The following is a 72,089-nucleotide window of genomic DNA, read 5'->3' as shown; positions in this document are numbered from 1 at the left end:
ATTTCTTTTCAAACTTTTATTTATTAAGATTTTAAATTTAAAAATAAATAAAAATGAGATAAAACATGAACATCAAAGAAAGGTAAAGATTCAGATTAAAATCAAAAATAAATATGATAAAAAATAAAGTAAATAACAAGTAAATGAAACGATTGATTACTCCTAATTAAAAGTTTCAGAAGAAGTCTTGTTCATTGTCAATTATTAAAAGTTTATTTTTTATTTTATTTTTAAATTGATCAAGGGAAGGAATTTTTTTTAACTCGTTATCCAATAATGTGTTCCATAATGTAGGTCCTCTGATTGCAATTGAGAACTTAGTAGCAGAATAATAAGCTTTTGGTTGAATATAATTGTTATTTGAAAATCTTGTTGGGTATAAATGATTTATTTTTTCAAAAAATGAGTTAAATAAAATGGGTGCCATTTTATTGTCTACTTTGAACATAAATATAAGAATATGATATAAATTAAGTTGAAATACGTTAAGTATTTTGAATTTATTAAAAAGAAATTTAGCGTGCGAGAAGCGATCCACATTTCCAATAATTTTTACAGCGTGTTTTTGTTTAATTAAAAGCTTTTTATTTTTAGATACATTAGTGCTGCACCAAGCAACATTAGCGTAATTTAGATATTTATGAATAAAAGAAAAATAAATAAATTTCAAACAAGTTTGGTTTAACAACTGTTTTGCTTTATATAAGAGGCCTATATTTTTTGAGATTTTATTATGGATTATACGTATGTGCTCTTTCCACGTTACATTTTCATCTAAAACTACACCTAGAAACAACAAAGAACGCTTTCTTTTGACATAAGAGTTATTAATAAAAAGCTCAGGAAGTTTTAAAGGAACGTTGACTTTATCATGAAGACGATGGAAGAAAGTTTATTTTGTTTTTTTAATACTAACGGACAATTTATTCGACATAAACCATTCGCTTAGTTTCTCAAGCTCTTTGTTCATTGTTGCAATTAAAATATTAATACCTTTATTAGAATAAAATACATTAGTATCGTCGGCAAATAAAATTGAGTTTAAGATATTGGAAAATTTACTCAAGTCATTTATATAAATGAGAAACAAAAGCGGTCCTAAAATTGATCCTTGGGGACTCCGCAGTTAATTGTCATTAAATCTGTTTTTTCGCCATCATATAAAATGCATTGATTTCTATTCTTCAAATAACTCTTAAACCAATCTAAGTTAGAATTTTTGATACCATAATTTTCAAGTTATATAAGAGAATATTATGATCTACGGTATCAAACGCTTTGCTTAGATCAATAGACACCTAAAGTAAATTTTTGTTCATCAAAAGCTTTAAATATTTCTTGTACAAGATTAATTATTGCATGATCGGTCGAATGACCGGATTTAAAACCAAATTGTTTATTGTAAAGAATATTATTTACATTTAAGAAGGAATAAAGTCTATTATACATTACACGCTCCAAAATCTTGGAAAAACAATTAAGAACTGAGATCGGTCTGTAGTTGGAAACATCAGAAGGATCACCTGTTTAAAAATTGGTGTAACCTTTGCACTTTTTAGTTTTTCAGGAAAAACTCCATGTTTTAAAGATAATTTAAAAATATGTAAAAGTGGTATTGTTATATATTTTAGTGAATTAATAACGACATTACTGATGACATCATCTGAACCTGAACTTTTGTTAGGTTTTAACATAGATACTGAATTCATTAATTTTTTTTTCGTAAGTTCATGATTAGACATAATAGTGTTATTTGATGTCAAATATGATTTAAAGCTTATTTTAGATGGTTCAATTTTACCGGCTAAACTTTTACCAACATTAACAAAAAAGTTGTTAAGCGTTTCTGCTACTATAGGTTTATCAACAACTAATTTATTATTGAACTTCAAATTTTTTGGCAGAGCATTTCTGTCTAAATTTTTCCTGCCAATTAGGGGAGATGGGGGCGCATTGATCGCCGTAGCAGTGTTTTGAAAATTACGCAGAACCTGAAAGAGATGTAAAAACTTATTAACTACAAAACACATGTAGAACTATCTGGCTTTTGGAATATATAAATATTTTGATTTAAAAAAATGATAAACATGAATAATTTTAACTTTTAAACAACCCTCTCAAAAGATCAATGTACCCCAAACTATGAGGTACTATGATCTCCGACTTGGGGCACATTGATCTTATATGCGTAATATTATCTAAACGTTTAACACTTCTATAACTAAATCTTGTAAATAATTTAGTCAAAGGGTAATATTGTATAACATATAATACATCTAAATTTTTTAATTATTTTTTAAATATAGCAGTTAAACCCACTAGTCTAATTTTTAATTAAAAAATGTATAAACCACAGCAGCTATAAGCTACCCGCTTTATATACGTTTAAAACTTTACAACAACTTGAAATTTATAAGAACTGAAATATAAAGACTGAAATAAGAATACAACTTTTAAGTTTACAAAACTTGTTAAAAGTACAATATTTTGATTAAGAATATTTCATCATTTGTGAAAGTCAAGTTGTGAAGCAGCTTTTGGTTTACATTGTTTTTTATTCCTAAGCAAGTAATTCTTAGTTTCTTTCTTATCTTTTGTGGAGACTTTTTGTTGATTTTTGGTTTGCTTCAAAATTTTCTTTTCTTTTGACAAACGAATTTCATTTCTGACAGGAGTATCAGTCAAGATCCTTGTTTTTAACTGCCTACTTTTAACATTTTTTTTTCTGGCAGATGCTTTTGGGTAAGGTTTTAAAACCTCAGGCGAGATTATAGAAGCAACACTTGTTGACACTTTGTTTAAAATACTTGTTTCAATATTTACTATAGTTATTTCAGACTCTATGTGATTAACATGTGCTGGTATCATTTCAGATTCCATGTTGTTGACAGGAGTGATAGTAACTGTATCTGGAGCAGCTCTATCTGTAACTGATGAAAATTTCTGAGTTCATCCAACCAGAAGGATTTGCAAATCCCACACATCCAGGAGGTCCTTCCTTAATCATGTAATCATGAAACTTTACCCTAGGAAAAATAAATAATGGAGGAATGGAATTTCCAATAGCATTAGAGGCACAACATGCAGTTACCAATGTTCCTCGTTCTGCAGATGTGATTCTTCCAACTTGTTTGCTTCCTCTACCAGCTAAAACCTTTACCGGCTTTTGAGCGGTTGTTAAACCAGTTTCATCAACATTATATATACAGTTAGGATTATATTTATATCGATTTCTTACCGTTTTAAGATTTTGAAAAAACTCTCTTACAGTGTGTTTGTTAAAAGCTGTTGATCGAGCGAAGCTCGTTGCTTCAGGTGTTCGTAGAGACAACTCTGGTTGTCTTTTCATAAAACCTTGCAACCAATCAATGCCTGCAATTTTATTTTTGATCCATGATGATGGGCATATCTTATCGTTTTTTAAAGCAAATTCATATGCCAATAATCGCGTTGACCTAGTTGAAAGGCCATAGTTCATTTTTGATGCAATTAGTAAATAACTTGATAAACTTTTTTCATCTTCTGCTGTAAAAACTTGTCTATTGTTGTAGTTAGGCTTGAAAGCTTCATTTGGATTAAGCCTCTTTTTACGACAATATCTTTTTAAAGTCATTCTATCTATGTTAAACTGACGTGCTACAACATTCAGTTGTGTTCCTTCTAAAACTTTATTAACAGCTACTTTCATTGTTTCACTTGGTATAGCAACTTTATTTGTTTTTTTAATTCTATTTCTAACCATTTTAAGATCTGTAAAAAAATGTATCAATAAAAACATATGTTTTTAATAAATGCTAATATTTAACATAATAATATTATGTTAAATATTTTTTAATTATTATGTTAAATATTATTCTTTTGATATTATAAAATAATAGTATTATTATTACTAGCTTATAACATAAGTAGATTTAAAAAATGAAATGCTAAAAGCTATTGTTTGTTTATATATAGTTTTTTTTTAAATTATAAATACAATTCCATTCGTTTAACTGTATTGCTTATAAACAAAAACATGGGGCACTTCGTCTTCTATGGGGCACTTTGATCCTCCGATCAATGGGCCCCGCATAGTCAAAGATCAATGTACCCCAATAGGTGTAGGTAGCATATTGATAGCAATATCTACTGTATAAATTGCAGCCAAATAAAAATTATATATTATATTATACACCTTACAAATTTAAAATAAAATTGTTGTTAACCCATACAGACATCTAAATAAAAATATATTTGAATTATAGTACGATTTAAAAAAATCACTTTTTATGACGAAAAACAATATTTTCTTTATTTTTTTTGACGCTGATAACCTTATGAAAAAATATTACGAATAATCAATTAGGGAAGCATTATGGTTAATTAAATTGCAACCTCACTTCTAGTAAGGCAAAAATGAACGAGTAAAAGCCAAAAGATCATACTGCCCCGGCGATCAATGCGCCCCCATCTCCCCTACTTCCTTAATAACGTGCCATGTGTTTTGTGAACCATTATTTTTTATTACTTGATCTGAATAGTAATTAGTTTTTGAACGTCTCAAAATTAACTCAAATAAACGTTTATAATTTTTATAGTTAGTTTCATTTTTTTAGTGATCTTTTTTTAAGATATTTGCAATATAATCACTGTTTTATTTTTAAAGATTTAATAATTTCCTTTGTTATCCAAGGGCTTGAAAGGCTTTTTTCTTTTATTAATTTTGTAACTTTGGGAAATGCTTTATTATGATATTTAAGAAATTTAGCTAAGAAGATATCATAGGCTTCATCAGCATTTAAGTTTAATAGAGTTTCGTCCCATTTTTCAAATGATATAATATCATGAAAAGATTTAATGGAGACATCGTTTATTAGTCGTTTTGTTACTTTCCTTTTGTGAGAATAAGACTTATTGCATTTATTTGAAATAATAAAAATCGGAAAGTGATCCGAAATATTCGTTTTAAATATTCTTGTTTTTATTTTTGATGTAAGAAATTCATTGATAAAAATTTGATCTATTGATGTCACACTAGCCTTAGTTACACGCGTGGGTTTATTGATTAATGGTATGTAACCAGATTGAAAAAAGACATTAAAGAAATTATTAATGTGCTTATTAACGTCGTAGTCAAAAATGTTGAGGTTAATGTCTCCGATAAAATACACACTTTTATTTATACTTGATTTTTTTTAAATTATTTTTTTAATGTGGTCTTTAAATGCATTAATTTTTCCTGTAGGCAGTCTATATAGTACATGTACAATAATATTTCTTGAGGTTTTGCTAACGATTTCCACGCATAATGATTCGTTGTCAATAGTCGTTGAGTTTAAATTTTGCATAAATTTGTATGACAATGAGTTAATAATAAAATGCGGCCGTGGCGCAGCGGTTAGAGCGCTTGCTTTATAAGCAAGCGCTCTAACCACTGGAGATCCAGGTTCGAAACGAGCTCTGGAAAAATTTTCGCGTCACGGTAAGGAAGGAGGCGTGAACTTCCTGGTTAAATGCACTTCCGCGGTGTTCTGTGACAAGACCGTAAGGACTTGAATATACATAATAAATATATATAAGGACTTACCGTAATAAATATACATAATATTACATAATAACATTAATAACAATAAATATTACATAATATTAATACATAATATTACATAATAATACATAATATTACATAATAATACATAATATTACATTAATAATAACATAATATTACATAATAATACATAATATTACATTAATAATAACATAATATTACATAATAATACATAATATTACATAATAATACATAATATTACAAATTAATACATAATATTACATAATAACATTAATAACAATAAATATACATAAGGACATACCGTAAGGACTTGAATATACATAAATAAATATACATAAACCCCCACCTTCCTTGCCCCAACCTCTAACTTGGTGTACCACATTATAATTAGGTATTTGGAAATTTGAATCGCTTTCAATATTTTTATCACGACACCATGTTTCACTAAGACAAATAATGTTAAAACTAATTTTGATTTTATATAAAAACTGTTTCAATGATTTAAAATTTTTTTGAATACTCCTAATATTAATATGGAGAATTGAAAATGAGTTATCGTCCATTCCTTCCGTGATATTTTTTGAGTTTGAGTTATAATATAATGGGCTAATATGTTTGATTACTTCATCGTTATTATAAAAGTTAATATCAGGATCCGAACTTTGATTTAAAAGTGTTGAATTATTAATTTCAAACGTTCCAATTTTATTGGTTAAATGTTAAGTTGTTTGTATGGATTAGCTTTTTAAACCTCTTTAGAAGATGAAGGATAGCCATTAGCTTGATAAAAAACCAAATTGTTTTTTTCAATTATTCGAGAAAGAAAATTAAAAATGCACCGGCTGTTTCCACCAAACAATTTTGTATGGTTAATTTGATATAAGTAATCTTCTTTCTATATTCATGAATTGTAAAAACGTTTTAATTGCAAAAAACCTTGACCAATTTCGCGAAAGCCAATTACTGCTTTAGCATTTGTTTCATAGATTTTAGGAACTCAAACATTGTTTTTGTCTAGTACATTTTTTTAATGTATAAAACCATTTTTACCAACCACATAAAACGCATAAAATTTTGAATTTTTGCAAATTCTTTTCTCTTTTAACTTTTATCAATTACGGTTATAGTTTTATAGCCATATACAGGACTAAAAAAGGTCAATTTTATTTGTTTTGAAAAAAAAACTTTTATATGCTACCCAAGATGGGATCATCCACTTAAAGTAATGAAGTTACGTAACGAATTCGTTTTACGAGTCTATCGTGCGAGTTGTTGACAAAGGTTGATAAATGTAATATAATCTACCAAATAATTATTTATCTACTTTTGGTAAAGCCTACTGTATAAAGCGAGAAGATATACTTTCGATAAGTATTACAAGTAAAGTATGTATATTTGTTTTTTTAGGCATTTGATATTCGAAAATCAATATTATAGTACTTTCCACATTACTTTTCTAAACCACTCTGTGCCTCTTGAAGAGGCACTGGTTGGTTTTGAAAAATAAAGAAAAGTAAATAGAGGCTCTTGTATGCAAGACACATGTTGGTGTGCAGGTATAATGTATAACATTGTAAACCTATGAAGTTATAATTAATTTTTGGTGACCTAACAATGTCAACTATTATTAATATATTTAAATATTTGCGTGTTCATTATTTCAATAAACTTTATTGCTATTCTAAATATTTAAATATATTGATAATAGTTGATATTGTTAGGAATCCTAACTTAAGATACCGAAAATCAATTACAGTCACAGAGGTTAACAGTTTGTATAGATTTTCCTAACATTATATAACTGAATTAACTCAAGTTCTCATAATACTTATGATGTTATAATTAATTTGTGATATTCTATTAATATCAACTATTATAATGTATTTAGGTTTTAAAAGATAATTTTAAAAATTATTTTAATAATTTATACTGATTCCATATTTAGTTTTTTTTACTTTTTCTTTTTAGTTTGACACTAATCTTTAATTAATTTCTACTAACAATTCATATTGTTATCAATGGAACTCAATAATCCAATATATTTGCCGTTCAAGATATTAGTAATAAAATTAGCCAGACTATAATTGATCATGTGGTATTATTTTTTAATTATATTAATAAAATTTATTAATAATACATTAATTATTTAGTTATTTCACTATTATTCATTATTATTGTTTTCATATAAAAATGGTGTGCAATTCAAGAAGCTACTATATAGTTGTAATCAATTAAAGTATATTTATTATCATGTAATTTTAGCTCCTTGAAATGAGTGTATTTTGTGTGTTGATTTACTTGTTAAAAGATTTTTTCGAATAATTTTATTATTTGCATAATTTTACCTTGCTTTTTGAAATTATATATAATTTTGCTAAATAAAACTTCAATAAATTGATCACTGCATCATTATTATATTCAGATTTCATTGGAAGAAGAATATAGTGTGGATTTTAATGTATTTTTTGTGTGTTGATATATATATATTTTTGTGTGATATATATATATATATTTTTGTGTGATATATATATATATATATATTTTTGTGTGATATATATATATATATATATATTTTTGTGTGATATATATATATATATATATTTTTGTGTGATATATATATATATATATATATATATATATATATATATATATATATATATATATGATCTCTATAAAGCATCAAATTTGACAACAATTATGTTTGCCGATTACATAAATCTCTTTTTAACTGGCAATAACTTACCAATATTATTCAACAAAATCAAGAGTGAACTCATTAAATTTTCTAACTGGTTTAGATCTATCAAACTATCAATAAATATCAAAAAAACTAAATGGATCCTTTTTAACCCAGCTTAAAAAATCTACTTTCGAATATACCTTCCTTGTATATTGATAATACTGAAATAAAGAGAGCTAAAGTTACTAATTTCTTGGGTGTTTACATTGATGAAAACCTCACATAGAAAAATCGTGTTAACAACCTTAACCATAAAATTGCTTTAAGTATAGAATTGCTATACAAATAAAGACCTTTTTTAAATAGATATACTTTAATTCAATTATATTACTCATTTATTTATTGCCATATTAATTATGCTAATAGTGCATGGGGTGGTGTAAATAAAAGTACAATAGAATTTCTTTATCGTCAACTAAAGCATATTGCACGCCTTATAAACCTAAAAGACCGTTTTACTCATGCCAGGCCTCTTTTATTTAAAATGAATATTCTTAATGTATATCAACCTAATGTCTGGAGTAATGTATATAATATTCTTTGCTTTATGTATAAATGTAAAACTAACACTTCCCCTTATCCTTTTTATAATTTATCCTCACATGAAAAATCAAACAAATATTATCTTCCAAATGAAAACTTAACGCAACAACCTTTTTCGTATACAAATTTTGGTAGATCTTGTATTTCTTATCGAGGAGCTTTTTTATGCAACAAAATAGTTTTAAAGTATTACGATTTTACTCAAGAGTGGAATTACAATACATTCAAAAGAAAACTTAAACAGATAATTTTGTCTATTGATAACATACTCCTACACTTTATTTACATATATGAATGTTATATATCTTTTACGTTTATTTATTTTTACTTTCGACAAGAATATATTATTTAACACAATAATTGTAACGATGTAGTTGAAAAACAAAGCGGTTCTTGACAACAAGACCTTAAGGTCTTCTACGAGATAATTTGTCTTCGATAAAAAAATGTTTTCTTTTAATTTTATTTTGATTATAAGGTAATTCCAATCAAAGGAAAAATCAAAGTTTTTCAAAACTATTCTGTTCTAAAGAAAAGCTCCTCAAAATGAAATATTTGACTTCCAAAATTTGTTTGAAAAAAAAATTGTTGAATTAAATTTTCATTTGTTATTTACTTTTATCTTTTAAGGTATATAGATTATAAAAAGAAATAGGAGATTAACGTTATTTTTATATTTATACATAAAACAAAGTATGATAAAAATATTCAGCTGATAAATATTAAGAATTTTCATTTCAAATAAGAGAGGTTTGGCATACACAAATCTATTTTTAAAATTGATTAGTCGAGCAATATGATTCTGCAGACGATAAAGTAGAAACATTTTAGATTTATTAGTATTACCCTAGGAAGTGTTTGCATATTTTATATGGCAATGCATGAAAGAGAAATATATTTGTGTTAAAAGGTGTTTACTTAAAGTATATCTTGCTTTATACATTTTTCCTATACTTTTAACAACTTTGTTGCATAAAAATTTTATGTGACGTTTCCAGCTAAGGTTTTCATTATAATAGACACCTAAAAAGTTAGTATATATTTCTCTTTTTATTTGCATTTTGTTTATAAAATGAACGGGCATTTCATTAGGGAGTAATTTCTTTATAGAAGTTGGATGAAAAAGTGTTCATTTGATTTTATCAAGATTAAGCGACAACTTATTCATTTTAAACCAGTCACAAAATTTTGTTTACTCAATGTTCATATTTAGAAACAATGTTGTTATACGTTTATGAGATAAAAAGAGATTAGTATCATTAACAAACATAACGGTCATTAAATTAGTGGCTTTAGGGAGATTATTAATATAAGCAAGAAAAAGAAGGGTACCAGTATAGAGCACTGCTGGACTCCACTAGTTAAATCTAATAAATCGGAAGATACAGTTGAATTACTTTCAACAAACTGTTTACGATTGCTTAAATAACTTTTTAGAAACATTAAAACGTTTCCTTTGATTTCATAGTACTCTAATTTTTTTAATAGAATTTTGTGATCAATTTTATTAAAGGCTTTGATAAGTCAATGAAAACTCCCAACATTTATTAGGATTTCTCAAAAGATTCAGCAATAATGCGGGTAATTTGGAGTATTGCGTGTTCTGTTGAATTACTTTTTTAAAGCCGTACTTACATTTTGTATTTATAATTATACTATATATTTTTTAAATTGTTCAAAATTAAATGATTGAAATTTACGTTATATAAAAATCTCTCTAAAACTTTAGCAAAAACGGGCAATATAGAGATTAAGCAATTAGAAACATTGGTTGTACCACCTCTTTTAAATATTGGTTAAACTTTGGCTATTTTTAGCTTTTGGCAATGCGCTTGTTTTAGCTTTTTGCGTTCCCGTGAACGTTTTCGACGTACGTTTTTAATTTAGCTTATGTCGTTCCAGCAAGTTAGAATAATAAATTTTTTTTTTCTTTTTTTGCCTTTCAAATTCTTATGCGAAGTTTTTATAAACAAACTTATTTTGTTCAGATTTTTTTTTAAACATCTTCGCTTCCAACTAGGCTGCAAGCAACCACTAATTGGAATTGGAAGTTGCTGGAAGAGAAACGATGAAGATTGTAGAGCAAAATAACGATTGACAGACGACTTAAAGAATTGCAAAAATCAGGAAAGCGAGATAAAGGAAGCGAATTCCAAAGAACTAATGTTCAAGGAAAAAAACTTGATAAATAAGAGTTTTTAAAGCACTTAGGAAAAGTCACAGAAAAAGGATGAGACTTAATTGAATGACAAGTAACACGAGAATGAATTTTAGTAGATGGCACAAGAGACGCTAGCTCTTTAGAGCAGTTCCCATTAGAGTATTTGTAGAAAAGAGAAAGAGAAGCAATATTACGACAATGTGATAATGGTTGGATGTTGATTGCAAGAGCAGGTCCAACTATATTTACAATGTATTTTTGCACTTTGTAAACGAGAAAGGACATCTTTAGAAGATTCACCCCAGATATGGCAACAACATTCCATACATTGGCGAATTTGAGATTTATAAAGATAGAGAATAGAATCTGGAGTAAGAAAGTGTCGAGCTCGATAAAGAGATGCAACCTTAGCAGAAGCTAATTTTGCAATGAATTTGATATATGGTTTCCAAGAAAGATCGATAAAAAATTGAGTTTTATCAGAATTGAAGTTAACCAGCCACTGTGAGCCCCATACTGTGCAGAAGTGAGAGCTCAAAAGCCCTCTCCAATCAATCAGAGAGTGTTGGCTTTTTATCATGACAAGAATAAATGGTAGTATCATCAGCGAACAATGCCAGCGAACAATTGAGGGCAACCTTTATACTACGATTGCAAAGGAAGGACTCAATAATCTTAAAGATGTTACCAGATACACCATAAAAAGAAAAGTTATGGAGAAGACCAGCATGCCAAATTTTACCAAAAGCTTTAGAAATGTCAAGAGCGATGACCTTAACCTCTCCACCTTTATCTAATGCACAATAAAACCTATCGGTTATTACTGTTAGCAAATCAGCTGTAAAACGAGAAGATCGAGATCCATATTGATGATCAGAAAGTAAGTTATTAGATTCAAGATGATAGATTAAGTGTTTGTTAATTAAAGATTTAAAAACCTTGCTTATGATAGTAAGAAGATAGTTAGACAAATCAGATCGCTCTCCAGAATTTTTGAAAATAGGAATAACAGATGCCGCTTTCTAGCAAACTGGAAAACAAGACTCTGATAAGCAATTGTTGAATAGTTTTGAAAGTATAGACAACAGCTTCAGAGAAAACTTCTGAAAAACTATAACAGGTTATGTTGTTCTGGCCACAAGTTGTAGAAGAGTCTAATCAGAAAATTACTTAAGATACAGAAGTTAGAGTGATACGAATGTCAAGCAATGGATCAACCTGCTTGACGGCTTTATCAGGTAAAACCCAACTAGTGGAATCAAGAGATGATATTGATGAAAGGTTTTTAGCAAACAATTCAGCTTTGTCTTTAGGAGAAGGGATAAAGTCTGAACCATACAAGAGAGGTGGAATTATAAATTTTCCTTTATTATTGATACTATTAAAGGTTCTCCAAATGTCACGGGAGCCTAATTTTTGTGATAAAATACGAGATTTCATGGCCTAAGATTAGCGGGTTCGGCGTTAGACAAAACCTTTTTACAATGGTTTCTAGCAGTAATAAACAGACGGCTGTTTTCTGGAGAATTGTTTTGCTGATAGATATAAAAGTAATGGTTTCGATTGGCAATTGCAGCAGCACAATGTGAGGAAAACTATAGAGAAGAGTGAGGTTCGACCTGGAATTGTCCATTAGGAATAAAAATTCCATGCCAGCCTGAACCCTCGAAGTTATATAAGAAGCGCATTTGTCAACAGGGAGACGAAAAATTTCTACTGAAGGGCCATCACAAAAAAAATCACGCAAAGAGTCCCAGTAAACTTTAAGGTAATTGTAAGAGGTACAATGATAGGGGGATTCAGATGATGAAGAAGAATGAGATAATAGTTTTAAAGAGATCAAACCATGATCAGAAGCATCTTAGGGTGAATGTGGAGAAACTGAGCACTGACTAGGATTAGAAACAAGACTTAAGTCAAGTAGAGAAGGTAAATGATTCAGTTTGTCTGGAAAGCGATTCAGAAAGTTGATTACTTAAGTTAGGGATTAAGAAAGGTAAAAGTTTTGGGCTTTAATGCCTGCAGAGTCACTGACACTAGAGCCAAGCCATTCAGCGTGGTGAGCATTAAAGTCACCGACAACAACAATATTGGCTGATATAAAGAGAATTTGATCAGAAATAACATCAAAAATAGTGCTGTCTTGAGATAAAGGAGAACGATATAGAACGAAGAAAAAGTTCTATATCGTTCTCCTTTATCTCCTTTTAAGTGCCTTCGTTTAGTGGTGCTAAACGAAGGCACATAAAAGAATAGTCAGTTGATTCAAATCTAGTTTCCCGACCAATGGGTGAATTCTTACAAATGTATATGCCCAGACCGAGCACGTGACTATTAGAGTCTTTACAAATTAAAGGAAGATAACCATTAACACTAAGATCACAAGATGAGACAGCTGAACTCAAACTAGTTTTGCAAAGTGCAAGTAGGTCTAGTGAATTTTGCAAGAGATAGGATTCAACAGAAGAAAAGTTACTTTGAAGACCACAAATATTAGTGAATAGTAGGTTTAGAGAACTTAGTGATGGTGATGGTTTTTGTGTTTTATAGTTTTTGGTACTTTATTTATTTTTAAATTTGTTAAAAAACTTGAGTCAAGGCATATATAGAACTCAGTACATTGTTTAATAGCCCAAGCAATTGCCTCATTACTATTAATAAGCCCTAAGCCGTAAAAAAAACTCTAAATGTGGCCTTGGCAATTAACACCAAAAGTACAAACAGAGACACTATCCATGCGCAACATGGCACTGTTAATACTTTGAAATTTTTCAGCTGTTGATGAAATTAGCCTCTCTGGGTCCTACCACAAAGTTCGGGAAACCTGACTACCAGCCGCCTTCAGAACCATAAAACTGAGTTTTAGAGCTGTAGTCACAAGCACAAGTCACTGTAGTCACAAGCAAAACCTATGTATCGAGTCAAGAAGATCCAGCATTCAACATCTTAAACTGGAAACAATGTATTAAAAATACATCTGCGCCAGCCTAATAGATGAAGAAGGGGTGCGAGGCTGGTCAACAGATAGAATCTGTTTACCCCTTAAGTCTTTGGCTAGGAGGCCTTTTACAAGACAGTAGCTGGATGCGTTTAACATCTGCCCACGTTGAGTATTTTTATCGAGACACCATCTCTAGTCTTTACTAGGACATGAAGCAGATTGTGCTGGGTTACATGTTACCAGTAGCAGGATAACATGACCTGATTGTTAATTTTTTTGTGTTTTTAAATATTAAATGTATAATTTTTGTTTAACTCTAGAAGATTTTCTTAGATCTTTTGTGATCCATGGTGACATTATACTTTTATTTTTTCTAATGATTGATTTTTTTGGAAAACTTTGCTGTTTACTAACGGTTTTCTAATTATAGGAAATGCACTGTGTTCCAACAACTCATTATAAAAATTTTTAACGCCGCAATCGGTGGGGTATTGGAAATATTCCAAGTTAATGTCACCTATCAAGTAACACTCAATAAGTAGTTTTTTTTCATTAATGTTTTTTTTTTTTAATATCAATTAAAAATACATTAAAACTTTTAATTCGGCCGGAAGGTGGGCGATAGCAACAACTTATAAACACACTTTTTTTTTATTGTTTAGGATTTCAACTGCTAAAACCTCTTTACCGTCATCAGAAATGCTCTTGTCAAGCCTATTAATATACTGCACGCATTCTCTAAAATAAATTAGTAAACCACTGCCTCGCTATCTATTTTTATGCTCTAAGGAAGTTATTTTGAAATCTGGTAAAGATATATTTAAGTTAGATTAGCCTTATCTTAGTTGCACCAGGTTTCAGACATGCAAATTAACTAAGATTTTTTCATGCTCAGACATACAAATTAAATTAAGAGATTTTTTTATGTTCAAATAAAAATTGTCAAAGTTTTAATTTATGCTTCTTATATTTAAATGGAAAGTGATAAAACTTTCCATTAGGAAATTCTTTTTTTTCATTGGCATAATAATAATGGCAGTTGCTTTGTAATTTAAGCCTGGGTCGAATTGGTCATTAATTAGAAAATTATCAGACTGAAAGAAATTGTCAGTATTAAACTCAAATTTGATAGAACCATAAAATAAATGAATTTCCCTAAAAATCGCGGTTTATTAACTAATTATAATTAACGTTGGCCTATTTACCTTTCGATCTAATTCTTTTGCTGCTGAAAATAGTTTTTTACGTACTTCAGTTGTTCTTTTGTTAGAATTATCGTTAACATAAATTCGCTGTTCCCATAGTTTTTGTCTGATTTGTCCTTAAATTTTAAAAGCTTGACAACAATAATTCTGGTTTTTTAGTTGTATCATTTTTATTGATTTTACCAACTCGATGCGCACGTTCTATAACTAAATCACCTTGTAGATCAAATTTAGTTATAATAAAATCGTGAACCTTTCGTTCACAATCATCACTTTCATCAACGGGTTTTTCGACCCCGGTTATCTTTAAATTACTTTTTTTACGTTCTTTTTCTGTTTTTAATCTCCGCAAATTTGTATTTCATTTCTTCCATTAAACTTGTTTCCAAATCATTATTGTTCAACAAGGGGAAAGGCGCCTATGATGGCAAACTTAACTTTGAAACTTCATTATTCAGTATCCTGAAGACCAATAATAAAAGTTTTGATATGGATACATTTCTTGTTACATCTAGAACAATAATTACTCTGGGAGTTTTCATCAGTTTTATTTTTTTTAGAAGTTATTCTTATTGTAAAAAAAAGCACAAGTGTGCCATCATAGGCAACCACTGTTCCTATGATGACATAGGGGAGGATGGGGCTAGTTAGGATCGAGGGTAACTTAATGATTTCATTTAACCTTAGAGTCTTCCCTCAGAAAAGCCAGAAATTACACGAAACCATCCTAATTTACCATTTCATGCTACACACCAGCATTGTAAAATTTTGCGCATGCGCATAGGATATATTGCGTTTTACGTATTTTTTGGATCAAAAAAAAAAATTTTGGAGCATCGCTTACTTTTAACTTTACTTAAAAATAAGTTTTTCTTATAAAAAAAAAGGTTTCCCAACTCGTCAATATTTCAACACCCCCAACTCGTCAGTATGCCATCATGGGTAAAAGTCATCATTTTCATTAAAACAAGCTGTGTCTGCTTTGTTCAAATAATAAAATTAAAGTAACTATTCCACTAAATGCACAAAACTTGAATATAAAATGCATGAAAATTTCATTTCTGCACAGTTAATAGTAAAATCACAATCTTAAATATATGAAGGAAATAAAACTACAACAGCACATCCCAAAATCAATTTGTGTTGATTATAAAAACAATACCTAAGCACAAGGGACGTTTCTTGACTAAAACTAATGTAAACTCAGTATAGTCATGTAGGTCTAATCATTTTTTTACCAAAACCAATTTTAATGGAAATATGACCGGTATGCCATCATAAGCGCTATGCCATCATAGGCGCCTTTCCCCTACTATTTTTAACTATACTTGTTCAACTACTATTTTAACATATTTTTCACTAACAAATTAGTTTAACGAATGGTACTTTTCGTTTGACGAATAGTACTTTTCGTTTGACGAATAGTACTTTTCGTTTGACGAATAGTACTTTTCGTTTGACGAATAGTACTTTTCGTTTGACGAATAGTACTTTTCGTTTGACGAATAGTACTTTTCGTTTGACGAATAGTACTTTTCGTTTGACGAATAGTACTTTTCGTTTGACGAATAGTACTTTTCGTTTGACGAATAGTACTTTTCGTTTGACGAATAGTACTTTTCGTTTGACGAATAGTACTTTTCGTTTGACGAATAGTACTTTTCGTTTGACGAATAGTACTTTTCGTTTGACGAATAGTACTTTTCGTTTGACGAATAGTACTTTTCGTTTGACGAATAGTACTTTTCGTTTGACGAATAGTACTTTTCGTTTGACGAATAGTACTACTTTTTTTCGTTAGTTGACGAAAAGTGCATTCAGCTACTTGGCTCGTTTGGTCAAATTCTAAAAAATAAAACGAGGTTCAATGTATGTGATTTTCTTTGTTAAATATTTTTTTGTTAAAAAAAACTTTTTAAAATTGATTTTATATTTTGTTAGGAGTTATTTTTATAAATTTAAAGGAAGTATGTTATTTTAAAATCGAAAAAAAAAAATTAAAAATAAATAAAAAAAAATTACGTTTTTTTTTAATTAAAATTACAATTACTGCTGCTAATACAATATTAAAAAAGTCATTTCAATTTAACCGATACTGCGGCTATCTGTATCTAAAGATTATTAGATTGTTTCTTTGAAATTTTTTTGAAAATTTAATGAACTTAAAATACTGAGCCATTTATCTTGGGTAATAATAAAAACAGAGTTGTTACTGTAAATATTCAATTGAACGATATGTTCTCGAAACGTTTTGCCATAAAGTAAGTTTGTTAAAGGATCGTAACCAAGTACTTCTGATATTTGAATCGGTAAAACTATAATAAAACAATAAAAATTCAAGTAATGTGTTATTTATAATTAAACCTTAATTTGACATTATTAGAAGAATAAAACTTTTTTTGATAATGGTTTAAAAAAAAAATTCATTTAGGGTCTTCAAAATTAAATTTCACGAAAGATCAAAAGTGAGGTTTAAACAATACCGACGATATCGAAAATCGTATTGTAAACGTATGTAAACGTAAATCGACGGTATTTAAATACGACACTGGCTGTATTACAAAATTTATAGCTGAAAAGAGTAAAAAATACTTACAAATGATTTTACCAGTAAGTTTTTCTTGCTGGAAGCATGGACTTTGTTGTCTAACAAATATAAAAATAATTACTTATTAAAAGTAAATATAAGTGTTTCTCATAATACTCCGTATCTAAACTGATACTGATGTGCCTTGTTTTGGAAATATTTTTAAACATTCTTCCTACATAAAAGACAGTTATTTAAACTGTATAAAATAGTATTTCTTTATCATATTTTAATTTAACTTTTAAATTATTAAATAATTTTTTTATTTTTGCTAAACAAACAAATTTTTTTATATTGACAAACCATAAATATTTGGTTAAATTATTTAGTATAACGATTTTTTATATTCTGACTAATTTCCTGAGTAATATTAATATTGTTAATCAAAGGCCTTATATATACTTTGGGAAAGTTATTAAAAACTATAAAAACAACTTTTTAAATATCTAAAATTGACTTTCCTAAAACACAAAGATCCATGATACCAATTAGAAAACTCCAAGCACCATTAGCAACAACAGAATATGCAATAACAAATTCTTGTAATTTTTAAAATCTATGGATTTTTAAGGTGTTATATATATGTTTCAGATATGACACATTCACGCATTGTACAAACTCCAAACTTAAGAATGTTTATAAGCCAAATTAGGAGGCCTTGCAAAAAGTTGGGATGGAGGAGGCATTGAAATAAAAAGTCATAAAACGCCACCCCCCCGGCTTCCCTTACGTGAAGACACTGAGAAAATATTTTTTTATTTATTTACTATTTTAAACTATACTTAAATTCATAAACAGATTTTAAATTTCATTCAAAAATTTCGTAAATTTACGAGCATGCAAAGTTTACAACGCACTCATTATGAAGGGGTAGGAAAATTTGGATGGTCATTACTTTTGTAATTTACAATACTTATATAAGAAATTAAAATCTGTCTATGAATTTAAATTTAGTTTAAAATAGTAGATAAAATTTTTTTTTGCATCAGGACCCTCACGTAAAAGAAGGGGAGGGGCAAACGTTTTAGGGTTTTTTTGCTCCATTGTTTTTGTTTCAACATATGTATACAATATATATATATATATATATATATATATATATATATATATATATATATATATATATATATATATATATATATATATATATATATATATATATATATATATATATATATATATATACATACATATATTTGCTATTTTTTAAACATATTGTTTCTTATATGTAAGTATTACTTCATACCACCCGCGCCTAGCGGGGCTCAAGGTAAATTCTAAATGGAGATAATGGCAACACTGCTTAGTATTAACAGGTGATCTTGTATTCTTCTGACTGGAGCTTGGGCATGCTTTCCAAATACTTGTCTGGATTGTTAAAACGATATCAAGGTAAATGTACTGTAAAACTATATATTTTGCCCAAATTTGCCCAAGTTTGATAAAAAGCTACCCCGCATAACTTCTGCCCTGAACAAGTATTTTTTATCTTAAGTTCTCACAACTCTCAACAAACATAATCTCAGTCATTAGGCTATCGATCATACGGTACATACTAATGCACTACTAAGGTTATAGGGTTATAACCTTTTAAAAGTGTTTTACATACTTTTAAAAGGTTATAACCTATAACTTGATTCTTGCTTTTGCCGTGATATTTTTTCAAATAGTTATAATATTTATTTTTTAAAGGCAATTTTTTTCATGCCACATCGTAAAGGTAGATTTTGTTATCCCATACTATATATACGAAAGCATAAGGATTATACCCAGAAGTATAAGGATTAAACAGATGGAATGCTGAAAATAACTATAAAAGAAGTAAAAAAAGGGTCTTCTTTATGAAAGGTTGCTGAGAAATTTGGTATATCAAGATCTTCTCTCACTGCTGCTCTGAAAGCTAAAATTAAAAAATGACCTCCAGTTCTTAATTCTGAAGAATAAAGATTAGCTGACTGAATAAGCATGTCCGAGAAGTGGGTTTTTTCTCTTACGACATAAGACTAATAGCCAAAACTTACCTGGATCTGTACGGCCTTAATGAAATCAAACTCAAAACAGTTATGTCTGGTGTTGTTTTTATTGACAATTTTCTCAGAAGAAATGGTAAAGATCTTTCCAAACGGTTAATAAAAAAACGTTAAGAACTACAACTAGAAAAATAGATCTAAAACTAGAAGAAGCGACTAAAGAAGAATCCCCAAAAAAGGAGTTTCTAACGAGGAACTTAAACCTGATGTTTAGGTCATTGTTGAGTTCATCTTTCATATAACACAAAACAAGAAAACAGTTGATGGAGTCGTTTTTAGAACCTGTTTTGAGAAGAACGAAGTTACAGTAAAGTTTCTCAGAAAATGCTCCGAATCATAAGGAAATGCCTATATATTTCCGATTGTTGATGAAAAAATGGACATTCAGTTAACAGATAGAATTTTAATTGTGCAACCATTCAAAGTAAACAGAGGACGTCATACTTTTCCATATGAACTAAAGAACTGATTTTAACAGACCTATTTTAAATAATATTTTATTTCTTATGTTTTTTCTTAAATAATAAAGCTTTACTCTTGCCAATAGTTGTTCTTTACTTGTTATATATAATTTATGCTTTAGTTACTTTAGCAATCTCTAATTAAAGCCGAACATTGATTTTTAATGGATGGCTTTTGTTACCCCTTTTTCAGGGTAACTAAAGCCTTCATGTTATTATTTTTAAATTTACAAATAGATATTTCTGCTAATTTATGAATATATATTTTTAATATATTACCTAAAGACCCAGGTTTTGAAATGTTAAATTTGTGAATATATATATATATCTTTAATATATTACCACCGACCCAAGTTTTGCAATATTTATTTAACCAATAAATTTAAGGGTCTGACTTTGGGCAGATATTGTGATCTTCAAGATCACACTTGGGCAAGAAAAAGTGATCTTCAAAAGTGGTTTTAGTTACCCCATCTACGAAAGCTTAAGTTGTTGTTATAAAATACAGCTTATGTTATAATTTTTTTATAAGTTATCATAAGCGAGTAACGTATTTAATACTATTACGGTATTACTTGTACTAATTGTTTTTACCTAACATAATTGTTAAAAAAATGTAAAAGCAAATATTACAATATGTTTATATATTGTGTAAATGTTTAAATCACTTTAAACAGTTATAAAAAACTATTTTACACGTTCATGCTGACAATAAAACAAGTTTTATTTTCAAAGCGTAAAAAGCATATATATAAATTATTATATGGTATATAATAATTTCGCTCCGCAGTTTTAATTCTGCTTTATATAGTTTATAACATTTTTTTTTTTCAGTTTACAATGTTAGTCGTGATACAATAAAATAAACTATTAAAAGTACTTTACAAATATATTTTTACAAAGCGTGATAACAGTGTAAACTAGGTTTCCGAAAGAAGATCACTAAGATCTTATCATCGGAACCTTAAAAACAATAAACAAATTAATTTATGAATACCTTGTAAAGTATAGGGGAGACACGGGGTTAGTTGAAACATTAATCTTTTGCGCCGATTAACGAGCAGTTTATTATTACAAACAAGAAACGAAGGTTTCAAGAATTAAAATACATATTATTTTGTTGTTGGATAAAATAGATTGCGAAAATTAAGTTGTTGTTCAAGGTTTTAGAGAATTGTACACATAAAAGTAACTTTTTATGATTTTTATATTATTAATTGTAATCTTGTATTATAAAAGATAATAACATCTAAGTAGTATTTTTTGTGGGCTTTCTTTTAATGCGCTTTTTATAGTGTTTTGTGCATTGGATACCTTAATTAAATAGTTTAAGAACGCACTGGTTTAATGAGGGTTTGTTGGAACGTTGTGATTGGGGTTTGTTGGAACATTTTTGTTTTAAGGCATCAAGTATATTCCTTCTATTATCGCTCATAGATTATTTTTGTTATTTTATAATTATCCATACTGGCATACTAAATTAGAGTTTAAATCAAGGATCTTATTCTTTAGCATATGTTTTCCTTTATTTAAATATTGCTACAGCCCGTCGTTGACAACGGCTTGTTCTTTATTATTTTGAACACAATCCGTTAGTTGCGGCTTTTAAATATCAATTGAATTCTTAAAAACAATGGTTTTCAACTCTTTACAAATCTATGTTTGTGAGTTTAAAACTTAAACATTTTAAAAGTTCTTTTATTTAGTTTTTCAAAAAAGTTTGTTGTTTAAATTTAAATTATTTTTTTAATATACGATATATAATATTCTTGTGTTCTGTTAAAGTGCATTTTTTATTACTAAACATGCCGTATTTTAAACTTTCATATTATGTTTCAACTAACCCCAATGTCTATTCCAACTAGCCCCAATGGCGGGGTGTTAGAACATTTTTTTACAGCTCTCTCATCAAAGATATATTAAAAACTACATAACTAAATTTAATTAACCATGAGCGAGATCTCGTCTCGTTCTCGTTTCTCGTGAGAAATGGGACTTCTCGTGAGAAACGAGAAATAGAAAATTCTCGCGAGAAGTAGAACGAGACTTAAATATTGTATTATTTTCCAAATTAAAAATTATTATAATTTACAAAATGCTTAATAATTTGTTTTTTAATTCATTAATATTTTGACTCCGTGATTTTAATAAATCTAATTAAAAATTTAATTTGTTTTTGACAAAAACAAATTAAATTTTTAATTAGATTTTTAATTAGATTTTTTAATTAGATTTAAAAAAAAAATCTAATTAAAAAATTTTAATTAGATTTTAAATATTTTTAATTAGATTTTAAATACAAAAACTTTTTGTATAAAATGGTGCACTTTCGACTTAATTTCATTAGTTTACCAGTGGAATTCAACTTGACACATATTGTTCATATTGAAAAGAAATATTCTTGCCTCATTTCAACGATCAAAAATGTCACCAAGAAAAAACAAAATCTGGAGATATTTTCAAAAAACAAGTGACGGTGCTGAATGCAAGACGTGCAAAAAGTCTTTGAAAACAAAAGATGGAAACAAAAGCGGACTTCATCGTCACCTCAAAAAAAAAAACACAGCCAAGATTACGTTGAGTATTCTGAAAAAACTGACGACTCTCTTCTTCCTCTTCCTAAGAAGAAACAACTAACCATGGTCGAAATGCTTGAAACAAAGTCCAAATATGGCAAAGACAATACCATTCAAAAACAGTTTAACTCTACAATGCTGGATTACTTTTGCACTGATCTGGCATCCTTTTCAGTAGTCGAAGGAAGAGGTTTTAAGAAAATTATTTGACATTGCAAACCCTAAACTGAGCCTTCATCACAGAACAACATATTCAAGAAAGCTTTCAATTCGGTCAAGAGAAGTTCAAGCTGGAACGAAGAGCATAATAACGGAGATTACGCCAAATCTAAAAAGTGCTGCATTTACTTCTGACCTTTGGACTTCTAGAGCTCAGGACAGCTACATCTCTGGGGCTTTTCATGCTATTGACGAAAATTGGAGACTATCTCACTGGACACCCCATGTCCAACAGTTCCCAGGCAGACACATAGGTATCTTAATTGAAGGAAAGCTGGATTCTTTCTTAGAAGAACTAAATTTGCCTGCTGATTTGCCAATGTACTGCGTGAGCGACCAGGCAAGAAACATGAAACTTGCAGTCAAATTGTCAAAGCGCCTTGACCAATACTTGTGCAGCAATCATATTTTGCAATGTGCAGTTCGAGACTCATTTGGAATGACTGCTGGAATGGATGGTGCGTTGCAAACATACAAAGATTTGACTTCTTTAATTCACCAGTAAACAGTTGCAGCTGAGTTGCTTGAATCAGAATCAGACGCTCAAGGAATCAATTTTAGACAGTTACGCCAATCTGTTGACACAAGATGGAATAGTGAACTGGATTGCATGGCTTCTGTCCTACATCTAAAGAGTGCAATTATCTGCTTATGCGCAAATGAAGATATTTTTCTTCAAAGACCATCAGTGCATCACAGTGGAAATCAATCGAGGGAGCAGTAGAAATTTTGGCACCACTTAAAGAAGCTACAGAAACGTGGTCGGTTGAGTCTATTCCAACAATTAACACTGTCGCCGATTCTCTTTATTTAATCCATGACAAAATTGATCAACTTATTGAGACGGATGGAAAAAATGGCTACGGTGTCTTGTATGCAAAAAACTTGAAAAGCTGCATTGAGAAAAGATTTCCTCTTTGTCACACTGGAAACTTATTGAGTGCTGCAGCAAACTACTTAAATCCTGCTTTAAAGGGACTTCACTTGAAGCTCTTCAAAAAATTTCAAACAATAAAAGAATGGTTAGCCTCACAGGTTAAGGATAATGTTGAGTGCCAACCTGTTGCCAGAGTCTTTTTAGCAGATTTGTTCCCTAATTCAAAACTGAAGCGCAAGTTAAACGTCAGACTTGAAACACAAGAGCCAACATCTGAACTGAATTCTATTTTGAGCAAAATGTGCTAGTATGAATATCTCCCTGATGCCAAAAAAGACTTTCCGATTCTTGATTGGTGGAAATTGCATTCAAATACATTGCCAGAACTCTCTTCATTAGCTAGACAAATTTTAGCTATTCCAGCAAGTTCAATTAAATCAGAGAGAGTTTTTAGCTCAGTTGGAAAAGTTTGGCAAAAAAATTCTGAATCAATATTTGAAAAAGTTGTTTACATTTGACAAATGTCATTTGTGTCTATTTGTCAAAACCATGTTAAGATTTTTTTTTTTCACTTGGATTTTCATAAATTTGTTTTCAAAAATTGTTAAATTTCTCGTCTCGTTTCGTTCTCGGTCTCACGAGAAGTACTAACTTCTTGTCTCGGTCTCGTCTCGGTTTGAAAAAACCTAGTCTCGCTCATGGTTAAATTTAATTATTTTTAGCGAATATTGTATGCTTTAGTAATTAGTATTAATATTAGCAATAAAATTTTTTTTTTTAAATATATACATTTTGGTCATAAGTTCACAAATAAAAAAAAAACGTTCCAACTAACCCCGGTCTCCCCTTAGACAAGTTTGTTTCATAGATGCGGCAAGACAAAATTGATTAAAATTTGTTTGACAAAAACGTTCGTTAAAAAAATGCTTTTTAAGACTGTGTTTTTTTTTTAATGGTGAAGGTGGGGGGGGGGGGGAGGGGGGTTATATTGTTTTTCCAAATATAAACAAAGCATAAAATTTTTAAAACGTTGAGTTCAAATATATTTAAAATTTTTGTTTCAATAAAATAAGGTTTACAATGAGAAAAACGATCAGTAAAGTTAATTATGCGAATTTCTTGTTTCTTACAGCAATAAAGACGATGTAATTTACTTTTTTCAGTACTTCCGCAGGCAATATTAGCGCAGTTTATGTAGCAGTGAATAAATGAGAAATAAAGTTGTCTTAAGTTTTTCTTATTGAGATAATTTTGAGCTTTGTTTAAAACTCTGTATTTCAATTTCATCAATAAAGATCTGAGGCAAGCTTAAGGGTAAAAATATTTTTTTCCTAAACGAATCAAAGAGAGTCCATTTAGTAATGTCAGTATTTAATGTTCATTTATTAGATTTGAACCTGTGGGATAAAAGATTAAGTTCTTTATTTACGGTCGCAAAAAGTTCGCTAATATCACTCTTAAAGATGAATAAATTAGTATCATCAGCGAACATGATGCTTATCACATTAGCTGTTTTATTTAGATTAAAAAAAGGAGGGGTCCGAGGAATTGTTTAAATATTAACCTTGTGGAACTCCACAGGTTATATTTAAACAATTGTTGTGATAGTTGTCATTACCAACAACAAATTATTTTCTTTTTGTTAAGTAACTTCTGAACCTCCTTATCACTTGGTTATTTACTCCGTAGTATTTCAGTTTTTCGAGTAGGATGTGATGGTCAACCGTATGGAAGGCCTTCGATAGGTCGATAAAGATACCTAATATATATTTTGATTGTTCAAAAGATTTTGAAATTTCATTTAGAAATTAGATAATTGCATGCTCTGTTGAGCTATCCTTTTTAAAACCAAATTGATTAACATAGAGTAGGTTATTTTTGTCAAGGTTTTTATATATTCTGTTGCACATAATTCTTTCTAAGATTTTTGAAAATACAGAAAGTATAGAGATGGGGCGATAATTAGCTATTTTGGATTGGCCACCCTCTTTATAAATAAGTGTAACTTTGGCAATTTTTAATTGTTTTGGAAAAATTCTTTGTTTAATTGAAAACTTTGAAAAGAACATATTTTAGTAGCTCAAAGCAATCTCTAATCACGTTTCTATTTAGTTTGTCTGGTCCACATTTTGTTTCTATTTATTTTGTCTGGTCCACATTTTGTTTCTATTTATTTTGTCTGGTCCACATTTTGTTTCTATTTATTTTGTCTGGTCCACATTTTGTTTCTATTTATTTTGTCTGGTCCACATTTTGTTTCTATTTATTTTGTCTGGTCCACATTTTGTTTCTATTTATTTTGTCTGGTCCACATTTTGTTTCTATTTATTTTGTCTGGTCCACATTTTGTTTCTATTTATTTTGTCTGGTGCACATTTTATTTCTATTGAGAGGTCATCAGAGCATATGCACTTATCGAAGGGTAATAAGAAGTCACTAAAGTTATGTAAAGTAAATAAAGTTCTGGTGACAGGAATCTTATTTGATAGTTTAGGACCAATTTTAGTAAAAAATTCATGCGATATAGCGTTTGGTTCAAATATACTAGTGTTATCAATTTTAATCATTTGTGGCAGAAAACCAAAGCATGATTTTTGTTTTTCTGTAATTTCCTTCATTATTTCCTAAAAGTAATTCCGAGTAATAATTCTTTTTTAGTTTTTTTGAATTTTTTCAAATAAGTATTTATAGTTTTCGCAAATTTTTTCGTTTGCCGTTGTTTTTGTTTTTGGAAATTTTTTAATAACTTTTGCTTTTGCTTTGCTTTTTTAATAACGTTTGATTTTGAAAGATTTTTAAAGCCCCTTAGTAATCGAAGGAGAATTCAAACTCTTAGATTTTGCTATTATTTCAACTATGGTAAAATCAGCGTCGTATACAGAATAGAAAGTTTTGAAGAAAGTTTCATATGTTGTCTGCATTATCATTTATGTTAATATTATTCCAATGGAGTAAGGATAGCTGATCTTTGAATAAATTAAGGTTATTCTGATTAATAATATGTTTCTTTAATACTTTTTCAATGTTTTTTTTGCTATATATGTATCAATTGTTACAAAAATGGGAAAATGGTCCGTTATATCAGTTTTTAAAATGCCTTTTTTTATACCATTATTAAAAACATTAGTTGAAATAATATTATTAATGTCGCTGAGTTTATAGTTACTCTTGTAGGCAATTGATGAGAGGGATTAATCCTGTTTCAAAAAATTTGTCATAAAATTTTTTTATTCTATAGTCATTGTTATAAAGAAAACAATTCATATTAAAATCCCCAAGTAAAATATTTTTTTCTTTTCGGCATCACCTTTTTTAAAGATGGTTTGCAAAAACATGCTAAGGTTTTCACTCACACCAGCAGGTCGTCGGTAACAAAAGCTAATTGATAAGTTTTTTGTTTGGTTGTTTTCAATTTTAGTTGTTATAACTTCTTTGCCGCTATCTGATTCGCTCAAATCGTCTCTAACAACAAGCGATAATTTAAGTGATAAGCGATAATTTAAGCGATAAAAAAAGAGCCGGGATGCATATTTTGAAACCCTATACAGGCTCAGAATAGGCAGAGATTTAAGCAATCTGATTCGCTGATTTTGAAAGAGAGGCTTTTGCGCGTAAGTTTTAATCAAAACAAATGTCAAAAAACGTATTGATTAATATAATTAAGTTAAAACACCTGTTATAGTATGTAAAATTATCCTGTTAAATTTCTTTATATTAAAATACAATATTTCTTGGGGTTATATATACCCTCGTTATTTGAGTAAAATAAAAATCTTTTAAAAAACAAACAAATAATAAAACTTCTATGTAATGTGTTCTAGCGTCTTAAATAAGAAAAATGAGGTATCCAAAACGGGAATGTGACTTAATCACCGGCATCTTCATTTAAAACGCTTTCATTTGGAGAACACTGGTGATACTGTATTTCCAAGGACTCTCTCACTTTTCTCTTAAAACAGTCTACCTTTACTTTAACCGTGTTGTTTTTGTTCCAGCCAAAGGCACCATGGCAATTTCTGGAATGCCCAAACGTGGCCGAATTTTTCCATTTTCCTTCAAAGGTATGTTTTTGATGTTGGAAAAGTTGAAACCTTGAGTTTTGTTTCACCTACATAGAAGAGACATTTCATCTTCCACACGAACACTCCAGTATGTAGACTCCTGGATAAGAGTTGTTGGGAAGTTAAGGTTTGTTTTTTTGAGTTATTAATTGTTGAAGGTTTTTAGGTGATTTAAAAACTGGAGTATAGCCTGCATTTTTAAATATCTTTTTTAATTAGTTACTTAGTTATGGTATCCATGGTAGAGAAATATAATCAAGTTCTAGTTTTTTTGATGTTTTTGTTGTTGTTTTGTTGATTATTTTGCTTGTTGTTTTTTTATTTTTTTGGCAATGTTTTGAAGTACTTTTTTATTATAACCATTTTCTATAAACATTTCTATAAGAAACGGTATTTCATGATATATGTGTTCTTTACTGCATAAAGCAAAAGCTCTTTGGATAAAACCTTTGAATACACCATAAATTATTTTTGGATCGTGACAAGAATGCGGCTTTATTTGCACATTAGTAATTGCATCTTTGCGATAGATATTAAAAAGATATGCTCCGGATTTGTTATTTGTTATTGAGAGATCGAGAAAATTTATTGCGTGTGAATCACTTTCTTTTTCAATTGTATATTTGATATTTGTGTGTTGATTATTTAACAAGTCGAGAAAACGTTCTGATTCTGCCTCATTTATAAAACGGGAATGGATATCATCTACATACCTTTTAAATGATTTTACACATATTGGTGGTGTAAGATTAAAATTATGTTGTTAAAATATCTTTTTTTTGCTAGCTTTTGGGTATGTAAAAGTAGATCTATTTTAACTTTTATCATCAAGCATTTACAAAACTTACTGTTCAGTGGATTTTTTATACGAAGAAATCTTGATTGATATAAAATCTTCATATTTATTTTTTTGAAAAAAGACAAAACAAGAAAAAATAAAACTTTAGTGACATATCATAGGTTCCATATAATAATTGTATAAAACAATAAACTTTAAAATTTTTTAAAATATTATTAAATATACAACAATAATAATAAATAGTAATGACTATGAAGTATTAATTAATAAAAGTGAAACTTAGTAATTGCCAAATAATAATAACAAAAAAAGTATGATTTTTCTATCGGATTTTGTACAATATAAAACTTATGCTTTTACAAATCTTCACAACTCAAAACATCCGTGATTTTCATAATATTTTTTTAAAAATAAAGATTTAAAAAATTTTGTTTGTTATCCTAATGGTTTTTATAACTCTAAGATATAAAAATGACAACCATTGTAACAAACTATAAACCAGATGTTAAAACTTGACTATGCTGTGATTCTCCTACGATAGATTTTTAAAAACAGTTTTAAAATTAACCTAGTAAATTTACCTTTTTTAAAACAGCTTTAAAATTTACCTAGTATTATCAATTGAATATTATTAACTTGATAGAAGTTTTTTTAAATTAAGTTCCCATTAATCCTATCATATAACAAGAAAAATATTTTTAAAAATAATCTAATTTCTTTTCAGAACTTTACCTCTATTATTCCCATATATAAATTGTATACATCATTAAAACATTTTAAGTTTGAGAATATTGCTTATTGATTGTTATAGCTAGCCCAGATAATTTGCAACACACTCAAAATAAAAGCAATTGTGAGCAAGAGCTGATTTAGATTGCCTTTGGTAATGTATAGTAATGAAAGATTACAAAAGTATTGTAGCATAATATGCTATAAGAAAAAATTTATAACCTGATATCCACAAGTGTATTTTAATAAAGTAAACTGATTACAAAAATGAATAACTCTTAACTTACCATACCTATATAAAAAACTAAGTGTGAAAAGGTATAAACAAGAAAAATTGCAAACATATAAGTTCAAATTGTTGTTTATATTAATTCAAAAGTCAATACATATAAAGCACATGTTTGTTGATATATAGCTTTTAACTTGAACAAAATATTGGTTATTGTATTTTATAATTGGTAAAATATGTTTACCCTTCAATAGCAACTGATGGTAAATAATATCAAATAAAGCAACAAAGTTTGATAAATTTTACATTTATTATGTTATCAATTTATTTTACATTATAAACTCATTAAGAAAGAAAAAAAAATTGAAAAAAAAACTTTTTTTTCTTTTTCTAGAGCAGAAATATTTAACTTTTATATTTCCAAGTTTTATGAATAGTTTTATTATGTAATCTTTGGTATAACCGATATAATCGAGTGTGTTTTTCTTGAATTTCTGTGAATACCTCTTGTTTAATAATATAAAAATAGAAACATGTCATGTTTTATCTTGAAGCAATATTAATAAATTTTTTTTAAAAACTTCTTCAAATGTTAAAGCTTGTTTTGATATAGTTTATTTTATTACAATAATTGCCATAACACATAATTCGCCTTCATTTGGTTAAATTTTTTAATATCAATACTCTTTGCTAGTTTGTAATATCAACGCTTATATGCAACTGTACAAAAGAACTGTTCAGTAGAAAAACAAATAAATATCACTTTTTTTGTTACATTTTTCAATAGATTATTAATATGTAATTTTTACTTTATTTATTTATAAGTTAAAATACCCAACCAAACTTTTTTTAATTTTTCACAAAGTGTTTGAAGGTTTAAGAATGATGTTTTATTAAAGTTAAGTAAAGAAAAAAATTGACGTACAACTTATCAGTCTTTTCAAAATTTAGGTTAAACAGTAACTTCTTTAGAGTTTGTAGATTTACATGAAACATGTAAATTTGGTAAAACATCTGTAAAAATTTTCTTTTTCCAAAAATTTAAATGTTAAAATATTTATAATTAACAGGTTGGTGTAAAGATGCAGTAACGAGTTTAGAACAACCTCTGTCTCAGCCTAAAACTTATACTTTGCATACTTTAAATACTTTACCAGTAATCTGGTGCAACTGCATATAAACTTTGTATTGAGCATGCTTTAAAGAACATGGACATTGAATTCTTGCAAAATTGCACACATGCAAATTCAAGTTGAATATTTCAAGAGTTTGTACATACGAAACACATTTGATAATAACAAAAATATTCATGACAACTAATTTTGTTCTTTGTTTTTGATAATTTTATTGTATTTTTTTATTACTCTTCTTTTCAACGTTTGATTTTAACCGCTTAGTTTGGTTTTTTTCAATCTTTTTTTTTTCAATAATTACAATACAAAAAATGCCACAATCATTTGCCATAATTCACTTTTATTTGGACAACTTATTTGACTTCAATACTTTTTCTTGCTTTTAATGTCAGTGTTGTGTATGTAACTGTACAAAAAAATACTGTTCAGTAGACTAAGATATAAATTTCACTTCTTTTTTTAAATTTTCAAATATTTAAATATGAGCTAATGTAGCCTGCCAATATTTTTCTGAATTTTTAAAAAGTATTAAATGGTTTAAAACGATGTTTTATTAGAGTAATGTAGTAAAAAAATATATTAGTCTCCTTAAAACTATGGTTGAAACAAAACATGAAGACAAAATCTCCTCAGAGCTCATATATTGACATGGAACATGTAAGCTAGTTTTGCAATCAGTAAAAATTTCTTTGTTTAAAAACTCTAATGTTCAACTCTTTATAATTAACATATAAATAAATTTATAAATAAAGTTCTTCACCAGTAGCCTGGTAAAACTGCACATAATCTTTATATGCAAAAGTACTTCACAAGTAGTCTCGTACAACTGTATATAAACTGCGTATTTGAGCATGCTTCAAGGCCAAGAACATATTTTACGAGAAATACATTTATAAATCTTTTCGAATTTACTTTAGCACGTACATTTTTTTTCCATTTCTTTAATTAACAACAGATAAAAACTCCAACACCAAGGTAAACTTTAATGACATTTTGAGATTTTTACAGGTCGAAATTCTCTTGTACAAATAGATTTTGATATCTTTAAAGTACTCTGAAGAGTACTAAAATAAACTTCCTGAGTTGATAGTAACACAAAACTTGTATTGATAAACTTAGTTTATCATTTCTGGGGTCGTCCATAAAGGACGTCATTTAGAATTTAATTACTAACCAGAAGTAGAAGTTTATTGGCTCTCTTCCGCAGAGATTTTCATTGAACATATGGCGCTATCTTACACATAAAGTCTCTGCGCACAAAAGCCAACATTCTCCTACTTCTTCCCATTTGTTTAACTTAAAGTGGCGTCCTTTATGGATGACCCCACTATGAAATTTATTTCGAAAATATGTTTATAGATTTTAAATATATTTTTCAACAAATGTGCACTTGCCTCTCTTTCAAAATCAGCGAATCAGATTGCTCATATTTCTGTCTATTCTGAGCTTGTATAGGGTTTCAAAATTTGTAGCCGGGATAGCTCAGTTGGTTAAAGCGCTGCTAAAAGTTCGGATTGATTATTGGCCGTAGCAGCAGAATTGCAGGTTCAAATCCCGGCCTACTCAGCGTATGAGTAGTTCTTCGGTACGAAGGGAACTCGTCTCGATTAGCTCTGCTATTACGAAGTTTCCTTCTCGACTAGTAAATAAATAATCTAGTCGAGTAAATGAAAATTATCGTTTAATTATCGTTCGAGTAGATTTTAAAGTTTCAAATTCACTGTTTTGAAAAAATCAAAGTCACTATTTTGACTTCTTATATAAAGGTGGAGCATTCTAATTTGATTCGATTTTTTGTCAATAACATTCTTAAAAAGATACTCTTCTAGTTCGCTTGGAAAAATATAATAGAAATCTGAAAAAGTCTCAGAATAGAAATTATTGTCGGGGTCTGAGTTTTCGTCCTGGGAAAAAAATTCTTTTTCAAAAAAATTTAACGCGAAATATTCAAAATTAATGCAGCCATGATTTTTTTATTTATGATTAAAAGAGTTCTTTTTAAGAATGTGAATTTTCTATTGATATCATAAATAGATTTTTTAAAACAAATAATTTTATCGTACCCAACCGCAACATTCTCTCCGTTTAAGCGTCTTCGTTTAACGTCAGTAAACAATTTTTTCATGATAGCAATGGTTTCAAGTGTTAAGTCTTGGTTAACGAAAATATTTGTATCTTTTAATCGATTTACTTCTTTTAATACTTTCACTTTATCTTTATATCATTGAAAGTTGAGAACTATTGTGTGAGGTTTTCAGTCTTTCTTTTGCCAAGTGCGATGGGCACGCTCGATTTCAATATCTTCAACACCATTTCAATATCTTCAACACATTTGAAAAATAAATGGACTTTTTCTTCTGTTTGTCCCCAAGTTTCTTTTTCGTCTTCGTGCAAACCATTGATTCGTAGATTATTTCAACGTGAACGATCTTCAAGTTTTCGATGTGTTTTTTTTAAAATATAATTTTCGATTAATTCCTTTTCTAATTGTTTACTATTGTATTTGATTTTTTTTATCGATAATGTTTGATAAAAAAAATGTTTGATTATTACAAATATAATATCGCATACTTAATGTTTTTGGAAGATCAGGAAGGAGAAATAAAGTTTATTCTTGGGACAGAGGATAAGAAATTTAGTAGAAAGGTAAAACTTAAAAATTAAAAGTATTAAGTGATATTTTTCTTATAAAACATTTTGTTATAATTAACATTATTTTATGCTTGTAGACAGCAGAGAGTAACAGAAAGAAAAATAGAACGAAGGATGTGCGATCAACAAAATTTAATTATAGAATTGAACTCAATTCTGAATTTAGTTCTGATTCATCTTATTATTCTGATTTTGAGCCTAATAACTATTATCAAAAAGAACTATCTCAATCTAACTGTACAGTAACTGCAAAAATTCCAATAGATGTGTATGACGGGAATGTTTCCCTAATGGCTACGTTAAGTGATATTTCGCCAAATGTTTTGCAAAAAATGACAAGTGCCATTTTAACTGAAGCTGGTGTTGAATTTGCAAATATACATTGCAGTAAAAGAACAGCTTTTAGAAAAATGAAATTAGCAAATCAAAATATGTCAACCTTAGCAAAAGAGAACGTTAAAAATTCAATAGAAGCTTCTCCTTATCCATATGTTATACAGTTTGATGGAAAAACTCTTTATGAAGTTAATGCAGGAAGAAAGTTCAAGATTGACAGGTTGGCAGTTCTTGTGAACATTAAGGGTGAGACGCATCTACTAGGTGTTCTTCCTTTAACTTCCTCTTCTGGTGAGGATCAATATACAGGTATTATGAACCTACTAAAGTAATATAAAATTGATACAAAAGTAGGAGGCCTTTGTTTTGATAGAACTGCAAGCAATACCGGGATCAAAAATGGTTCAATCATAAAGATATCTAACGATTTAAATAAATATCTTTTAAAATCAGCATGCAGGCATCACATAACAGAATTAAGAATGAAGCATTTTGGGAAACATACAACAAATGAGCTAACTACAGGACCAGAAAACTTATTGTTTCAAAAATTTAAGAACCTATTTGAAGCATCCTAATTTTGGTTATGTACCAAGTGATCTGAAAAGAAAACCAAGCTTATCGAGGAATTTGTGGTCTGTTTTTATGCCAAGGGGTATTAAGAATTGAGTAATGTGTCAAGGCCCCCAACTTAGATATTAAAGCTATCCACCAGATGCATCAATCTAGAAATATTTGTTGGAATCCAAAAGCAGTTAATGCTATGCTTGATTCGCTTTGTAAGCACACTTGGTACTTGAACTCAACTATGATTCCACTAGCTCGATTGGATGAGAACTTGCCTTCGCATAAAAAACAAAAAATTGCAGCAGCAATTTTTCATTTAAAATGCCTGAGGCTGAACACTTTAAAAATGAAAAAAAAAAAAAAGACATCAGAAAAGAGAAAGAAAAAGATGCTAGTACTGAGAAAAATCCACCAAGCTTAGCCCCTTTAGTAGATGAGTTTTCCTATCTTATATTTTATTTTTAGTGGTTTAACTAAAGAAAGAATAAAAGACTGGCTTTCACTTCCACCGCAATACTGGCATACATAGTCTTTGTTTAAAATTTTTAAAAATTATGCCAGTAGCCTTATTGTTGTCAATGACCATTCGGAAATAGCCGTCGGCATGATGCAGCAATATGTCCATTGTTACAACAACAAAGAGGAAAAATAGAACAGGTTGATATCAGTTGACTGAGTTCGCACTGCTTTCAAGGTTTCTAGGAAAAGCTCCACCAAACTTACCAAAAAAAAATAAATCTGATAGTCTTTCCTTCTCAACGAAGAAACAAAACACAAACAAAACAAAAAAAGATTGATTAGAGAAACTATAGAAGAAAATTACAAAAGCTTTTTAAACACCCAAAATATTTTTTTTGATTTGATAAGTAATATTAAATCGTGATATGCAAAAACCACATATGTTAAAAAATCAACATTTTCGGTAAATTTGAAAAAACTTTTTTATTTCTTAATTGTTAACGATTTGTTTTTAAAGACCATTTGATAAACGCGTTTTTACTAATGATGTTAGATACTTTGGCACATGTTTGATTTTTTCAAAATATCATTGATACTGCTCATAAGGAACATTTTCCGCAATAAAATCTCCAAATTTTGCAAAAAAGTAAAAAAAAATGCAAAGTGTGGTTTTTGAAGACAAATAATAAATAATAAATTGTAATCATAACTATATTCTAAATCTGATATCGTTACATTAACTAAATCTATGTTTAATTTTCAAGAATAATCCTTGCTATGCCACTGGGTATTACGAACAGAGCCGTGGCTAGGCTAGTTTACTATAAAATACGCAGTCTTATCAGATTACACTAATAAACAAATAAAATTTTATTGTGCATATCTTGTCAAATAGGTGGTTTTTTAAAACAAATTAAATTTGGTGATTTCAAATATGCAAACCATTTTTCACCATCACGTCAAGTTGTAAAGATATTTGGGTTCAAATCTTTAGTATTTAAGGTAAAGTCCCTAATATTGTCGAAAAAAAAGTTATTCAAAAGTATGTCAACCTGGGTCTCAAAAGAAGTATTTTCATAGAGATTTTAAAAATGGTATTTGTTTGTAATAAAAATAAGTACTTTTTGTATTATTGCTGAGAAATATTTTGTTAAAATTTTTTTAAAAGTCTTTAGCATTTTTTCACATAATTATTTTTGTCAATAAATTTTAAGTAAAAATATTTATCTTTTCTAAAATCTCTATGAAAATACGCTTCTTTTGAGACCCAGGTTGACATACTTTTGAATAACTTTTATTTCGACAATATTAGGGACTTTACCTTAAATACTAAAGATTTGAACCCAAATATCTTTACAACTTGACGTGATGGTGAAAAATGGTTTGCATATTTGAAATCAGCACATTTTAATTTGTTTTAAAAAACCACCTAGTTAACAAGATATGCACAATAAAATTTTATTTGTTTATCAGTGTTATTGTTTAATGTTAGCTGGTTTTGATTTATAGCTACTTAATGCTTGTTTATTGTTTTTATTCATCTCATATTTGAGATTTGTATACTGTCAAACTTCTTCCCAAGTCAGACCTTTTAATTTATAAGTTAAATAAATATTGCGAAACATGCGTGTGTGGTCATATATTAAAGATATACTTATAATTGGGCAGAAATATTTATTTTTTAAATAAAAAATTAATAACATTGTGGCTTTACTTACTCCATAAAAAGGGGTATCAGAAGCCACCCATTAAAAATCAATGTTTGGCTTAAGTTAGAGAGTGCTAGAGGATTTGAACCGTAAATCGGGCACATAAAGAACCACTATTGAAAAGAAAAAGCTTTTTTAATGTAAGAAAATTTTTTTTTTTCGTTTCTTATATTTAAAAAACATAATTTTTTTTATATAAGAAATAAACAAAATGTTATTTAAAATAGGTCGGTGAAAATCATTTCTTTAGTTCATTAGAATAAGTATTATGCCCTCTGTTTACTTTGAATGTTTGCACAACTGAAATGACATCTCTTAATTGAATGTCTATTTTGTCATTAACAATTAAAAATATATAGTTATTTCCTTTTGATTTGGAGCTTTTTTTGAAAAACTTTACTGTAACTTTGTTCTTCTCAAAACAAGTTCTAAGAACGATTCCAACGAACTGTTTGGTGGTTGTTCTTTTTTCTGTTATATAAATAATGAGCCCAAAAATGACGCAAACATCAGGTTTATGTTCTTTTTTTGAGACTCCCTTTTTTGGGGGCTCTTATTTATTCGTCCTTTAAGGACTGTTTTTGTGCAAAAATCTATATAATATATTCTAAAGAAAAATCGTACTAGGTCTAAGTAATTAATCTTACATTATTAATTTCGTAATTTTTAAAATAGCTTAATTACAAGTTAATTGTTAATTCCAAATTTATTAAATAAGGTTGAAATTGACAATGAAAAAACAAAAACTAACAATTTTTAAAGCTATATAAATAACTATAAAAAGATTAATAAATTAAAATTATATAACTTTGAACACAAAAATAATATTGTAACTAAAAACAGAAAAATTTTTTACCATGAAAATTTGAAGATAGAACCTTATTATTCTCATCTACCTATATACTACTTTGTTTTATACCAATTTACTTAAAAAATAATAAATAATGTGTATTCTAAGAAATAAATTTAATAAATTTGATATTTTGATTTTTTAATTTAACAAATTCAACAAACTTTTACCTTTAATTTTAAAAATTTAAGGGAGTATAACAAACTTTGTTAAAGTCTCTTAACAGTTCAAAAGGGAGATAGAACCATATTATTCTAACGTCACGATAACTTAAAATCCGAACTTGCCGACTCCAATGTCCACATTTTCCGACTTAATTTCGAATAAAAATCTTTTATGAGGTTTAGAAACCTCTACATCCCCTCGGGCGGCTCTGTGTGCAACAGTAAAAATAGTTGTAAACCATCTTATTTTTGAGTAAACAACGTTTTTATTTGATAATGTAAAGTATTGCCTTTAATGTTATGTTTAATTTACTTGCAAATTTGTTCTGTTTTATTTACCACTTAGGAGGACAGCATTATTAATGTATTTCTTTATTTTTGTCATTATAATTTATGCTGCTATAATCAAACATTAAAGTGCGAAAAATGTAAACAACAAACGAAAGCAGCTTAACTTAATTTGTCTCCATTTAATGCTGCCTCCATTCAATGTTATCTTTGTTCGAATCTACCGCTTTCTTACATTTAACAATATTATATGTATTACTGTGCTAAAATATGCAGTGTAGATATACAGAGCTAGATAATAAAAATTTCATTACTCCGGTAAAGTATTTCTTCAATTATGAATCTATATGATTAAAAAATAAATAAATAAAAGTTACCTGTTTTGTATAAGTGTACATACACACACGTGAGTCTTGTTTTCAAATTTCGATGAGTTTTTTATTGTTAACGCAGGATATATTTGAGTTGTGGTTAAAGCTAAAAGATTATGCAATACAATATTAAGTTACGTCATGCTATTAAAGTTAGAGAGTGATACTAAACACCAGCGAATAGTGCATTCATTAAACGAATAGCGAATAACGATTAGTTAAACTTCGGTACCGAAAATTAACGAACAGTACTGTTTGATAAAAGAACATGACTATTCGTTAAACGAACAGTGCTATTTGTTAAAAGAGCAGTACTATTCGTTTAAAAATCAGTACTATTTGTTAAACGAAGAGTGCTATTCGTTAAACGAACAGTAATACTCGTTGAAAGAACAGTACTATTCGTTAAACATGCAGTGCTACTCGATAAAAAATAGTACTATTCGTTAAACGAATATATATATATGAATTTTATTTTATGTATACTTATGTATAATAAGATATGATCAAAAGAGGACACCAAACTTTTATTAATAATAAAATATTATGAATAAAAAAAACAACTAATAAATATCTCTATTAAATAATCAATGCTATTTGTTGCTTTATTTCGTATTATCTGATTTTTAAGTTTAGCTATACGGATTTCACCTGTGTGCTCAAGTAAATTCTTTTGAGCAAATATAATACCTATATTTAGTTATTCGTTTAAGGCGATTAGGCGATAATTTATTTAATATATATATATATATATATATATATATATATATATATATATATATATATATATATATATATATATATATATATATATATATATATATATGTATATCTGAAAAAAGTCGACTTAACATGTTTAATAAAAACGGTGAAAAAAACCGGGGTAAAAGAGTGGGGATGGTAAAAGATTCTATTTTTAATTTAAATAAATTATTTTTAAAGATTTAAAAGTAACAAACCTCGTAATTGTTCCAACGCTTTTATAAAAATCATTTTTTTGTATTCTTTATTAAATTTATCACCGGAAAATTGTGTAGATGTAATAGTTGCAATAACGGAGATAAGCTGTCTTCCGATAAAAGATGGAGATGTTTCTGTTTCATAAATCACAGCGAATTTCAGAAATGAATCAATATAGAGTTTGCGTACCTAAATCATATAAACACTGGTACCTTATATGAGTACGGATTTTTATTTAATTTTGTAACCAAATGTTTATTTATGTTTTTCAAGTTACTTTCAAACAGGCAAAAAAAACCTTTTCTCTTTCCCTCCCCTATCCTAACTGACAAAGACTAATCTAACTTCATTCAGGTTGTTCTTGTAAATGTTGGCATTAAAAAGCTCTACGCATAACTTTGTTAGATTTTTAAAATCTACTCGATAGAACCAAAAGATAGGCAAAAACAACCTATGCATAATCTATACTTGATAGATAAAAATAACAAAACTTTTAGAAAAATTTGTTATGATATGTCTAAGTTTTTTGGCTAAACAAAGTAATTTCTTTTATACAATGTATACTTAATTAATAATTACAAAGGTATCACAAGGGTGTAGACAACTTTTTTAGATGTCTGAGCTAAGCAACTTTGAAATATGAAAAAAGCTTCATATTTGGGTATCTTCATATGTATGAGAAATGAGGAAGTTATTTTAAAAATTGCGGTGATTGGAGACTGGGAACAACATAAACCCTAAAACGTTAGCTCCCTTAGCCCGAAATATGAGAGCATTGAGTCAAAGTCGCTATTTTTTTTCAATATCAAAATTAATTTATATTCATCAATGAGTTTCAAATTAGATTAAATAATCTCTTGTTGTTCGGATTTTATGACCTTATAAAGTTTACAACCACCTCAAATTGTGGCGGGTGTAAATTTTCCATGGTCATGATTTCAGAACACTAAGAGAATAATAAATAAAACTCAAAATCTGTCAATGAATAAAACTTTGGTCTATGAATGCAAAAAAAAATAAAGCGCTTTTAACTCATTGTCCTCTTATTTGGATCTTATTTGGAGGGGGGGGGGGGGGGAGCAAGGGCAGTTACTACATACCTCAGTTTATTTGATTAAAGCCTCGTGGCTATAATCAAATATGCAGAGGTATATTTGATTTTAGTTATCTTAAAACCTTGTTCCAACAAAGCAACTATTATACTTTTCTGATTTAAATCTTTTAACAAGAAGTTTGCTTTTTTCTATTTGCGTAATAATATTCAGATTTTACGTACTAATATTCAGTATCGACTTAAATTCGTTATAGTACATAATCATTTTATACTTCTCGCTCAAATTGTAGTCTTTACCAAACAAATAATACAAGAATGATATTTGAACTTAATGTATGCAATACTCGTTATTCCTAGATCTCCATATCTGTACAAAATTTTGAAAATCTTGTTGTTTTTCTTACAACACAGCTAGTTTCATAAAAACTAGTTAATTTATAGTTGTTTTTCCTCGAAAAGATCAAATGGACTTGCTTTCATTGAAGTTTCGAAAAAAATCGAATAATTGTACAAAAATATGGGTTTTAGACTTTACTAATATTATCACAAAAAATCAAGTTATTGATAAAATCCTTTTATAGTAAATAAACGATTGTAAACACAATAAACTGTAAATACGCGAGCTATGCTTTTTACCTTTGCAGATTGAATAAAACTAACATACTTTTAAGAAGAAAATTTTTTTTTATCAATTTTCACTTCAGTTATGCAACATAAATTGTTTAAGTTATTTAAAACTACTGAGACCTTATGCATTTTATTAACCTGAGCTTTGCTAATTATTGGATTCAAATGATTTCGAGTCACATTGTTAGTGTTATATAATCCACCTTTGTTTCTAGTATCAAAATATATTTGAGTAACATCTGAAATGATTTTGCATGCTGATAAATTTCTGGCATTTTGTGTTCATTGCTCACCAGATTTAGTAAACGTTTTTAGGCAAGCAAAAATCACTTGACAATTTATAAGCACATTCTTCAAAAGTTTTCTTTACATCAAAATTAATACACTTTATAAGTTTTTATTTTAATATACGAGTTGATTTGTTTGAATTAGACTAGAAATTTCAAAAATTAGTTAAAAATTATTTGTTAAAAATTAGAGGAAACTTTTATAAACACAACTTGTGTCTTGGGGACCAAAACAATAAAACACCAAACAATCTTCAAATGGTTATACACCTAGATTTTGTTTTTTTTTCCATTGTTGAAAACCCCATACTAGTAGTCATAATCATTACCCAATCCTATAATCTTTTTTTTGACAACCAATTTTTATACGGAGTGACTAATTAGTGGCGTAGAGGTCATATTTATATATAAAATTATTTTGTTTTAAAATGTTTTTTATTTTAAAAGTATTTGCGCAAATGTTTTGTCCAATACTGTATATATATACAGTATTGGACAAAACATTTGCAACCAACATCGAACAACGCTAAAAAGTGTTCCTAATTTTACATATCTTAAAAACGAAACGAACTATACTACCACAGCAAACAGTTCAGGAGTCGAGAGTCATAGCATGCCATGACATGAGCAATCAGCTGACAGGTGACAGCACACAGACAGAATTTCGTTGACAAGTGCCATTTTGCAGCGGACAAAACAAGTGCAACTTTTTTGGTTTGTTTCATTTTCTTAAGTCTGGTCCGTGTCAACGTCATGGAAGTTTTTTAATAATTAAAGGAAGTATCCAGAAGTTTCCAGAAGCATGCAGAAGCTTCCAAAGGTTTCCAGAAGAAGCATCTGGAAGCATCCAGTAGCATCCAGAAATATCCAGAAACATTCAGAAGCATCCAGACGCATCCAGAAGCTTCGAAGAGAAGCATCTAGAATCTTCCAGAACAGGCTCACACAGGTTCATTTTACTATATAAGAGACATGTAAATCGACATGTAATTCAGTCAGTATATGGAAGTCAATCAGTCAGTATTATCAAGACAGTTTATCGAAGTGAGTTTTATCAAAGTGTTTTATCGAAGAACATCAATACAAGAAGTGAAATACAACAAGTGTTTCATTACATCAATACAGTTCACATCCAACCAAGACGTTGTGTTCCACAGAGCATTATTGTATCATCAAAAGGTAAATGTAACACGGTAAGCCTTGAGAAGCGTGATTATTTATTTTTATTATTTTTATGACTTCAAGTGCAAAAATGGCTCCCGACAGTCTTGGATTCGAACTAAGAAAGAAAATTATTGGCGATTAGGTAAGTGGAACGTCACAAAAAAGAATTTGTGATAAATATCGCGTGAAAAAATGGACCGTATCAAGACTATGTTCCAAATATCGTTCTACGGGGAAGTTGGCAGCAGATAACAAAGGTGGAAGACCGCGTTCCACCACTTCTAGAGAGGATTTTATGATTGTCAGATCCGTCAAGAAGGATCCCTGGATATCATCAGTCGAGATACAAAAGCAATTGGAGCTGCCTGTATCGGACCGAACAATCAGACAACGTGCTGTTGAAGCCGGATTGTTTTCTCGACGCCCTGTAAAGAAACCTCTGATTTCACTAAAAAACCAGAAGAAAAGACTCCTGTTTGCTACATCTCATATTGACTGGAATGTGCAGAAATGGCGAACTGTCCTGTTCAGTGATGAATCGAAATTTAACATCATTGGGAGAGATGGCATTTGCCGTGTACGTCGACCGGCCGGAAAACGCCTCAATTTACGTTACTGCCATAAGACCGTGAAGCATGGTGGAGACAATGTAATGGTCTGGGGGTGTTTTTCTGCTAACGGTCTAGGTCCAATACATCGAAACGATGGAATAATGGACCGTTTCATGTATAAAAATATCCTAAAAGATGTTATGTTACCTCATGCTGAATGAAATATGCCAATAAAATAGGTTTTTCAGCAAGACAACGATCCGAAACACACTGCAAAAGTAGTCAAGCAGTGGTTTCAAGACAACCACCTATTGTTGATGAATTGGCCGCCTAAATATCCGGATCTCAACCCTATCGAGAACCTGTGGGAGATCGTCAACCGCAGAATTAATCGTGAAGGTGTTCGTAATAAGGATCAACTGTTTGAACAAATCCAAAAGGCCTTGGCAGCGATTCCATAAAGTTTCATTGACCACCTGATCAAATCTATGCCTCGAAGATGCAAGGCTGTGATCGACAACATAGGATTCGCCACGAAATATTGATAGCGAAGTACAGCTTGGTCAACATTTTGTTGAGTTGTTGTCTTGAGATATATACAAAAGTATATATCTCAAGACAACATATATATATATATATATATATATATATATATATATATATATATATATATATATATATATATATATATATATATATCAATCTCAAGAAAATTGTCGGTAAAATTAAGGTTAAAATTTCAGACTTTTACTTTTTTTTTCAGTTAAGGTTATCAAAGAATCAGATAGATTAAGACCAAAGTCTAGAATTTTGTCATAATTAATGGCAACGAATTATAAAATCTTATTAATTGTTCATTGCCTTTTTAATACTGTTCGTCAACCATCATCTTGTTCATCTCATAAAAACTTTTAAAAAGATGCAAATAGTAATTCATCTAGTGGTTGTGGCTTATGGCTACTGTGTAGTTGGAAAAACAACCTGGCTTTTTAATTCTCATTTTCTAAGGTTTCAAAATGTAAATGAGAAGACTGTTAAGATCAACAGAGTTTTATACTGATTTAAAAATTTCACAAAATTAATGAAATGTTACATAATTATACTGATTTAAAAGTTTCACATAATTAATGAAATGTTACATAAAATTTTTGAATTCTTATTTGACCCGACTGATTTCATTACCTTACCTAATAGAAAGGAATAAAATAATCTTTGAAATTTTTGCGATGAAACTCAAAAATTGGAGCATTGTATTTCATAAAGCAGATACACCATTTCCTTTTTCCCAAGAGATCATAGAACCAAAATTTTGTTTACCCTTTGCAGCCAAAACTTCATTTAGCCTTCACACTGTAAATACAACAATTTTATCAACATTCCATATTTATAAAGCATTCAAATGCTGTTCAAAAATCATTCTTTGCACATTGTATACCTCCCTCAAGTTTTTTTTTTCAATACATTATTTGTTTTGTCATCCAGTGCGTAGTTTTTTAAATATTTCAATTACCGAACTCGCCTTTGCTATTTATTAAACTCGTCTCAGTCTCCAGCTAGCCTCATTTTAACTTACTTTTATAAATTAAAGTTTAGTAAGAATGTGAGTACTTAAGTAAGTATGTGATTACTTAAGAAGTATGTGAGTACTTAAGTAAGTATGCGCTATAACAGAGTAATAAAAAATGTCCTAAAAATTTTTCTTAACATTGTTTTTGAAAATGTTTTTGAAAATCTATTATGAAAATTATTCTGTTTAAAAAAACAAAACCAATAAAACATCATTTATTCTCTTGTATTTTTATAACTTTATGATAAGTATAAAAACTTACGTAAATTAGATCGAAGTTAATATTATTTATCATGGAGGTTGCGTTTATACTTAAGTCATCCCAAATAATTTCTACAAATTTTAACTTTAGGTGATGTTGCATGAGGATTGTAACGTTTTCAAGATCAACCACACAATCTGCGCTTGTCGTCATATTAAAGTTGATGTACATACTTTGACTAAAAAAAATTCACTTTAATCAAAGTTCGCCTGACAATAATTACAATATTCAAATATATATTTATATATATTATATATATATATTACCCGACAATAATTACAATATTCAAATATATATTTATATATATTATATATATAAATATATATTACAATATTCAAATATAATTACAATTAACAAAATTCTTATAATTGTATTATACGTAGTATAATCATAATGAAATGTAAAAGCCTAAAATAATAAATTATAAAAGTTAAACCTAAACAATCTTTTTAAATACAAGTAAAACAACTCTATTAAAAGAAATTATTAACAAACGCTAAAAAAAATTTTTACAACACATAATATTTTTTGTTCATCATTAATTTTATATTTATTTATTTATTATTAAAATTTGATAATGATTGACTTTTATCGTATACTTGAAATCGTACTCAGTTTATCTCTATCAATGGGCTTGAATTCACACTACTCTGTTATTTTTTTTTTAAATTCTTTCTGTGTTTTTATTAATATTTTTTTAAGTGTTACTTCTTTGACTAGTTTTTAAGTGTTACTTCGTTGACTAGTTTTCAACCATACGAGTGACTCTTAACCTTATTTATGTAGGTTTATAATTTACTATTATTTTAATATTTTATGGTGAAATAGAACAATATTACCAGAATTTTAATACCTACTTCATAGTGGAGTTAGAAACTGCCAAAATTAAACGACATGTTTTTACTGAACGTGTGATAACAAATGGATTTAATGCCACCCATAACGAATTAATATTTGAATATACCATTACAGCCCATTCTGTGTGGTTGTCCTCTACTGACATATCACCAACCTAAATTTAATTTCTTAAAATTACATTTTTTTAGAAGAAACTGTATCTCTGGCAATATATATTAAATAATACAAAAAAATCAATTTTTAACGTTTTATTTTAACGTTTTTAGTTGGAGATTTATAGCCGACTAATCATGACAAAATTACTGAAATTTGGTAAACGATAAAAATGAAACTTTAATCACCTTTGCAATCAGAGAGTAAAAGTTCTCAAACTTTGAATCCAGAGTTCCAGAATATGTTTCCTTTACTAAGTTATAAAGCTTGCTCTCATTATGTCTTTCTGTTGTAATGGATTGATGATAACCTCTTTTAAGATCTACGAAGCTTGTGATAATCATTCTTCCTGAATAAGTCAGCGGATTACTCAGGTTGTCAATAAAGTATATAGTACTCTCGTCGTTACTTTCTAGATAAAAACTGATTCGAACTCGAAAGTTTATATTTGAACCAATAGAACAAGTTGCAGACTCTGGTTGAAAGATTGAGACTGAAAAATATACACAGTTTAATAGTAAAAACATATTAAAAACAAAAAACAAATACAAATTGATAAATAATTAAACAGTTAATTCAAAAAAAAAAGAGTAATAATAAATTAAAAGCTCAATTGATAAAGAGCTAAAATATAATTTTATAATACAAATATAATGAAGAAAATATAATGTTATAATATAAATATATTAAATAATAATAAGTTTAATATTTATTTAAAAAAAATTTGATCTTACAAAGAAAATTTTGTGTTTCCCATGCATTTGAAACCTGAAAGGTTAACCCAGCTTGGGTAACTGTACAGTAACAGTTCAAATTATTAACATTTCTCATTGACCCTTCGTATAATTTACCACTTTCAATTTTGCTCCAACATGCTTGTATACAACTGCTACTAGTCGTAGATGGTATATTATATTCATATTGATTAAAATAACCCCAGTTTTTTTTAGGTACTTTATTATCAGCAAATGAATCTGAATTTAAGTAAAAAATTACATTTAATAAATTATAGTTATATTTTAACAACACTCATCATAAATATTCATCACAACATATATTATAGTCATATACAAACTACAATATTACGACAATATTTTGAAAAACTCAAAATTAACTAAATTGCAAAACACATAAAAATAACCTGGATAAAAAAACCATAACATAAATTTTCTAGACACTAAAATACAAAAATTTAAATTCAATAATATTAACAGTGTAAAAGTCATCACCATTTTAGTCTTCATTCTTTCATAAGATTCAAGAAATATAAATTTTGGATGAAATCTAATATAAAAACTATAAATTTTCGATATAAATGATCCTAATTAATAGTTAAAAAATTTTCTAAAATACTTATAGGGAAAACTTTTGTGGGAGTTTTAGGCTTTATTTCCGTAATCGAAAATTTTAAAGTTTATTTTCATAACTGAATCGACATTTGATAAAGTTAAAATTTATTAAATAAAAATTAGAATTAATATCTAAACTAAAGCATGAAAAAAAAGTTTCATAAAAACAATCCACACAACACAATTTAATTGATCCAACGGGTTATTTTATTGGTGGGCCGTAGTTTGTTTTTTATCATAAAAGTTAATTTTCATTCTCGGTATTGCATTTTTTTAATGGCTTAACACATAGAGGTAAGTTTACAAAAGAAAACTCATAGAGAGTAATTTTACGCAGTATAACACATAGAGTTTACATAAATGTTTACACGTTTTTCCAATTATGTTTCTAGTTAATTTGGTTTTGTAAACACTTTCTTTTAATTTTTGTCTTTGTAAGTACTCGAGATTTTATTTCCTTTAGCTCCATCTAGCTTTCCAAATCAAAATCGGCATGTGATTCCAAATTTTTGTGTGATTAAGTTTCCAAGATCTTTAAAAATACTTATTTCTTTTTGCAATATAATAACCTGCAAAGTTACGTTTTATCATATTTAAGTCATATAATAATCTGCCAAATCAGCTTTCATTATACAAAACAAGATGATCATTGATTGTTTTGAAAAATCTCATACAATTTAAACTAACTAGAGTATGGAACTTTGGTACTACCACGGTAGTACCCGTGTTGAACTGTATAATGACTTTCGGTACTTGATTCTGTATTAATAATGAAAATTTTATTTAATATCTTTTGATAATTATTTTATGCTTTTTGCTACGATTTTTTTTTTTTAATTAACTAAATTATATTTTAAGCTAATTTCAGAGTTTTTAATAACTCATTAAATTATCCTCGTAGATTTCTTTGAACTATAAATGTTTAAAGCGTCCTTAAGTTTTTTGACTGATATACTTTAATGTTATGCACTTATTTAACTTTTGTTTACTTATTAAATGTTCTGTATGTGTGTGTAATGCGTCTATTTAAATGTTTCTTTAAATAACAACATATAACGGTGAGGTTTGATGCCGGCTCTGGCTAGAAAAGCAACATTTATAAGAAAGAAGGCGTTGAATTTCTGGTTAAATGCACTTCCACGGTGCTTTGTGTTAAGACTTTTAGGACTGAATACAAAGGAGCACCTTAATAAAAACCTTATAGAGCATCTTAATAACCACCTTAAAAACAGAAAGGAGCACCTTAGTAACCACTCAAAATTAGTCACTAAATATAACTGCACTCCAAAAAATTCTGTCAAAAAAAAATCTCCAAAACTCCTGTCAATGCACTCCAAAAAATAACAATAAAAGAATTTTTTATTTAAAAGTCTACCGGCTCTAGTTAAAACCACCAGATATACTTACATACATACATACAAACATACATTCATACATACATTCATACATACATACATACATACATACATACATACATACATACATACATACATACATACATACATACATACATACATACATACATACATACATACATACATACATACATACATACATACATACATACATACATACATACATACATACATACATAAATATATAAATAAATACATACATTCATACATACCTACATAAATACATACATACATACATACATACATACATACATACATACATACATGCATTCATACATACATACATACATACATACATACATACATACATACATACATACATACATACATACATACATACATACATACATACATACATACATACATACATACATACATACATACATACATACATACATACATACATACATACATACATACATTTGGTAGCTACACAGCTTGTCTAGTGTGTTTGACTGGTAATAGAAGAGAATTGCTTTTCAAATTTAAGAATAAAAAATGGTGCATCATTGAGTAAAAACTTTCTAGAAGGAAGTTTAATAATTAGAAATAAGTTCATCGTCCTGCAAGAAAAATGTTCCATTTGGGCTTAAGTGGTCTAAATTAAGAGATATTTAAACGGGTCCTTTCAGAAACACCATATGTTATTTTTAGACAAAACAATTTAAGCACGGAATCGTGTTATCTTAAGGTAGCTACAAATTCCCTTAAAAAATCATATTTGTTAGGGCTTTTTATCATCCCTTAGATTGCGAGCTTGAATTACAGTTGATGTCAGAAACAACATAAGCCACTGATTTATGGTGTTTCTCTGTGGATCAGCTAACGCAGCCGAATCTAGAATCATAAATCAAAATAGAAATTGTAATGATTACATAACAAATTTCCTTTCAAATAATTGTTTGCAATATTTGTTTTTGATAATCATTAACAATCAGTTGAATATACAATCAGTTGTAAAAATATCTTTGGAAAACCAATAATGATTGTAAAACAATAATTGTTTTGGGAATTATTCCCTCAGAGATTAATTTGGTACAAAGAAATCTCACATGAATGGAATAAAAGCCGTAGCCCAAAGTTTATTATAGTTGAATAGTTACAGTGAATCAACTTGATTCATTTGATTTAAGATTTTTTTAGATTTTAATTGATTTAACAATTTGGCCCGATAACAATACCCATATACAAAAATAAAAGTAAAACAGGAGTAGTTAATAATTCTATCTACAAAAATAATAAAGCAAGACTGCATTGATGGAAGCCTCATACACAAACTATGCTGGGAAGGATATACCTGAAAGAAAACCTGGCAAAGATTGCAAGTAAGTTAATATTTGTTTTTGTTTTTACTGTTACTTATTTAACAGACGCATAATATTTTTAACGCCCTAAGGCTGAGCCTGTTGCTAAAATTTCTTGGAGAAGGGCTTACTAACTTATTTTCTTTTGCTTTTTTAAGGTGCTGAAGAAAGTGTTTTGAAGTCATTTGAGAGAATGAACGACTAAGAATATTCAACAAGTTTATTAGTCTCAAAACTAAAAACGAACAAGTTGCCATCTGCAGTCGTTGATGTGTACTGCTGAGGTTAAGCAAATAAGAAGCCATAAGCTCTTTAATGAGTTATCAAAGCTGGAACGAGGTGTAGCATTTTTTTATGAAATATCAACACCAGGTAAATACCAGGTATGCAAATTGGCTTTTATGAATATTCACTCGGTGAAATGTGACAGGTTAAGCAGGCTGGGGAATCTTTTGAAGACAAGACAACTTCCTCGTGATGAACGTGGACAAAGTATTTCAGGAAATGCTAAACCTGAAAGTGTCATAAACATGGTGAAAGAGCAAATATCTGCTTATCCAAATAAACTAACTCACTATGGTAATACTGAAAAACATTTTCTAAATGAAAAAATTTCTGAACTTTGACGACTTTTCTTTTCTCTTTATGATATGCACGAGGCGTTTCAACAGAAGTATCCTGGAATTAATATAAATTACAAATTTTATTTGAAAATATTTAAGCAGCAATTTTCGTTGAGCACATGTAATGAGTTACAGGCAAAAATTAAAAGTAAATACTTAAGTGACAATGTTAAGACTGCTGAAGCTGTTGAGAAAATGGTTCATAATCGCAGAGCCAAAATGTTTTCCAAAAAAATTAAAGAAACGGCACAAAAATGTCAAGATGATGATAAAATAGGAGAGATTTACATAAATTATATGCAAAATTAACAACTTCCTTGCATACCAGTTCAAGAGACTTTTTACGTAAGGCAACTAACCGTTAGTGTTTTCTTCATACACAACTTTTGAGATAATAGTGTCAAATTTTATTTTTATTATGAAGGGTTTGGTGTAAAGGGATCTGATGAAGTTTGCTCCATTCTATTAAAATAAAAAGAATCTTCCTACAATGATGTAGAAGTGCTGCATGTGTTTTCTGACGTGATTGGTGGCCAAAACAAAAACCACATCTTTGTTAGGCTACGTTCTGCACTAGTATCAATAAACCAGGTTAAGAGTGTTGACCAATATTTTCCTTTGAGAAGTCACTCTTTTCTTCCTTGTTATCGGGACTTTTCTGTATTGAAAAGAAAATCCGGAAATCCGGAAAGCTGATAGGATTTATACCTTAAAAAAATATAATAATCAGATTCTTTTATCCTCCAAGAAAAATACATTTTTTGTTATTATTGTAAAAAACGCTGACATCGCTGATTTTAAGAACTGGTGGCATCAACTTTATAAAAAAGACAATGTTGCCGTTGTAATGGCTGGGCGCTATGTACCCATGAACGGAAAAGTTACATTCAAAATCTGCACTTTTATGTATATGAGTCACAAAACTGAAACAAAGGGAAAAGCAAATTATAGAAAATATATTGATGGCTATATTGAAGTTCCAAACATTTTCTTTGAGAAATTACAACCATTCTGTTCTGCCTCTTCCTACAGTCAAAGCTTATCCGAATGGAGCAATCCCAATCAACACTAAGAAGATTGCTGCGATCTATAAACTTATAAAATAAATAAATCCAGATGATGAAGATATTAAAGACTTTTATGACCAGATTCTGACTTGGCCCACTGTAGACAAAACAGTGGCTCAAACCAGAGTTTGAGCCACTGTAGTTTAAACATTACCTTACAAATTTTTATCACAAAATTGTCACTATTTTATCTGTAAAAAGTTTCTTTCATGGTACTGAAAGTAATATATTATACATCAACGTGAGTTTTTTAAACTGAAAATTTGATTTCTTGTCTTATTTCTACAAATCTATACCTAAAAATAACATTTTCTTGGCTTTTATGACTAATCATTTCAGAAACATTATAAGTTAGTCAAATAAAAAAACCCTAAAAAGATGTAAAGTAAATTTTTTTCTTCAAAATTTTAATTAAAAATGTTTCAGTTAGTATTAAGTATATTTGGCAATTTTTTGAAAATCATTAACACTTTTTATGAAAAATTAAAATGTTTTTTCTCATTTCCTAAAAGTTTCTTTTTTTGACTTAAGGTGTTTCTGAAATGATCCGTTCATTTAATGACTGCAATAAGCATTTTTGTTGTTGTTGAGAACTTGATAATGCTAACGTCTTCAATTACTTTTCAATTACTTCAAACAAAAAATGAGACTTTGTAGTGTATTTAATCTTATTTTCCTCAACACGAAAATTTATTTCAAGAGAAATAGAATAAATAGAAAACCGCTTTTACTGATGCCATCAAAAAAAGGGCTCAAAACTAGCACAACATTGTGACCTAAAATTTTGAGTCGGAGCATAATAAGGAGAGCGTATTTTAGCTAATGACCAAACTAAATGCTAAATTCAGACATGGCACTGTAAACAAAGTTAAAGAAGTATAATTAAACTATATATACTCAGGTCAGGTCACCCTGCTACTGAAAACATGTAATCCAATACAACTTTATATAGGGCAAGTAAGACTCCTTAGTCGAAGTGAAGTCAATTATTAAAGGAGAGAAAAATTCTGAAAACCCCCAATTTATATGACAATAAGGGTAATAGGGCCTCGTAAACCTTAAAAGATAACCTTACGAGTGTTAGTGACAATAAGTAGTAGTCAGTCTTAAACTTTAAAACTGGTCAAATTTAAGAAGGATATCATGTTGTAAAAAATCTTCTGGAATGTTATTTAAATTAGAAAAAAAGTTAAAAATATTTTGCTTAAGTCGTATTAATACGACGACAATATATTATAAAATTAACTTTATCCAATTATTTTAATAGTTCTAAAAAATAAATAAGTTTAAACTAAAAAAACTAAATACTCTCTTTAAAAACGTTTTCTTTGCCGTTAGTACTTGATACCTGAGTTAAGTATTTGGTGCCAGCTGGTAGGAATTACTGTACAGTGCTTTGCACCAAAGCAGCAAGCGCTGTGCAATGTTTTTTACCTTCCGGTACAGTTACGGCTTACTGTATAGTGAACCCTACCTTCCATGGTTTTATTTTGAATAAAATTGAAAGAAAAAAAAAATAAAACAAGTTGTTTACTCTGTTTTTGCAATGAATGAATATTTTAAATAAATATTAAAGTATTGAAAATTTCAAATCAAAATGTTAAAGAAAATGATATCTAAATTTAAAGCAATATGCTTATTAGAAACATGGTGCAATAACAAAAACAAATCTAATTTTTAAATTTTTGACTAGGTGGTAACGCTGGTGATGGTGTCTGCTTTTTTATCCATGGCTTAACCCATTTTTATAAAATAGAAATTCTCAACAAGTAAAACGTGACATTGAATCATCAACTATCGAATTATTAAAAAACGATTCAAAAATGCTTGATTAACTGCTTTGTATAGACCCCATGCGAAAATAAAAATTTTTTTCAAACACATTTAAAACAATACTTTTAAAAAGTTGTTAACTCGCAAATTTACATTACGGTGGACCATCTAAATGTTTTAAATTTAGAAACGGATAACAATGTAAAATATTTTTTAAACATTCTCTTTCAATGCAACATTCTTCTCCTAATTAAAAAGCGCCACTCTTTAATCCGCATCTCTCATTGAAAATACTTTTACTAACAACTTTACTACATGCAATATTCAAGGCGGAATCATAAAAAGGGACATCTTTCCCATTCAACATTTTCATATCTGAATTTTTAAGAAAAGAAAAAATAAGGAAAGTACTAACGGAAAGGTGGATTAATAAATATAATATTAAGGTGTTTAGAAACTATTTACTTACTAATAGAAATCCTGAGAATAAACGTAAAAATGTTTGCCGTAACAAAATTCAAATATAAACAAAAATCAAATGTAAAGCCAGTAACATCACGGTTATACACACAGGCCAATAATATCATCGAGATAATCCATCCTTTGAAATGTTTGAAGAGTCTTTCAAAAGTTCTCTCATCATTCCATTTATAGTATTAGTTGAATTAAAAGATAAATTTAAATAATTTAGATACGATTCAGTTATTGATAAGCTTCGTACCTTCTATTATCTGCATGAAAACTTCAGTAGAGCAATCTGAAATGATACAAAAAGCTACAATACATTATGAAAGTGATCTCTCTAACTTAAATTTTTTTGATGAAGAAATAATCAACCAGATAATCGACCCTCAAGTACTGCTAGTGCACTTAAAGAATGTGAGCCAAATAAGTTTTCAAATATTTACTTCGTTCTTTCCCTTAGATGTTTCAATGTTCATCCTGTCACTAACGCAGAATGTGAAAGAACGGGAAGAGTAATTCGATGCCTTAATTTGTACACAAAAGCAACACAAGGACAGGAACGAATTTCTGAGAATTTTGTTCCTGTCCTTGTAAAAATGTTTGCAAAATTACATCCGAGAAGATTAGAACTTGCCCCTTTTCTTTTAGACGATTAACATTTGTTGTAGTTAACTGTTTGCTGTTTATTTATTTTTCATCAGTTACATTATAATAATAATAGCGTGAAATTTTGTGTTTTTTTTTTTTTTGTTTTTTTGCTATTTAATAATATATACAGTTTCTAAGCATATAAATAAAAATAAATTTTGGCGGGGCAAGAACAAGACTTATGAGGCCTTATGACCGAGCCCCATTTTCACGTGTTTACAAAAACCGTAATATTTAAATATATTTAGCTAACAAACTATTTATTAAAAAAAAATATAAAAGTAGAATAGATAACAATTCGTTGTCTTTTAAAGAAAAATTTAAAGAATCAAAATTTAAGGAAAGAATAAGATCAAGTGAGTAAGAAAAAATAAATAAGATATTATCATTTGCTTAAAACTTAAATATTTAAACTAAGATTTAAAAATAAAAAAGTAAATAAATTAATATACACCATAGAAATAACATAAATAAATTAGTATACTTCATAGAAAAAACGTAAATAAATTAGCAAACGCCATAGAGATAATACCATAGTTAAGGTAAGAAAAAAAAATGTTGATACACTCAGTGACATAATTTTTGTATTAATTATTTTTTTGTATTTGAGTTTTAATTAAAAAAAAAACAATTAAAATCGGATATATTAAAATCCATAAGTAAGAATGCCTGTTTTGATTCATTTTTAAACTGCTCTATACCAGTTTTATTTGTATTTACAATTTTGGAAGACATTTTCCACAAGTGAGGTCCACGATAAAGAACTGAATATGAATTTAGTTTTGAATTATATTTTGGGACAACAAAGTTGTTACTTGAAAATTTTGTTGGATATTTATGACCTATTTTGTCAAAATAGAATGGAAATATTTTAGGAGATAATCCTATATTTGTTTTATACATGAACATTAAAACATAGTGTAAGTTGATTATATATATATTTAATGCTCCAAGTATACGCAGAAAAGGCTCATAAGTTCTATCAGTTCCAAAAATTATTCTGCACGCGTGTTTTTGTTTACAGTACAAATTTTTTAATTTTGTATGGTTTGTACTTGCTCATGCAATATTGCAATAAATTAAATTAAATTGAATAAAAGAGAAATACAAACTTTTTAAAGAATTATCGTTTAAAAATGGCTTAATCCTATATATCATTGTTAAATTTTTTGATACTTTATTTTCAAAACCTTTTATATGTAAACTCCAATGTAAACAAATGTTCATCTAAGATTACGCCTAGAAAGTTTACTTAGTTTTCTCTTTTAATGTTAGTGTTATTGATTATTAGATTAGGCAATTTGATGGGAGTATTCTTTGGTTTATTCACTTTGTGGAACAAAATAAATTTGGTTTTATCCACATTTAGAGAATGTTTATTACTTTTAAACCACTCATTAACTTTCGATAATTATTCGTTTGTTGTTTCAAATAGTGTATTAATATCTCAGTGGGAATAAAAAAGATTGGAGTCATCTGCAAAAAGAATACAATTTAATAGGTATGTTGTTAAATTTAAATCATTAGTGTACACTAGGAACAACAGTGGTCCTAAAATAGAGCTCTGGGGAACCCACAAGTTACGGCATTCGGGAATGCTTGTTTTTGTTTATACACTATAAATTGTTTTCTATCGGTCAAATAACTTTTGAACGAAAGTAAATTGTTATTTTTTACTCCAAAGTGTTTAAGTTTTTTGTATTAGTATATTATGATTTACGGTATCGAAAGCTTATGACAGATCAATGAAAACTCCTAAGGAAAAGTAGTTACTTATGAATGCACTTGATATTTGATTGACTAGTTCAACCACTTCATGTTCTGTTGAATTTTTATTTTTGAAACTAAATTGTTTTGAATACAACTTGTCGTTTTCTGATAAAAAAATTAAAAAGCCTTTTGTACATTATTCTCTCAAGTAATTTTGAAAAACAAGGTAAAATAGATGTAGACCTATAATTAGAGATATTTGAGTCATCTCTGGACTTAAATATCGGCGTGATTCGTGCAATTTTTAGCTTTTCGGTGACAATACCTGTACTAAATGAAAGATTAAATATGTGAAATAACGAGGGTTCTATTATATTATATACTGGTTTTACAACATTAACGTTAATTTTATCAAATCCAGCACTTTTGTTAGTTTTAAGGTAAAAAAGGCGGTTTGCAGTTCAATTAGTTTTAAATTAGGTTTATGCATAATTTAATCGTTATTTTTTAAATAAGTTTCAAATTGTTGTTGAATTCATATGAACTTTTAATGCCAAATTCGGACCAGCATTAGTAAAGAAGCTGTTTAGTTTTTCAGCAATAATTGATTTATCATGATTTGTGTTTTTACCAATTGTTGTTTTATTTTGGCAGAATGTTTCTCGCATAACTATTTTTTCCGATTATTTCTTTAATTACACTCCATGTTTTTTTAGTGTTTTCGGTTTTTAGTGTTTCCGTTTAATTATAATATTAAAAAAAAAATGTAAGAGATGTTGTTTGCACGAAGGAAAAAAATTTGAATAACGCTTTGCTAAAGAAAAACGCGGAAAACTTTGCAGAAAACAATGTGCTTTTATTAAAAAGAACCGTTTTACACTGTCACGGATACAACCAAATATTTTAATCTAATAAAATTTTAATCTAATAAAACTTTAATAAAATTTTTTTTATCAAACATTTCCTACTTTGAAACATAGTTTCTGTCACATTGTAATCATGTCGTATTTCATTTACTATAATATAAAATAGGGTTGCAGCACCCAAAAGTACAAACTTAGATATATTGGATTAATATATTTATAAAAAATATATTTGGTTTGCGTTATTATTAATGTAATTTTTTAAAGTTTTTAAGATGAATAGCGATAGTATAAAGCATTTAAGGTTTTTACAACTATTATAATCAATATTATTAATCTATAATATCACTAATTATCATATAGTAATATCACATTTTATTTATTAGAAATATTTACCTTGAAACAGCAGGAAAAATATTATTGAAAACAAAATGGAGCATATCTTGAAAAGCATTTCTAAAAAATTTAATTCAAAACAAATTAATCACTTTTTTTTTAATCTTTAAACATGAAACGAAATTATTCAATCAGCAGTCAATCATCTTCTTCAATCATCAGCGCAATAAACACCACAGGGTACCTAAAAACTTTTGAATTAAAAAAAGATTAATATTAATAACCTTTTTACTTTTAATAATATTAATAACCTTTTTAACGTTGCTAAGAAAGAATATATATATATATATATATATATATATATATATATATATATATATATATATATATATATATATATATATATATATATATATATATATATATATATATATATATATATATATATATATATATAAAGACCACACGGGAAAAAAACTTACTTGTGATATTGAAAAAGTCTTAAAAAAGTATATATTGATTATTTATAAAAGTAGTTGGATAAATTTGAGAAAATTTTTTTTTAACGAAAACTACAAAAATTTTAAATATAAATAAAACGTTTTAGTCTTCTATGCTTTATTATGAAGACTTTCATAAAGGATCAATATATGCTTTCTTAAAACTTTTTCATTGCGACTTTGCCATTTTTTACTGCTTGCTTATCATAAATACTAAACGAATTAATTAGTAAATTTTTTTATAAAGACGGTCAATATACATATACTTAATTTTAATTTAAGTAAATGTATATAACTAAATATATCAGTTTAACAGTCTAAAATGAGTAAATAATTGAATAACATTAACAACAACAACAACAACAACAAGCTATTAATTTTAAATAAATTACGGTAAATCAATTTTAAAATAGTTTTGATAATAATAATAATATCCAATAATTTGAAAAAAAAATGGCTTTCTCTAAATATCAAAAATTGATCATTGTGTATTTTATTTTACCATTTTATATCTATATACTTTTATACTTATATTCACATAGTCACGTTAAAATATATTTACTTTTTGCATATTATATATTTGTATACTATCCGTATTTTATATAAAAGGTGATACATATATAAATTATATAAACGTTAAATAAATATGTAAAATTAAATATTATGTATTAAGCATATTATATTTACATATTGGCTGTGCTCGGTATTTTCCGCCTGGATATAACTAGCAATAATTAGGCAAATACTTAACAAATTAATTCCAATTTTTTCAAATTTTTTTGTCGTCTTTTGCAAATTATTAGCTTTTCAACAAGAGACCTAATACAATTGTCTCGTTAACTATCGATAACGCGCCTCTCAGGGCAATTCAAAAGATTCGCATCTTTTGGATCAATTTTAATGTCATTTTGGTTAAATAACTCCATTGACATACAGTTATTCGTTAGTACAGATCTTCGGATCAAACTTTTCAGTCTAAATATACTAAAATTTGTGTTGACATAGACACCTTTTGAATGATAATAATATTGATGGCCGGGCAACCGTGAGAAATCCTTTTTGCAGAATGTTTCGTCGTCCTCAATAATGCATGAATTTTCTCGATTAAAAAGTTTGACAAGCTTCCTCACACAGCAAATAGCTTTTAGTTCTCCATCAACTATTTGCTTTGGATTTTCTCTCATGGTGTAAGCCTTCAAATTCTTGCTTTTGAGGGCTTTTTTGACAAAGAAAAGACAGCGTTCAAAGTTTTTGGCGAGATCTATTAGCATTTCTTGTAACTGACCAGCTGATCAAGTTCACTTTGTTTTTGTCAAAAAAATCTTTTATCTTTCAACCGCTTCTTTTTCTTTCAATAGTTTGAATCTTCGAGTATTGCCACAATATTTCTCTTACTAAAGATGAATTTGGTTAATTTTGTAATTTTAAGAAAAATTTTCAAAACCTTTATTCGGTTATTGTATGCATTTATTGTTTTTATTATTATTGTTAAAAACATGATATACTATTTATTATTATTTAGTAATGTATTTGTTAAAGCACTTATTAAATAACTTTAATATTTTGGTATAAACTAAACAGCTTAACTTTAAGTTAAGTTATTATGTTTTTAATAATTTCCAATAAATTAAAAAAAAATAAGTGTCCCCCTCGAAATATCAAAATTATTCACTGTGTGACGCTTGCATATACATCTGCTGTTGCTTGTACTAGAAAAGTTTTCCATTCATGGAGAATATTTCATGGGTTCAAAAATATTTTAATCAAAATTATTTTTGAAAGCTTAAGCAATCTTTTGACAAGATTCAAATTGACCGATTTAGACAAGTGGAATATTGATGAGACAGGAGTTACAACAAAACAGCGGCCTGACTGTATTTTTTTTTACGAAGAAAAATGCGGTCAGGCCGCTGTTTGGTCATGGTTATGGTCCTTTTAAAAAGTTAGTATGTGATGTGTGGGTACTATTAATAAACAACCTTTGACTATCAATGAAGTAGGCGGTATGCTAAGATCAGCACGTGTTAATGCTTTAACTCCAAGAAACATTGTTTGTGGTTTTCAAGTAAAAGGAAATTAGCTATTTAACATTATTCAGATTGTTTTTCCATTATTTTCTAAATTTTAAACTTTTACTTTTGCACCCTTCTGAAGAAAGTGACGTCATTTGAAAAGCGATGTCTTTTGAAAAAGTGATGTCATTTGAAAAAGTGATGTCATTTGAAAAAGTGATGTCATTTGAAAAAGTTCAGCCTAGAAATCACCCTAAAAATAAGCCTAGAAATCAAAAACGAGCTTTTTTTTCATTATAACAGAGGAGCTATAATTTACTATTGTTTTCTATTGAAAGGGCCGGTATAAGTAACTCTAAAACAAGCAACACTCTTTACTATCAAACTGGTAAAATTAAAAAAAAAAAAAGAAAGAAAATTAGAACAGAAAATGACATTTTTTATGATGTCTTGCACCTGAATTGCTTCAAGCTCTGCTCAAACAACCTTTCAGACGCTTTTTGGAGACAGTGTTTAGGCTTTCAGTAGTTTTTGGATATGGTGTTCAAGCTGTCTTTGGTTTTTTGATAGAATGTTTAAACTGTCAGCAGTTTTTAAATACAATGTTCAAGCTATCAGTGACTTTTGGATACAGTTTTCATGCTGTCAGTGGTGAGAACTAAGGCTGTTGACGGGTACCCGGGCATCCAGCTACCCATCCGTTGGTTACTAACCGAGTAGTATTATCAAATGACGGTTATCTGTCATTTGATAAGTTTAAAATTCATTTTGTTCATTTTTTCTAAAAAAAACAACATGACGTTTTTTATCATTTATATTTTTATTAATAACTTTAGGTATTTCAAGAAGGTCTTATCACAGAGCACGGTGGAATACCATTTTATCAGGAATATCACGCCATCTTACTTAGCAATGATGTTTATGTGGTCGGAGCCGGAACCCCAGTTCTGAAGCCAGAATTCTAACAACTATGCCAAGTGCGCAACGTTTTCATTTGAGTTTCTGATTTAGTTACCCACTTATTATTTCTTTATGAAGATTGATTTTATCTTAACGTACTTCACATAAATCAGAACCTCTTTCAAAACCTGGAAACGGAGGTGTATACCTGCAACTTTGGTACTAAAGTTGCAGGCATACACCATGTGTATACCTGCAACTTTAGTACCATTAGATTGCGCTTTCTCAATTGCTGGGCATGTGGTCAATTGACGGCGTGCATTTTTGGCACCCAAAATAACGGACATACTAGTATTTCTAAACTGTAATCGGGAATTGAGTAACCTAGACACTTAAAATGAAATAAAATTTAGATATCAGATTAGATATAAGATTTTCAAGATTAAACAAAGGGTTTCAATTAAATAATTCAAAAAGTATTCGTTAAATAAAAAAATAACATTTTTTATAAAGTCGTAATTCCACCCCATAGTCATTGTCACACCCAATAGTCACCCCACGTCATAGAGTTATACTCGTGGTTTGTTTTTAAATTTTGTGTTAGTTAAATACCTATGTTTTACTTAGAATGATTCCCTATTTTTTTAACCAAGATCTAGTTTTCATCTTTTTCAGATGTTGAACAATAAATCTTAATTGTGTTTATTGTGTTTTACACAAAAGCATTAAATGAAACTTTTCAATTATCTTTTCGGTTTTTACTTCATGAAACTTTTCAATTATTTTGTATATTTTATTTTGCATATGTATTTTGTTTCAAATTTTTTCAGTAGCTGTTGCTATAAACATATTTTGGTTTTTCTAGTTTTAAATTTTTACATCTCCATAATTCCTGATCAGTTAAAAGTCGCCAAAATTTGTCCAGTTTTTAAAAAAGGTGACAGAACTAATATTAGTAATTATCACGCTCCATCCTTTTTACCTTCTCAAAAAATTTAGAAAATATTATGTACATTGGAATGTACAATGATTTCAATAACAATAATCTATTATACAAAAATCAATTTGGCTTTAAAAAAATAGCTCAACTAAACATGCGATGATACAGTTTGTATGCAAAATCTCTAATTCTTTTAAAATTCTCAATTTACATATGACATTTTTATCTATGTTAAAGCGTTTGATAGTTTAGGTAACAATATTTTGCTCCATAAACCTAACTATTACGATATAAATAGCAAAAGTTTACAATGGTTTTGAAGCTAATTTTCAAATCGATGATAAATTGATAGAAAGTAATTTGTTAGAAATATCCTGTGGTATTCCGCAAAGTTCAATCTAGGGCAGCTATTGTTCTTGATTTGGGTAAATGACTTTTATAAAGCCTAAAATCTTTTAAATATCATGTTTGCAGATGATACCAATTTGTTTCTTTCTAATAATGATATTTACCAACTCTTTTCTACTATGAATGATGAATCGCAAAAAGTATCAAATTGGTTCAAATGTAACAAAATAGCCATAAACACTTAAACTCTTTCACTTTTTCACCCACTCTTAAAAAAACGTTCCTTACCCAAAAATACGTCGCAAATTTTTATTGATCAAGTTGAAATAAAAAGTGATTTATTTTTGTAATCCATAAACAAATACACCTTAAGTAATAACAATTTTGTAAATGAACAGTGTTTAATCAATTTTGAATTTCATATCGTGCACCATATCTCTAGAATTTTATTGCTTTTTTTTGTAGAAAAAAATTCTGGCAATATGATTATTAGGATCTTCTATCAGATACCTGTTTGTATTTTAACCTTTTTTTTGATCAAGACTTTGATATTATAAGTTTACGGATTTTACATTTTGTAAAAGATTTTATTATGTAATACGAACGGAAAAAAACACAAAAAAACAATAATAATAACTATGTTGTAAATATACGACTAAATGTATATATTATTTTGGAGCTTTTTTATTGAAAAGATCATGTATCAAATTAAAAGATTTTTGTAGAACTAACTTTTTATGAACCGTTCTGATTTTGTCACAGCTCTAGCCTAGCTGCAGAGATAAATGAAATGATTTCATCGCGGCTTATCATTCAGCAAACAGTTATCATCGCGGCTTATCATTCAGCAAACAGTTATCATCGCGGCTTATCATTCAGCAAACAGTTATCATCGCGGCTTATCATTCAGCAAACAGTTATCATCGCGGCTTATCATTCAGCAAACAATTAGAGCTTTTCCAGCTAAGTTAGTTCTTTATTTGAATTTAAAAAATGATGATTTGGAAAAAAGTAAAGGCGTTGTATTGGCGTTATATTAGCGTTAAATTTTTTTGATTGCCTTATAATTTGTGTACGCTTGATCAATTCCTTTCAAATGGTGAAATTTATCCTTTTTACTCATCCGTTATACTTATCTGTTATATTATGCGTTATATTTTTCCGTTCTTAGGCTCTTCCTATTCTAAACGCTGAATATAATCTGCAATGTGCTGAATTTATTAATAAATAGATATAGTTATTTATAAGTAAAGATTATATATTTGCATTAAGAAAACCATGAAGGCCATAAAAGTTAGTTTTAAAGTTGTAGCAAAATAGTCATGGCAAGTTCCGATTTTTTGCATGCATTGATAGTACAGAGATACAAAATAAATTTGTATTAATATATCATATATCAATAACCACTGATCTAAATAAAAATAGAACAGCGCATCTCTAAAATACTTTTCGACGGATATTTTGCGAGGTCCATAAATATGATGCACAGAAAAGTGCATCTCATGGACCTCACAAAAAATATATAATATAATACGATATAGTATAATATAATATAATGCATATATATATAAATATATATATATATATATATATATATATATATATATATATATATATATATATATATATATATATATATATATATATATATATATAATATATATATATATATATATATATATATATATATATATATATATATATATATATATATATATATATATATATATATATATATTTATATATATATATATATATACACACACGCGCGTCTATATTTAAAATTAAATAATACCATTATACTAAACTTTTTTCAAATATTTTTACCTGCCACATTCTCAATGGCTTGTTTTCCAAGATCTATACAATCTCACTTTCCAAAAACATTGAGAAATTAATTTGACTAATAGGTCACTCCACACCAAACGGTCTAATTTCCAAATCTTCTCCGCTCAACCATCTCCGAATTTGATAACATTTTGTGAGTATTTTATTGAGCATGTTTCATGAACATTACCAAATTTTTAGACAAAAATGTTTATTGTTTCATTTTTTGTTGTACTTTTTGTAAGGCTTACCCAAACTTCAATATCAATCTGTAGCTAAAAATTGTATTTTTTGGGTCTTATATTTTCGAAATGAAAGATTAATATATCTTAAAAACGTGGCTTCTTAGTAAACTGAAGGTGGAGATTAAGAAAATAATTACAGGTTTCATATTATTTCTACATTTTAGTAAATGGTTCGCTAAATACCGTCAAGAATTCAACACCATAAATTTTTTCTATTTTTTGTAGGGTCAAATCTCCAGAACAAAAGGTTTTTTAGTATTGTTATTTTGTCTAAAGGTTCTACGTGCTATAATATTGATATCGATTAAAAATCAGCTTTTCGTAGTTATTTTGAAAGTAATATAGTGATAAAAGTGAAATACTCTAAAATAACTCTAAAATAATAAATTTTATGTCATTTAAGTACTTGTTCACGAAAAAAGGGTTTTATTGACTTTTGCTCAGAACTTTCGAACGAGGAACAGAGTTTGATTGTCAGGCAAACTTATAATTTAATTAAAAATATTATTTCAGTTTGTTTCAACCACAAATCACTGCTGTTCGTTTAATACACGCATTTAGTACAGACTGTCTTTCAAAGCTAGAAAATAAAGTTATTTGTTCAGGTCAAAAAATTGTGTCCAAAAAGCTTATTCAACCACTCACAAGTGAAAAAATTGACAATATTGATGACATAAATGATGTATGTTGCTCTACGGACACTATTAATACTAGCCTTTCTGAGATTAAAATTTCACCTTTAAGAAAACATGTTAGTAAGAGAAACCATGCTAGTTATGTAAAAGGTAAAATTTAGAAAGTGCAAATAACTGTTGCAGAAAAATAGCTGTTGTTAGTGATTTATCACCAAATATTAACGCCTTACCGCTAAACAATGTCAGTGTAGAGTGTTAGAACTGCATTAACTGGTCAGATTTGATATTAGAATTGAAGGATAAAATATCAACAACCAGTAATTCACGTAAAAAAGTTCAACTTTTAACACTTTTACCAAACAGTTGGTCAAGAATAAGAATATGTAGTGAATTTAAAGCATCAGAGAGAATGGCTAGCAAATAGGTTAAAGAGAGAATGGCTAAAGCAGCAAATAGGTTAAAGGCGAAAAGCGGAACCTTAGCTCTTCCACAAAGAAATGGAGCAAATAAATTGCCAGAATATGTTAAAGAAAGATTTTTGAAATTTTACAAACACGAAGCTTTAAGCAGAACAAGTCCAGGGAAAAAAGGTTTTGTATCTGTGCACATTAGTGCTAAAAATGTGCATATGCAAAAAAAAAATACTTTTTGTTAATTTAAAGGAATTTTTTTTGGAGTATAAAAAAAAAATGGAGCTGAAGTTGGATTTTCTAAATTCTGTGAGTTACGTCCAAAATGGTGTATAATTGTTAAATCGTCAGGTACCCATCGTATTTGTGTATGTACTATTTACCAGAATATAAAATTAATGCTTGCAAGTAGTGATCGACCGAAACCGAAATTTGAGCCGAAACCGAAAGTACCGAAATTTCGGTTCAGTTAAGCCGTAGCCGAAACCGAAACCGAAATTTCGGCCGAAATTTGAAAATGAATGTTTAAAATCCCTGAACCTTTTATGATCACCAAATTAAAGCAAAAAAAACTATTTTACATATATCTAAGCAATCACCATGTAACATAGTTTGATAAAAACTATAATATGTCAAGACATTTCAATAATTAAAGGTAATAACTGAAGTATTTTCTCGACGAAATACAGAAATATAGAAGAGCTATAGGTCTTATAACAGAGCACCGCGGAAGTGCATTTAACCAGGAAGTTTACGCCTCCTTCATTACCGTGACGCAAAAATGTATCCTAAGCTCGTTTTGAGCCTGGATCTCCTGCTTCCAAGTCAAGCGCTCTAACCACTGCACCACGGTCGCACAAGAAACTTCAGACCTTCTTTAAAGTGTGAATCAATTTTTGAGATTTACAGGACTGCCGGTAGTTGTATTGCTTTTTCAGTTAAGAGATTTTTTAGAGTAAACCACTTCTTAAATGTGATGAAAGTCCGCTAAATGATTGAAGTTTTGGACTGTACGATCCATGAGATATTTTCAAATTGCAAGTTCCGTATTTGAAATCACTAACTGTCACGGTAAAATGATTCCACAAACCAGTTTTTTATCGATTATATTGCTTTGGGTTGCTTTACTTAAATGTTAATTCATTTTAAGAATGATTTGAGAATAGTAACTTAAAACTATTATGTAACGTGATTTCAATTAAAATTTTTACAATTGTTATATTAAAAATTGATTTACTAACAAACGATTACAATAAGAAAACCGTCATGACCCCACTTATATTAAAACTTAAAAAAAATCTTATAAAAGTTTCGGTTCATTTCGGTTGCGGTTTGAACCGAAATTTCGGCCGAAACAGGAAAAGTAAAAAAATTGTTGAAGCAGAAATTTCGGTTTCTGTTTCGGCCGAAGCCGAAAGTTTCCGTTCACTACTTGCAAGTAGCCCAGTTACCGTAGGCTATAAATGCCTGAAAAAATAGTTTGTGACATTGAATCTAAAGAATGTATGCTTCATTGTTGCGATAAATGTCCAGGGACTGATATGTTAAAGGCTTATTTTGAAGAGCAGTGTAAAAACTTTGAATCTGATGAAACTATTACATTCAATCGATGAATAAATGTAGATCGTGAAACCTTAGAATCTTTGTAATTACCAGTAGACAACTTCATAGGTGAATTAATTTCAAAAGTATCTGTTTTATCTAAGCATTATTTTATTGACAAAAATCAAAACAACTGTTTGCAATTATTGCAAAATGAATTCACAGCAAAAAATATAACGCTAACATAACGGTTACATAACGGTAAAAGAAAAGTTTGGCGTTATGTTTTCCGTTATATTAGTAATCTGTCTAAACCGTTATGTTGGCCAAAGTTACTTGTATATTTGTATATAAATGTAAGGTGTTACGATTAACCGTTATGTTTACCGTTATGTTGGTTGGAAATAACGGGTGATGCGGAAGTTATCGGACAAAATAAAAACGTCAATAACTTATTTATAAATAAAAAAACAAACTACTATTATATTTTTTTAAATAAAGCATTTATCTTTTAATAAAAATATATTATTTTTTATATGAAAAACACCACCATCTGCAATTGATCTCAATTTTGCTCTGACGCTTTTCATATGCGACTGTAAAAAGTTTAAATCAAATTCTTGTAGTTTTAGTTTAATGCGATCAATCAAAACTTGCTCTGTTGAAGCTTGCCAATCTCCCTCGTAAACCTTCTGTGCCCAATGTCCCCAAAAATTTTCAATTGGTTGTGCTTGAGGCACATTTGGGGGATCGGATTATTTATCAACGTAATAGACATATTGGTCCATCCAATTTAGAGAATCTTTAGAATAATGAGAACTTGCTAAATCTGGCCGAAATAAATAGTTAAAGTCTCCATGATACTTGTGAATAAATGGAAGAAGTCGTTTTTCAAAACATTCATTAATATAGATTGATGAATTGATTGCTAGAGTCTTAGAAGTGCGAAACAATGGCTCGGACAAACCACGGTTAGATATGGCTATCCACATTAATAATTTTTTAGGAAATTTCTCTTTTCCTATAAAACGAACACTTTCTGGGCATGTCTTTTTGTTATTTGTGTAGTATCCAGAATTTCCAGGCATGTTGTCCCCTGCAAAACAAAAGTATTTTTCGTCATCGATGACTAGAAGCGATTTTGTGTTATAGTGTTGGTTAACTAGTTTCTTGCTTCTTTTCTTTGCCTTTATTTATTGTTCTATAGTGTATTTTGGAGTCTTTTTACGTTTCCTATATTTAATATTCATTTTTTTTAACTGACGACCAATTGTCGATTGATTTACACCGAATTTAATACCTATTTTTCTCTGACTGACCCCTTTTCAATTGTTGACAAGTCTCGTTAATTCGGCTTTCTTTTCTCTAGTCCAGGATATCGGATGACCAGGGTGGTTTCTATCAGAAAACGATTGAACATTTTCAAGTCTTTTTAGGTTATCATATAGTGTACTTTGAGCAAATCCTTCCTTTTCAAAATGATTTACGATTTTTTTTTTTTATATTAGGTTTATTTACAAAAAACATTTTTTAGTCGTTTTCGAAAAGATTCTAGTTCAGCTGCATTTAACATCATTTTAAATAATTGTTTCAAATAATAAAGTTTATATTTTATAGAACGTTTATGCCTACGCATAAAACCACAAAAACTATTTATAATGCTCAAATAATAAAATTAGGATTTGTCCGATAACTTCCGCATCACCCGTTATGTCATTACCTTATAATATGACATCATAGAAGTTTTTGTAAAAATGCGCGAGTTCAAAGAATCTTTGAAAATATTTTAATTGTTGCACGAGGATTTTCTATAAGAAATAAGATAAGGTTGATTATTTGTTCTATGATAAATCGTTGAAATATATACCATAATGCATTGAGATATATATATATATATATATATATATATATATATATATATATATATATATATATATATATATATATATATATATATATATATATATATATATATATATATATATATATATATATATATATATATATATATATATATATATATATACATATATATATATATATATATATATATATATATATATATACATATATATATATATATATATATATATATATATATATATATATATATATATATATATATATATATATATATATATATATATATATATATATATGTATATATATAAATTATGTTAGAGTATTCTACAAATAGATTGCTCAATTTTCTTAAAGTACAGAGCAATAATAAATAAGTAAAATTCGCCATCAGGCAGCTTCGTGATGAGCCTACTGATGGCGAAACAAATTGTTGAAGACAACTAAAAATTATTTAGGTGTTTTTACTAATTTATATATATATATATATATATATATATATATATATATATATATATATATATATATATATATATATATATATATATATATATATATATATATATATATATATATATTAGGTACGTGACATGAAATTTATAAATTAATCAAACACTAGATTGTTATATATCATTAGAAAGGTTTTTAATTCCGTATTTGAAAGGTGAAAAAATTATCAAAATTAAACAATTCTACAAAAAATTATGGCATTTTGAGTACCGAATTTATGATATAAGGACTTCTTAAAGAAACTGTGATCAAATTCGAGGTTTTTTTAACTTAAAACGTCGTAACTTGGTCAATTCTTATCGAAATACATACAATTTGGTATCAAAAGATAGCTCTAACTAAGGGCTATATATATATATATATATATATATATATATATATATATATATATATATATATATATATATATATATATATATATATATATATATATATATATTTATATATATATATATATATATATATATATATATATATATATATATATATATATATGTACATATAGATATATATATATATATATATATATATATATATATATATATATATATATATATATGTACATTTATACATATATATGCATATATATATATATATATGTATATATATATATATATATATATATATATATATATATATATATATATATATATATATATATATATATATATATATATATACATATATACAAAGGGTGTACAAAGGGCGCTTGAGGGGCGTCTTTAAATCTTTATTATATTGAAAAATGTAGCTTTTTTAAAAGAAAATATTATCATTTAATTAAAATGCATGCAATTTAATATCAAAAGAAAGGATAAATGCGTGATAAATGCGTGAAAAGGGTGCAAGAGGGTATTATTCTTATTCAAGAGGGTATATATTACTTAAAATGAAAAACAAAAATTAAAACACAGTAAAAAACTTACCAAGGAGGTCTTGGTTTTCACCCTGGGTGCAAGATGGTAGTGATGACGTGGATGAAGCTGGTAAATTTAATTTTTAAAATTTTTAATATGAAATAAGTTTAATAAAAATTATAAAAAATAGTGTTCATTTAGTAAAAAACTATTTAAAAAAACAAATTTACAACATCATTAAGATATATCTACCAAGTTCCTCTCTTTTGCACCTCTTACCTCCTTTAGTGTCTAAAGTGTCTTTAGTGTAATAGAAAGTGAGAAATACCTTTTACATTGTCGCTTCAAGACAACTTGCACAGCATTAAGACAAGCAGAAGTCATTTTTTTAAGCTGGTTATCAATGAAGCTTATACGAGTGTTAGTGGTTAGCAATGGAGCATATATTGGTTTTAAAATGTTAGGGGCAAGAGTGTTCCCAAAAAAATCTGTTCTTCTGCAAAACTGAGCAGCTGTATTAGATTTACTACTTGTAATTATTAGCAAAACTTTTTTTCACTAACTGACTACCAGAAGTATGATCAAAAGTTGCATCCTCACCTAAAACATAAAGCTTTTCCATTCAAGGCTCAGTAGGGAGTTTTCCAAGCAATGCAAGAGCGCAGTTTTATTACAAAATGCCTCTCTTGGAATTGCAAAATTTTACATTTTACTGTTCCAACAGCGAGGAAATGTTTAAAGCCGATTTCCATGATGTCTAGGAATAATACTTCGTAGTAGATCGTTTTCATTTAAAAAATTTACAAATCCTTTTGGATCACCTTTGACATCTATAAACATAATTTTGTTCATGGCTAAAACAATTTTAACTGCCATTCAATCATTTCCAAATAATGAACAACTCTCACACTTAAGAGAATATTCAAGCGACATGAAACGGCACACTCAAGCGACATGAAAATGAATTGTGTCAAGAGGGTGCAAATGTCAGTTCAGCTCATTCAAATTCTTGCCCCAAGTTGCACAAACTTTGCTTAAAGTAAGATGGTTGACTGAAACTCTGTCTGACATTCTGTTAGATATATTTTCCATAATCGAGTTATGATATTCATCAAAGCTACTTTGATAAAAATCTGAATAAACAAATGCCATATAATTAATTGAAGTGCATATATGACTTTCATAATCAAATGGTGTTCCTCCTGGTAACTGATCTAGAGCAAACACAAGACATTTATCTTAAGATATTAAGTTAATGCTATTAATGTTGACACTTTCTTGTGTCGTAGCATCAAACCCAAGAGTAGGATTATTATTATGCATAGCCCATGCATTATTATGCATACCCCATATGCATTGCTGCTTGCAAATCTGGAATACTGCCAAGTTCACGAGCTCTTTGCTCAACAGTATTTCGATGAGGAATATTATTAAAAATAACACCCATATAATACCCTATTTTGCTCATAAGATATGGAATGTTACTTGTTGGTTATATTACACAACAGTATATTATAAATTATTATTCTTATTTGTAGCATTATGCTTAGTTTTGAGTTGCCTTAACTTATGCTCTTCATTTAATTTCAAAGCTTTGTTTTCAGCTTTAAAGTGACCAATCTGCTCACAGTAATTTTATTTTTTTGTGTGTGTTTTCTCAGATCGGGTATTTCTGCCCTTAAAGCTTTAATTATTTTTTCTTTTTGTTTAACATTTTGTCTTAGAACACGTAATTGGTTTGGCATGCTGTTTAATTCAGCTTTTAAAAGTGCAAACTTCTTCCAACATTATTTGTAAAAGTTAGCTTTTTTTGTTTATAGGGTCTAATTTCTCTCTAAATATATGTTTAGTTACGTCTCATTTGCTATAACCTGCAGATGTTGATGTTCAACTATTTAAAGGAGATAAAAATTCATATTGGTATATGAAACATCTGAGAAGCCTGATGATAATACAATATTAGGCAAACTTGATATATGGCTTAAAAATGGTTTATTGCAAAATTCATAAAAACGCTTACTGTCCTCAGCCCTGCTATAATTTCTAGACTAATTCAATGATTTATTTATGAGACTTCTAACCTAAATTTTACATGTTTCTATCTTAAAATGTCTAGTGACTTGTTGAGATATTTTGAGAAACAAATCACTATTTTTTTTAAATAATAAAAAAATTTCCATTTCTACAAACTGTATTACACTCTGTGTTAGAGTCAATGCCTATTTGTAACAATTC

At 28.3% G+C, this 72,089-nt stretch overlaps 1 protein-coding gene across 4 annotated transcripts; it reads right to left on the bottom strand.

The window, feature by feature from the left end:
- Positions 1-16,998: 16,998 nt before the first annotated feature.
- LOC136077103 (uncharacterized) lies at positions 16,999-57,472 on the bottom strand. Of its 4 annotated transcripts, none has more exons than XM_065791676.1 (9): positions 57,329-57,472; positions 46,450-46,689; positions 45,904-46,208; positions 45,562-45,716; positions 44,705-44,882; positions 39,192-39,381; positions 38,239-38,338; positions 17,732-17,781; positions 16,999-17,450 (listed from the first exon to the last, which is right to left on the bottom strand). In XM_065791676.1, exons 1-9 carry the CDS (start codon positions 57,384-57,386, stop codon positions 17,257-17,259), a joined length of 1,470 nt encoding a protein of 489 aa, XP_065647748.1. In that variant the 5' UTR covers positions 57,387-57,472; the 3' UTR covers positions 16,999-17,256. The 4 variants fall into 4 exon arrangements, with proteins under 4 accessions (XP_065647748.1, XP_065647750.1, XP_065647747.1 ...); XM_065791675.1 differs by lacking the exon at positions 57,329-57,472 and adding an exon at positions 53,716-53,942 and having other exon boundaries at positions 17,083-17,450; XM_065791678.1 differs by lacking the exon at positions 17,732-17,781.
- Between the last annotated feature and the right edge of the window lie 14,617 nt (positions 57,473-72,089).

This window comes from Hydra vulgaris, chromosome 02 (assembly GCF_038396675.1).
Source record: "Hydra vulgaris chromosome 02, alternate assembly HydraT2T_AEP".
In the NCBI taxonomy this organism is placed as follows: Eukaryota; Metazoa; Cnidaria; class Hydrozoa; order Anthoathecata; family Hydridae; genus Hydra; species Hydra vulgaris.
The sequence above is the reverse complement of the archived record's forward strand: the minus strand, read 5'-3'. Positions and strand labels throughout refer to the sequence as shown.

Coding starts and splice junctions, on each gene's coding strand:
- LOC136077103 (XM_065791675.1), bottom strand. CDS start 53,833: ATGATATTATTGGCCTGTGTGTATAACCGTGATGTTACTGGCTTTACA. Junction 17,782..38,238: donor TGTACACTTATACAAAACAG/GTAACTTTTATT, acceptor TATATTTGTTAG/ACAACAAAGTCCATGCTTCC. Junction 17,451..17,731: donor ACTTACTGGTAAAATCATTT/GTAAGTATTTTT, acceptor GTTTTATTATAG/TTTTACCGATTCAAATATCA.